The sequence below is a fragment of the Dama dama genome, chromosome 6 (assembly GCF_033118175.1).
Source record: "Dama dama isolate Ldn47 chromosome 6, ASM3311817v1, whole genome shotgun sequence".
Lineage (NCBI taxonomy): Eukaryota > Metazoa > Chordata > Mammalia > Artiodactyla > Cervidae > Dama > Dama dama.
In genome coordinates, this window is record NC_083686.1 from 31042458 (window position 1) to 31114546 (window position 72089).

The 72089-nt window shown below is 37.1% G+C and overlaps 1 protein-coding gene, 1 long non-coding RNA gene and 2 pseudogenes across 4 annotated transcripts; 3 read left to right on the top strand and 1 right to left on the bottom strand.

Moving 5' to 3' along the window:
* The first annotated feature begins 4801 nt into the window (after window positions 1–4801).
* On the top strand, window positions 4802–16519 carry LOC133058698 (UDP-glucuronosyltransferase 2C1-like; annotated as a pseudogene).
* Window positions 16520–25948: 9429 nt separating this feature from the next.
* On the bottom strand, window positions 25949–37010 carry LOC133058837 (uncharacterized). 3 transcript variants are annotated; one of them, XR_009693400.1, is made up of 3 exons: window positions 34284–37010; window positions 31016–31173; window positions 25949–27006 (listed from the first exon to the last, which is right to left on the bottom strand). It is a non-coding gene; the product is annotated as an uncharacterized LOC133058837 (long non-coding RNA). The 3 variants fall into 3 exon arrangements; XR_009693398.1 differs by having other exon boundaries at window positions 34280–37010; XR_009693399.1 differs by having other exon boundaries at window positions 30663–31173; window positions 34280–37010.
* LOC133058836 (UDP-glucuronosyltransferase 2C1-like) lies at window positions 31826–56038 on the top strand. Its single transcript, XM_061145840.1, has 6 exons — window positions 31826–32624; window positions 41999–42147; window positions 45617–45748; window positions 51247–51334; window positions 52913–53132; window positions 55701–56038. The coding sequence occupies exons 1-6, from the start codon at window positions 31904–31906 to the stop codon at window positions 55978–55980; spliced, it is 1590 nt and encodes a 529-aa protein (XP_061001823.1). The 5' UTR covers window positions 31826–31903; the 3' UTR covers window positions 55981–56038.
* A 9302-nt stretch (window positions 56039–65340) lies between these two features.
* The window catches only part of LOC133058699 (UDP-glucuronosyltransferase 2C1-like), a 10314-nt pseudogene continuing 3565 nt past the window's right edge, over window positions 65341–72089 (top strand).

Here is a 72089-nt window from a genome sequence, read left to right on the forward strand (position 1 = left end):
TAGGTGTACATGCTAATGATCCCTAACGATCCCCTCAATTATTTCTCAGGAGGACAGTATTATCACAGTCACAACCAAGGATTTTCTCAATTACCAAATGGGTAATTGAATAGATACACTTTGTTATTGGCACAAACCCAAATTGTATTCCTGGCCTGTGGAAAAAGAGTAGAAAACAAGCAGAAGTACTCTGTATCGGGTTTCTAGGGCTGCTATAACCACTCGCCACAAACTTCGTAGCTTACTTCAGTATTTGTTGTTCTTTCGTGTCTGACTCTTTGCGACCCCGTGGGCTGTAGCCCACCAGGCTCCTCTGCCCATGGAATTCTCCTGGCAAAAATACTGGAGTGGGTTGCCATTCCCTTCTCCAGGGAAATCTTTCAGACCCAGGGATGGAACCTGCATCTCCTGCACTGCAGGCAGATTCTTTAGGGTCTGAGGCACCAGGGAAGCCAGGGCTCAGATGGTAAAGTATACTTTAACAGAAATTTCTTCTTCACAGTTTTGGAAGACAGAAATCTCAAATCAAAGTATTGCCATGGTTCGTTATTTTTTGATTTTTCGAAAGAATCCATTCATTCCTGTCTGTTGACCACTGACAGTGCATGTTGTTCCTTGGCTCTGAGACACTATGTTATTTCTCACCATAGACCATTCATCATAGAATAGGCATTAAGCACAAACGTACGCCAAATTACCCAGCCGGGTCACATCAGACAGCTTCTATCATGATCTACCCCAGGGCCAGTCCCTAGAACAAATTAACAAAATGGCTGTTGTGATGGCAAGTGAAGCTATACATGAGCCCCAATATTTGGACTCCTATTTACCAAACTCATGTGACTATGCCCTAACTGAGTGTCAGGGGGATCACGTCTGCTAGAGATCTAATTAAACACTGAATTCCTGATATGGCATCATAGTTTGAGTAGACCAACTGGATACTAGGCACCTACTTTCTAACTTGGATCTCTTTCACAGTGGCTATTTACCCTGACAGGAATAGTCATGTATACTGGGAATGATTTTATTATCTGCATGAACTCAGCAAAATGGTTACATACCATTAACCTGACATTTTAGCAATTTTAGCAATTCATAAGACCAGGATATATAAAAGTGGTATGAGCCACACTGGTTTTCTAATCCCATTTATTGAGTATATTATCCATTTCCCTTTTAGTGTTATTGGATCCCATATCAAATATTAGCTGATGTTATATTTGACACTTTTTTAAACTCTCAATTCTGTTCCACTGGCCTATGTGCATATTTTATGCCAGTGTCATACTGTTCTGATTATTATTGCATTGTGACATAATTTGAACAAGAAGTATAATGGGCTTCCTGTTGGCTCAGACAGTAAAGTGTCTGTCTGCAGTGCTGAAGACCCGGGTTCGATCCCTGGGTCAGGAAGATCCCCTGGAGAAGGAAATGGCAACTCACTCCAGTACTCTTGCCTGGAAAATCCCATGGACACAGGGGCCTGGTAGGCTACAGTCCATGGGGTCGCAAAGAGTCGGACACGACTGAGTGACTTTACCTTACTTACCTTATAATGCCTCCAGCTTTGTTCTTCTTTCTCAGAATTGTTTCAACAATTCAGGGTGTTCTGTGGCCTATACAAATATTTATATTTTTTCCTATATGTTTAAACATGCTTTGTAATTAGTATATTAATTGCATTGAAAAAAAATCACCTTTGCTTAGCATGGACATTTTGACAATATTAATTCTACTCATCCATGTGTGTATATATATATATATATATATATATATATATATATATGTATATATCATTGTAACTTTTTATGTTTTCTTCTATTTATTTCAAAAAGTCTATAATGTTCAGAACTTTCACTACCTTGGTAAATTTATTTCTAAGTACTTTATTGCTTTTATTTTGAATAAGGTTGTTTTCTTTCATCATTTTAAAAATGTTTTGTTGCTGGTGTATAGAAATGCAACTTATTTTTGTATAGTGATTTTTATCCTAACAATACTCTGAATCCATTAATTGTTTCTAACAGTTTTTTGGTGGAGTCTTTGAATTTCTTATATATAAGATCGTATCATCCATAAGGGAAGAACATTTTACTTCTTCCTTTCCATTTGGATATCTTTTATTTCTTTCTCTTGCCTGATTGTTCTGGCTAGGACATCTATTATTTTATTGAGTAGGGCATATGCATTATTCCTGATGGAATTTCAGAGGAAAAACTTCCAGCCTTTCATCATTTTGTATGATGCTAGCTGTAGGCTTGTCATGCTAAGTCACTTCAGTTGTGTATGACTCTTTGCAATCCCATGGACTATAGCTCCCCAGGTACCACTCTCCGTGGGATTTTTCAGGAAGGATACCGGAGTGTGTTGCTATGTCCTCCTCCAGGGGATCTTTCCCAAAACCCAGGGATCAAAACTGCATCTCTTGTGCTTCCTGCATTGCAGATGGAGTCTTTACCACTGAGCTGTAAGGGAAGCCCCGGCTGGTCATAGATGGACTTTATTATGTTGATCATGTTGTTTTTATATCCAGTTTGTTAAACATTTTTGTCATGAGGAGTTGTTATGTTTTCCAAATTTGTTCACATATATTAAGATGAGCATATTAATTTTGCTTTTCATTCTCTTAATGACAAGTACCACATTATTGATTTATGTATGTTGACCCATCCTTGAAACCCATAGATAAATTCTATTTGATCATGGAGCATGATCCAACTTTTGTGCTGTTGAATTTGATTTGCTAATTTTACATCTACATTCATCAAAGATCCTGGTTTGTAATTTTGTACTCAAATTTTGTTTGATAAAATCTTGATCTCTCCTTTATTTCTGAAGGACATCATTTTCACATAAAATTATTGGGGTTATAATGTTTCTTCTTTCAGAACTTTGAAGTGGCCTGGAGTTTCTTCTAAAAAAGTCAGTAATATCCCTGTGTATGCATGCTATATAACTTCAGTCATGTCCAAATCTGTATGACCCTGTGGACCATAGCCCTCTAGACTCCTCTGTCCATGTGATTCTCCAGGAAAGTATACTGGAATGGGTTGTCATGCCTTCCCTCAGGGGATCTTTCTGACCTAGGGATCAAACCCATGTCTTAAGTCTCCTACACTGACAGGAGGGTTCTTTGCCATTAGTGCCACCTGGGAAGCCTGAATATCCCTATAGGGTTTCCTTCGTATGAAATAAGGTGTTTTTATTTCTTCACAGTTTTTTCATAGTTTTATCTTTGGATAATTACTGAATTATATTTTCATTATTAGCCAAGTATTCTTAAGATGATACTATTATCATCGCATACTCTTATTGATTATTCACTTGAAGAAAGTTAACTTTTTAAGCAAAAAAGTTATAGATGAAGTTATTGCCCTAAATATCACTGAATCCATTTCTACACCAGATCATGGCTCCCACGTGTAAAGATCCAAGCCAAAAAAAAAAAAAAAAATTCTGCATTATAAGAAATATCTTCAAACAGAAAGTAAAGGAAATAGAAGCAGATACCCTGGTATGAAGGATAAAATTGTCAAGATATCTTTATGACATACCTTTTCCACCATGAGCTATCTCTGCACAACATAATGTGAATCAGACACAGAATCTAAACTTTAATTCATGTCTACAGCTAGAGTAAAAAGATATATTTATCTCTTTTTCATAAAGATAGATGTGATTTAGTGAAAAGAGCACTTTGTTTAACATCAAAATATTTATTTGAAAGTGTCTCTGCCTTAACACTTCTTAAAGTGGGCATATTCTTTCCTTATGGCAGTAAGTGATGTTCTCTTTTCTATGTGGAATATTTAGCATAATTATCACTAAGATAAATACTAGAGAGATTTATGCAATTCTGATCAAATGAACATTTAAATAAAGCCAGAGAAAAAGATCCCAAACATCCAGTCTTGAGACTTCCCTGGTAGCCCAGGTGGTAAAGCTCTCCACTTACGGTGCAGGAGATCTGAGTTCGATCCCTAGCTCAGGAAGATTTCCTGGAGAAGGGAATGGCAACCCACTCTGTTATTCTTGCCCACCCCAAGCCCCTCCAAACATCCAGTCTTAATTAAATATGCATACCTGATGATGAATTTTCTTAACATTATTTAAAAGTTTTTATGGGTTTATGTTTAACTTTAAGTCCTTTCTTCGGATACTCTCTGAAAGAAACATAAACTCTTCTTCTGAGTTTTTTTCTCTTAGTTTATTTTTTATTGACTTCAATCAACATTTTTCCAATCAATAACAGCTGCATTTCATTTTAGTCTTTATTGCAAAGTACACAATTCAAAGTTCAGCCCAACCTACTATAAACATTGGGAGGGTTAAGGAAGAGATCTTTGAATTGTGAGTTTCACACATTTGGCTTAAGCCCAAACTTAGTTTGAGCAAGAGTTATTCATGAAGACTGTGAAAGACTTCTGTGTCCTTTTCATGCTGATTCTATGTCTCTTTGACCCTGGAAGGCTTCTCTCCTGGCTCAGTTGGTAAAGAATCTGCCTGCAATGCAGGAGACCCCAGTTCAGTTGCTGGGTTAGGAAGATCTGCTGGAACAGGGAAAGGCTATGCACTCCAGTATTCTTGGGCTTCCCTTGTGGCTCAGCTCATAAAGAATCTGCCTGCAATACAGGAGACCTGGGTTTGACCCCTGGGTTGGGAAGATCCCCTGGAGAAGGGAAAGGCTACACACTCTAGTATTCTGGCCTGAAGAATTCCATGGACTGTATATTCCATGGGGTCACAAAGAGTCAGACATGACTGAGTGACTTTCACTTTTCACTTTGACCCTGGAAGGATGGGGAAAGTTCTGGAAGGCCTGAGGAGTTTAGTTGATTGGATTAATTTAAAAGTTATTCTGGAAGAACTCCACCTTCGTGGACACGAGATAACCTTTCTTATACCTTCACCAAGCCTTCTGATGGATTATGCCAAGATTCCTTTTAATGTTGAGATTATCCAACAGCCAGTAACTAAACAAGCTCTCATGGAAGAGCTCAATACTGATCTCTATACAGTTTCTTTTGAACTGCCCAAACTCTCATTGTGGGACTTGAAAAAAATGCAAGCAAACCTGAAAAAACTGATGAATAGTTTTTTAGCAAAAGCCAAAAGAGTATGTGACAGTGCTATCACAAATAAGGAGTTACCTAGCAGGTTACAGGCAGCTAAGTTTGATGTCTGTATTGCTGACCCTTTAAATTTTTGTGGGGAGTTGGTGGCTGAGCTCCTCAACATTCCCTTTATACAAATCTTTTTGGGTTTCCTTTGGGAATGTCATTGAGCAATTGTGTGCTGGACTTCCTATGCCATTTTCTTATGTTCCTGTCAGTGCATCAAGACTGAAAGATAACATAACTTTCATCCAGAGACTGGTGAATTGGTTGTTGTATACAATGAGTGAGATGATTTATTCATATTATGTATTTCCACAATGGGATGAGTATTACAGCAAGGTTTTGGGCAAGAGAAATTTACATTTAAGGATAATTCTTATTTCATATGTATAGTGTAAATATTTATCTGATTGTATGAAAATATAGAAAAGTTTTTTAAGTAAAATCTCACATGGTCCTGTTGCTAAGTTGTTTTGAGTGAAGAAAATACAATGTTTTCCGTTTTCTTTTTGTGTTTATTTTATATGATTGAGTACTGAACACATATCAGAGAAGGAATATTCTATGTATGAGTAAAACCTGCTTGATGCTGCTAAATTTAAAAAAAAAAATCTGGAAAAACCCAAACCTTACAGTGTGCTTATTTTCTATAACCTTGGTTTACTTCTTTCTTATTTACATCTCCTTTGTTACAGCCTGCTTTCTTTCTGATTAATCCATTTCTCAGGCTTTTTTTTGCATCTTATCTAGACTTGGTTGGCTGGTTGTAGGGCTTGATGTGTGGTAAGCATGAAACTAAAAAATAAATATATCTTGTTTTCATCTGTTCTTGTCTTAGAAAAGGGAAAATAAAATTCTGATTTTCCTGTAAAGGACTATGTTTATAAACTTTTAATCTAATTGCATTTTTTCCTTATTTCTCCTGCTCCTGCTTAGTTGCTCAGTTATGTCTGACTCTGCGAACCCATGGACTGTAGCTCACCAGGCTCCTCTGCCCATGGGATTCTCCAGGCAAGAACACTGGAGTAGGTTACCATTTCTGTGTTAGGGATGATTAAATATCTAAAATATCTTTAAGGAAGCGGTTCCCTGCTTATATTCAGTTTGATGTTTTAAATATATATTTAACATAAAACTGCATTAGTTTCAGGTGTCAGTGAAAAATTAATCAATAGCCAGTATACAAAATAGATTGAAAATCTTAGTCAAGTCAAATTTAGGATTTTAACCCAGAAGATAGTCTTTCAGAAAGCACTGAGGAAATTTCTGCCCATGAGAAGTAAAAAACACAGTTGTATAGGTTTTTGATATAAAGGTTATATATCATAGGGTTATACATCAGAGTAACATTGACAGTTTACATAGGCCAACAAGGCAACGGTGCATCATTGTGACCCTTTGCAGGATTAAGGAAGGAGTATTAGCTCCTGAGGCATTACCTTTCTAGCAGCAGGAGGAACTTTTTTGTTTTGTTTTGTTTTGTTTTGTTTTTTGATGCGTAAGCATTTCTGTATCTTCTAAGGGGATCTAGTTAATGTATAATGGAGATAAACTGAAGGAGGGGATGGAGTATTATCACAAATGACAGAGGAAATTTTGTATTAAATTTTTCTTGTCCTGCCTTAAAATCATTTTCCTTTATCACAGATATATGACATAATGATTTTATATGTGTGCTATTGTGAAATGAAGGCTTCCCAGGTGGCTCAGTGATAAAGAATTAGCTTGCAATGCAAAAGACATGTGTTCAGTCCCTGGGTTGGGAAAGTCCCCTGGAGAAGGAAATGACAACCCACTCCAGTATTCTTGCTTTGTAATATGCTGTCTAGGTTGGTCATAACTTTCCTTCCAAGGAGTAAGTGTCTTTTAATTTCATGGCTGCAATCACCATCTACAGTGATTTTGGAGCCCAGAAAAATAAACTCAGCCACTGTTTCCACTGTTTCCCTATCTTTTTTGCCATGAAGTTAAACTTGCATCAAAAATGAGTCCTGGTCACTGCTTGGTGGTCTGCTGCCCATCTGATCCACTACAGCTTTCTGAATCCTGGTGAAACCATTATATCTGAGAAGTATGCTCAGAAAATCAATGAGATGCACTGAAAACTGCAACACTTGTAGCCAGCATTGGTCAACAGAAAGAGCCCAATTTTTCTTCACAACAATGCCTAACCACATGTTGCACAACCAATGCTTTAAAAGTCGAACCAATTGGGCTACAAGGTTTTGCCTCATTTTCCATATTCATCTGACCTCTTGCCAACTGACTACCACTTCTTCAAGCATCTCCACAACTTTTTGCGGGGAAAATGCTTCCACAACCAGCAGGATGCAGAAAATGTTTTCCGAGATTTTTATGCTACAGGAGTAAACTTACTTTTCATTGGCAAAAATGTGTTGATTGTAACTTTGTGCAATGATGAGTGTTAACTAGAGTTCCTGTGGTGTTCATTTCACAATGTCGCTGTTCGTATCCTAAGCCATTTCAGTCATGTCCAACTCTGTATGACCCATGGACTGTAGCCTGCCAGGTTCCTCTGCCCATGTGGTTCTCCAGGCAAGAATATGGAAGTGAGGATTGTTGTTTAGCCACTAAGTTGTGTCCAACTCTTTTGTGACCCCTTGGACTGTAGCCTGTGGTTTTAATTTGCATTTCCCTGATTAACAATGGTGAGCATCTTTTTATGTACTTGTTAGCCATTTGAATATCTCCTTTGGAAAGAAATTTCATATTCAGATCCTTTGCTAATTTTATAAAATTGATTTTTTGTACTGAATTGCATTTGAGTTCCTTAGACATTTTGGATCATAACCTTGAATCAGATATATGGTTTACAAGTACTATCTCTCATCTATGAGCTGCCTTCTCATTTTCCTGATCATTTATTTTTCTATGCATAGTCTTTTTTTGTTTGAATTAGTCCCACTTGTTTATTCTTAATTTTATTGCTTATGCTTATGGTGTTAATTAAAAAAAAATCATTCCCAGGATCCATATTAAGAAAATTTCAACCATGTTTTCTTCTAGGAAATTTATGGTTTCAGATCATACATCAAAGTTTTTGATCCATTCCCAGTTAATTTTTGTAGTGGAATAAGATTGGGGTCTATTTTTATTCTTTTGCATGAGAATATTCATTTCTCCAGGAAGAATTATTTAAAAGACTATCTTTTTCCATTGAGTATTTTTGGCTCCATTGTGAAATATTAGTTGACTATATATACATAAGTTTATTTCTGGGATTCTGATTGTGTTCTGTTGGTTCATGTGTCTGTTTTTATACCTGTACCATATGACCTTGATTAGTATAGTTTTATACTATTACTTGAAATCAGAAAGTGTGATGCCTGTGGGTTACTCTTTTTTCTCAGGATTGCTTTGTCTATTGGGGTCTTTTTCAATTTCATATGAATTTCAGCATTGTTTTATTTATTTCTATTTTTGACAAAAGTGTCTTTAATAACATATCATTACTAAAAAAAAAATCTCATTTCTCAAAAATCAAAATTTTCCTTGATAGTTGCAATGTCTTGTCTTATAGCCATTTCCCTTTTCCAATTTTTGAGTATTTGTTCTAAGTTTCCTGTAAGGAATTATTTCTTCAATGACTCACAAACAACATGAAAGCTTTTAATGAAGTATGAAATAAGTTCAAAAGGCACATGACCTAATCAAGGTTGACTTTTTGCATTGAGACATTTTCCTGATATTTTGTGACAGAAGCAGGTGCTGTTTCTCTAGTGTTTACCCTAAAAAATGTGGGGGAAAACTGCTGCATACATTCCTCACTCATGTTTAGAGTCCAAGAAACAAGTGGCAAAACTGAAAACAGATAACTTAAAATCTCATCCTGGTGACATTTTCTGAGTCATGGACCAACCAGTGACTGATCTATAGCTGGATCTAAGTTGTTTACTTCTGGTTCCAGCAGATTGGTACTCAGTTTTGGAACCTCTTTTATAGTGAAGCATTAATGATGAGATAAGATTCTGATTCTCTCCTAGCTCTTTCTCTCTATTCTCCCCTACATTCTCTGAGGAATATATCGGTAATGTGAGAAAGAAGAATAAAGTCTTGTAAAATATAAGAAAAACATTCATTTTACTCTCATAAATTAAAAAAATGCTTTTAGATATAGATTGTCATTCAGGATCAGTTTAGAATCTTCATTATATAATGTATTCCAAACATATCTTTCAAATTTAAGGATATAAATTATAATTTATATAATTATTAAGATATGTACCAATATGTTCTAATAATTGAGGAAGAAACAAGTAAGATGACATCTGGTTCAAAAAATATTTTGAAGAACTATAAACATCTTGGAGAAAAAAGAGTGCAAAGATAATATTATTAGGGTATACACAAAAATAGTCATTGTCTATTAGAGCAATAAATCATAATTTAAGGGATGATTTTTTTCTACCAGACAGAAATATGCAAGTTAACATTTAACTTCACAGCATCTAAACGCAAAAATCTGCATGAAATCAATAATAAATACAAAATAAAACATAGGTGCACTTTCCTATAGATGTAAAATATCTTTCAATCATTCATTCTTCAACAAATGCCTCAGCATAGTATCAAAAGTGGTATGTACTTTTGATGGAAAAGTACAAGTGGAAATGGGGGAAATGCACTTCCAAATTTGAAATATTTTCTCACAATTTCTTTATCCAGATCAATTATATCAATAGTTTTTAGTTTTCCTGCTATATTGTCTTCATTTCAATAAGATGCTTGAAGCACAGTAGATTACTAACGAGTAGAGATTTAACTAAAAAAAAAAAAGTATCTTGATATGAAATAAAGCAAATCAATGACATGATCCCACAATTCTACTCCTAGGTCTATTACCAAGAAAAATGAACCCATTTCCCACACAAAACACATACATGAATGCTCATAGCTGCCTTATTCTTAGTAGCCAAATAAGAAAACAACCCAAATCTTTATGAACTGATGAGCGGATGAAAAAAAAATGCACAATATCCTTGCAAAAATAGTATTCAGGAACAAAAAGTAATGAAATACTGATACATCTGGCCACCCTATGAACCTTGAAAATGTTATGCTAAGTGAAAGTGCCACAAAAGATCACATAGTGTATGCTTTCATTTATGTTAAGTGAAACAGGGTTTTTCTGAAATAGGAAAAGAGAGAAAGAATGTAGAATAGTGGTTGTCAGGGGCTGGTAAGAGGAAGAAATGGGGAATGGCCATCAATGGATACAGGATTTCTTTGGGGAGTAATGAAATTTTCTAAAATGTAATACTGGTGATGGTTTCACAGTGCTATAAATATAAAAAAACTATATAGCCATTTAGATAAAAGGAACAATTGCATGATATTTAAATTATATCCTAATAAAACCCTCATAAAAAGGACATGGGAGTAAAACATTTCACAAAGAGAATAAATTATCCCCTTGGCTGACACCAGTAAGACTCTAAAATGCGATATGTACTGAGTCTGAAACTGGATTTTGAATTTTGACATTACCAGAATCAAACCACTAACAGAGTTTTGCTTGTGATCTCTTATGTACATAGATTTTCTTGACAGATACAAATCCTCACATTTTCTAATTAAAACTTTAGCACACTTAGAACACCAAGGAAAATATTCAAAAAGCCTTATGGTGAGAAACCAGGGAGCTACGGTTTCCTCCTCTTAATGACACAGAATGCATATTTCAAAAGGATACAACTCTGAGTAAGGTTCCTTACACCACAGTAGTTATACAGAGCTCAGAAATGAGGCTCAGGCTCCAAACTAAGGAAAGTGATTTAATTCAGAGTCACTTACTTGAATTCTTATTCTATTAATATTCACTTGCTTTCCACTTTGTTCAGAAGGGAACTCTTTTGTACTGTTTGTCAGCAAATATGTCGAAAGAGCAAATATTTAGCCACCAGATTGTGATGCAGTGCTCTATTTTCACAAAGGGGACAAAGCCTTAGGAAGCAGAAACTTTCATTTTGTATAAAATGAATCACTTTAAAATTTTTATTGTAAGATTTCCTTTCTGGATAGGATGTAATTAGCTGTGGCAGCACACTCCCAAACACCAGGAAAGAAAAGAAAAAAACAAACAAAAAAAGAGAGTCAATTACAGAAGTCATTATTAAAGCTATCAGCGGCTTTTGGAGTGATGAGGAGGAGATAAATTGGAATTCCAGAAGAGAAGGAGACTCTCCAATAGTAGGCTGAGGATCACTGACTGAGTTTCGTTCATTGCTAGAAGCACGTGCTGATTCTGAGCATGGAGCGGGGCTCGAGTTTAGCTCAAACAGAGAGAAAGCAGCAGGCTTTGGTTTGTTCCATGCTTAATTCATTGTTTGTTTCTTCATAGTCTCAGCGTTGTGTACTCTTGGTGGGAGAAGAACTATTGAGTTTTCATGGGTTTCATAAAACTGATATTGGTTCTTTAAAGACTTTACTCAGAAAATTTGATGGCAATACATGTACCACTTACACATCAGATTGTTTTTCCTCTATCATCTTTTATTTTTGTTCAGGAAAACCTACCACATTATGTGAGACTATGAGAAAAGCTGAAATGTGGTTTTGATTTGAACAGAATTTTGAATTTCCATACCCTTACCTAACACTGAATTTGTTGGATGACTGTAAAACAAGTCTGCAAAGCCCTTGCCTAAGGTAATTAAACATGCTTCTTTTTACTTCTCTGAGTATTTACCTCCTGGAATGATTTCCAGTTTATTATTATAGTATTTGACACTCAAACTGAAAACGTGGGCACAGAAATTAATGGGAATTATCCACCTTAGATTGTTATGCTACCAGAAGTATTTAGTACATTATTGTGGTAATCATTAGTGATGCTCAACAAATATGCCAGATATTTGACAACAATAATGTCCCTAATCCTTGAGTTTAGTACAATTGTCCAAAACTCTCTGACCAATGAAAATGAGCTGAAGTGGCATGTATCATTTCCAGGTCCAACACATAATTATTAGGTCCAGATATTCCAGGGGCTTCCCCGGTGGCTCAGTGGTAAAGAATTTGCCAACAATGCAGGAGTTACAGGAGACTTAGGTTCGATCCCTGGGTCAGGAAGATCTCCTGGAGGAGGGCATGGCAACCCACTCCAGTATTCTTGCCTGGAGAATCCCATGGCAGGCTACAGTCCATAGGGTCACAAAAAGTTGGACACGGCTGAAGTGACTTAGCTCGCCAGATACTCCAGAGTTCTCTTTTCCTTTGTGATGTCAACAGAATGTGTCCCAACACTGCTACTCTGTTGACCTGTTGTTGTTCAGTTGCTAAGTCCTGTCAATCTCTTTGCAACCCCGTGGAATGCACCATGCCAAGCTCCTCAAACTATTTCCCAGGGTTTGCTGGCCATTGAGTTGATAATGCTATTTACCAACTCATCCTCTTCCAGCCCCTGCTTCTTTGATCTTTCCAAGCATCGGGCTCTTTTCCAATGAATCAGCTCTTTCCATCAGGTGGCCAAAGTATTGGAGCTTCAGCTTCAGCATCACTCCTTCCAATGAACTTTCAGGATTGATTTCCTCTAGGATTGACTGGTTTGATGTCCTTACAGTTCAAGAGACTCTCAAGTCTTCTCCAACATGACAGTCTAAAAGCATCAATGCCTCAGTGCTCATTCTTATTTGAGATTCCCTCATAGCTCAGTTGGTAAAGAATCTGCCTGCAATACAGGAGTTTGATTCCTGTATTGGAATCAATACAGGACCCGGGTTTGATTCCTGGGTCCGGAAGTCGCATGGAGAAGGAAATGGCAACCCACTCCAGTATTCTTGCCTGGAGAATCCCATGGACAGAGGAGCCAGGCAGGCTACAGTCCATGGGATTGCAAGAATCAGACATGACTTAACGACTAAACTATCCTTCTTTATGGTCCAACTCTTTTATCCATATGTATCTAATGGAAAAACCATAGCTTTGAGTGGAAAGACCTTTGTCAGCAAAGTGATGTCTTTGATTTTTAATACACTGTCTAGGTTTATCATAGTTTTCCTTCCAGTGAGCACACATCTTTTAATTTCTTGGCTGCAGTCACCATCCTCAGTGATTTTTGGAGCCCAAGAAAATAAAGCCTGTCACTGCTTCTATTCCGCCCCCCCCCCCCCTTTTATTTGCCATGAAGTGTTGGGACTGGATGCCATGATCTTAGTTCTTTGAATGTTGAGTTTCAAGCTACCTTTTTCACTCTACTTGGTCACCCTCATCAAGAGGCTCTTTAGTTCATCTTCACTTTCTTCCATTAGAGTGGCTGCTATTGTTGTTCAGTCACTAAGTCGTGTCTGACTCTTTGCAATCCCATAGACTGCAGCATGCCAGGCTCCTCTGTCCTCCACTATCACCCAGAGTTTCCTCAGATTCATGTCCTTTGAGTCAGTGATGCTATCTAACCAACTCATTCTTTGCTTCCCTTTCTCCTTTAGCTTTCAATCTTTCCCAGCATCAGAGTCTTTTCCAGTGAGTTGGCTCTTCCCATCAGGTGCTAAAGTATTGGAGCTTCATCTTTGTATCTGAGATTGTTGGCAGTTCTCCCAGCAATCTTGATTCCAGTTTGTGATTCATTCAGGCTGGCATTTCACATAATGTATTCTGTATAGAAATTAAATAGAAAGGTGACAATAAGCAGCCTTGTCATGCTCCTTTCCCAATTTGGAACCAGTCAGTTGTTCCATAACTGTTTCTAACTGTTGCTTCTTGACCCTCATACAGGTTTCTCAGGAGATGGATAAGGTGGTCTGTTATTTCCATTTCTTTAAGAATTTCCCACATTTTGCTGTCATCCACACAGTTAAAGGCTTTAGCATAGTCAATGAAGCAGGAGTAGAAGTTTTTCTGGAACTCCTTGGCTGTCTCTAGAATCCAAGGAACATTGGCAATTTGATCTCTGTTTCCTCTGCCTCTTCAAAAGCCAACTGGTACATCTGGAGGTTCTCAGTTCACTTATTGCTGAAGCCTAGCTTGAAGGACTTTGAGCATAACCTTGCTAGCATGAATGAGTACAATTATAAGCTCTGTAGTAGTTATATGGCTACTTTGTTTCTAACTGTGTTTGTGGTAGCTCAGGCAAAGAGAAAAGTATAAGCAATGTAGACCCAACTGAAACTTAGACAACAGAAAAAGTGTAAATACTTCAAAAGTATGCCATTATACTGACTGTTACTAAACTGAAAAATGAAAGATAATCTTATTAGCATCCAAAGGCTAAACACAAAATGCAGCACCAAACTATTCATTCAGAGCATTGTGGAGAGAGTGTTGGAATGGAATAATGTGTATTGAATATACTCATTGGCTCTACAAAATACAAGCTTAACTTAGAAATTTGCCTCTGCCAATTACTGCTGTATTCAGTTCAGTTCAGTCACTCAGTAGTGTCTGACTCTTTGCAACCCCATGAATTGCAGGACGCCAGGCCTCCCTGTCCATCACGAACTCCCAGAGATTGCTCAAACTCATGCCCATCGAGTCGGTGATGCCATCCAGCCATCTCATCCTCTGTCATCCCCTTCTCCTCCTGCCCCCAATCCCTCCCAGCATCAGGGTCTTTTCCAATGAGTCAACTCTTCGCATGAGGTGGCCAAAGTATTGGAGTTTCAGCTTCAGCATCAGTCCTTCCAATGAACATCCAGGACTGATCTCCTTTAGGATGGACTGGTTGGATCTCCTTGCAGTCCAAGGGACTCTCAAGAGTCTTCTCCAACACCACAGTTCAAAAGCATCAATTTTTCGGCGCTCAGCTTTCTTCACAGTCCAACTCTCACTTACTCGATAACAAATAAATTCAACAAATTTGTATTCAAAATAAGCAAAAACAATTTTTTTTTGTCTTCTTCACATTTCTTCTAGAGAAAAAAAAAAATTCACGACACTTGCTAAAGATTGTAAGGCTCACTTTATTCAAGACCATCATGATAAATGTAGTTATTATTACAGTAAGTCAGAGAGATTGGATTCAACTGAGTACAACAAGGAAAAGTGGCCAACGTGCAGAGCGGGAAGTCACTGGATAGAAAATTACTAAGAGGAAACATCAGAGACATGGGCTATTCAGTTGCTCAGTCATGTCTGACTCTGTGACCACATGGACTGCAGCATGCCAGGCCTCCTTGACCATGATGTCTTTCACCATCTCTTGGAGTATGCTCAAAGTTTACTCCCTTCCCTGGTGGCTCATATGGTAAAGAATCTGCCTGTAATGTAGGAGAACTGGGTTCAATCCTTGGGTTGGGAAGATCCCCTGGAGAAGGGAATGGCAACCCACTCCCGTATTCTTGCCTGAAGAATTCCATGGACAGAGGAGCCTGATGGGGCTACAGTCCCAGGGGTTGCAAACAGTTGTACTGATTGACTGAACGACTGACACAGAGAAGGGGACTCTGGCAAAAACCAACTTAATCAGATGCATGCTTAATGCAGGCAGGGTGACCAGGCATCACATGGAGGATCGTGAAGGACGAATCAACAGCGAAAAAGGTGATCGCATATCAAGGTTGGAGGAGTCTAGCTAAACTGACTCAGTAGGATGTTTGCTAAATTTGAGTAATGCAGGGATTAACAACCAAGCTTCCAAATCAGGACCTGGTTGAGAAGAGAGTTCTGAAGAGCCTGACTAGACCTTAGTCAAGGACAGAATCTTTATCAAGCTTTAACATAAATATGAAATTTATAATTTTCCCATTTATGATGCAAACTCTCCCACTTCAGCATCAGGGTAAAGGAAAATACATTTACATCAAATTCTCATTAACTTTTGTACAGAATATTGCAGACTACAGAATACTTCCGACTCTCTGTATGCATTCTCTCCCACCTCTCTGCACTCTCCTCACAGTAAATATCTGGAAAAAAATCTGACACACCATTTTATCATCTATCATATTATAAATGCTTCCAGATTCCTATGGGCTTCCCTGATGGCTCAGTTGGTAAAGGATCCACTTACAATGTGGGAGACTGGGTTCAATCCCTGGGTGGGGAAGATTCCCTGGAGGAGGGCATGGCTACCCACTCCAGTATTCTGGCCTGGAGAATTTCATGGATTGTATAGTCCATGGGGTCACAGAGTCGGACATGACCAAGTGACCAGATTGCTATAAATTCAAATACAAAATCCTTTCTTAAACACATATTTCATGAATTTGCATTAGTTGATCTTTCTAGCCTGTGATGCCAACATTCTCTCATTGAAACCCTGCATATCTCACCTTCCATTTCCCACCCACACAAGCATTTGTTTACTTAAATTCCTCCATTCCTGTTTATTAAAGAATCTTCACCCCAACAACCTGTCCAGCGGCAAGTACTCTCCACATTTAACTCTACACAAAACTTTCAGAGGTTTGTGGAATTACCTAACTGCTGGAATTACTAATTGATGCTTAGCCAATCAATTACTGCCTTCTTTGGAGTTTGTAGGAATTTATATATGGCCTTATGGCACAGAGTTACATAGAAGATGTTACCTAATTGAATTAATGATTTATACGGGTGCCATGATTTTCTGTTTGTGGAACTATTACCATTTAAACACTTGTATATATATATGTGTGTGTGTGTGTGTGTGTGTATTTTTTTTTCTTTTTAGGCCATCCCCAAACCAGAGCTTTTATCACTCCCTGTGGAACCAATGGGATCTATGAAGCTGCTTACCATGGGTCCCTATGGTGGGAATTCCCTTGTTGGATGACCAGCTTGATAATGTTGCTTGAGTAAAAGCCAAAGGCGCAGCTGTTGAATTAGACTTGCATAGAATGATGAGTTCTGATCTGCTTAATGCTTTGGATGAAATTATTAACAACCTTATGTGAGTATAGGATGTATGCTTTTCTGAGAAGCATCAGTATTTGAAAAGGAGTAATTCATTTTATTCAATTAAATTTGGTACTTTTACATAATCTCAAGGACATAGCTAAAATCAGAGGGAATTGTCTTGTATGTCTCAACTTCTATGAAAGCATTTAGATTCACTACTGTTACTGGATATTAGATTCCAACCTCAAAGAAATTTATTTAAAGAAACTAAGCTATTTTTAAAGAGACATATTTTTTCATTGTTAATATTTATTTTTTAAAAGATATTACCACTGTAAAGAATTTAGGTAATATGACAAAAATATAGAAAAATAAAAATGAAAAAAAGTCACTTAACTCACCTCATTTAGTTATAACCCATTATCAGTATAGAAATATTAATTTAGATATTTTTATGCTAATTTATAAATAGAAAAGAAAAAGGAAATAATTATAAAAATGGGATTATGCTACTTAATAATTATTTAAAATATTCTATATTGACATATTTAAATTAAAGGGAGAGAAAGTTTGTGAAGTGAAATGGAGAGATACAAATGGAGACATAGAATAACCCAGCCTCACTCTTCCCTAAGGTCAACAGTTAGTCACTATCCATGAACAAAAACATCTTTGAGAGATCTAAAGTCCAGTTATGATATTTCAGCAACATTGTGGAACAACAACAACAAAAAAAAAACCCTGAGAATAGTCACACAGTTCAGAATGAAGAAGACAGCTTGCTCATGTATGCATCATCACATTCTCAAGCCAGCATTGCTTAGCTCCAAGAGAGAACTTCACAGCTAGAAAGAGTTCCTTTAGGAACCTAGCTGGGAAGAGTGAGTTGAATGACAAGCTTTTAAAGCCTCTTGGGCACAGAAATGGGAAAAAAAAAAAAATCCTAAATATTTATGAAGTCACAAAGAAGTGAAATAGCCACAGAAGTCTTGAGAAATAAGAATGAAGCTGGAGGCATCCCACCTTATTTTAAACTCTATTACAAAACTATAGAAATTTTAAAAATATGGTATTATCATAAAAAACACATAGATGAATGAATAGGATTATAAACCCTCACCTATAAAATTGAATAATATTTGACAAAAAACACAAAAACACTTAATAGGAAAATGGTCACCTCTTCTATGAATAGTACTGAGGAAACTAGATAATCGTATGGAAGAAAATGAAATTTGGACCCCTATATTACATCACCAAGGGAACATTTCATGCAAAGATGGATATAGTAAAGGACAGAAATAGTATGGACCTAACAGAAGCAGAAGATATTAAGAAGAGGTGGCAAAAATACACAGAAACAATACAAAAAAGATCTTCGTGACCCAGATAACACAATGGTGTGACCACTCACCTAGAGACAGACATTCTGGAATGAGAGGTCAAATGGGTCTTAGGAAACATTACTATGGACAACATTAGTGGAGGTGATTGAATTCCAGTTGAGCTATTTCAAATCCTAAAAGATGATGCTGTGAAAGTGCTGCACTCAATATGCCAGCAAATTTGGAAAACTCAGCAGTGTCCACAGGACTGGAAAAGGTCAGTTTTCATTTCAATTCCAAAGAAAAGCAAAGCCAAAGAATATTCAAACTACTGCATAATTGCGCTCATCTCACACGCTAGTGAAGTAATGCTCAAAATTCTCCAAGCCAGTCTTCAACACTATGTGAACTGAGAATTTACAGGAGTTCAAGCTGGATTTAGAAAAGGCAGAGGAACCAGAGATTAAATTGCCAACATCCATTGGATCATCAAAAAAGCAAGAGAGTTCCAGAAAAACATCTATTTCTGCTTTAATGACTATGCCAAAGCCTTTGATTGTGTGGATCACAATAAACTGTGGAAAATTCTGAAAGAGATGGGAATACCAGACCACCTGACCTGCCTCTTGAAAACCTATATGCAAGTCAGGAAGCAATAGTTAGAACTGGACATGGAACAACAGACTGGTTCCAAATAGGAAAAGGAGTACGTCAAGGCTGTATATTGTCACCCTGCTTATTTAATTTATACACAGAGGACATCATGAGAAACTCTGGGCTGGAGGAAGCACAAGCTGGAATCAAGACTGCTGGGAGAAATATCAATAACCTCAGATATGCAGATGACACCACCCTTATGGCAGAAAGTGAAGAACTAAAGAGCCTCTTGATGAAAGTGAAAGAGGAGAGTGTGAAAAAGTTGGCTTAAAGCTCAGCATTCAGAAAACTAAGGTTATGGCATCCGGTCCCATCACTTCATGGCAAATAGATGGGGAAACAGTGGAAACAGTGGCAGACTTTATTTTTGGAGGCTCCAAAATCACTGCGGATGGTGATTGCAGCCATGAAATTAAAAGACGGTTACTCCTTAGAAGGAACGTTATGACCAACCTAGATAGCATATTAAAATGCAGAGACATTACTCTGCCAACAAAGGTCCGTCTAGTCAAGACTACAGTTTTTCCAGTGGTCATGTATGGATGTGAGAGTTGGACTGTGAAGAAAGCTGAGTGCTGAAGAATTGATGCTTTTGAACTGTGGTGTTGGAGAAGACTCTTGAGAGTACCTTGGACTGCAAGGAGATCCAACCAGTCCATCCTAAAGGAGATCAATCCTGGGTGTTGATTGGAAGGACTGATGCTGAAGCTGAAACTCCAATACTTTGGCCACCTGATGTGAAGAGCTGATTCATTGGAAAAAAACCCTGATGCTGGGAAAGATTGAGGGCAGGAGGAGAAGGGGACGACAGAGGATGAGACGGTTGGATGACATCACTGAATCAATGGACATGGGTTTGGGTAAACTCCCAAGGTTGGTGATGGATAGGGAGGCCTGGCATGTTGCGGTTCATGGGATTGCAAGGAGTCGGACACAACTGAGCGACTGAACTGAACTGAACTGAAGCATGAATGCTCCTTGTTTTAAGATCTAATTCATGTAATCAAAGCAACAACTTACCATAGTGTTAAATCAGTTATTCTCATGGTAAAATAATCTTTTCTATAGTAGTCTTTAAAAATCATAATTTAATCTTTGGCTATTTTATGCCAAATTCAAGCTCTCCTTGTACTTTTTCATAATGTAAAATGATGTTAGCATAAAGGAGTTCAATTAAACTCAAAGTTTAGATACCTTGTTCCTGAATTTTCTGAATTTATTCATAAAAGGAGACATGTGTCAGCACAAAGCTAAAAATTATCCCTTTGATGTATTATAATTCAGCCAAGAGAACTCCTTTATCAGTTTCTCTTCTTAACAAGTCAGGAAATACATGTGGGTGCCTACCTGTTCAAGGAGTAACATAAAACATCTGGAAGTAAGGCTAGAAAACTGTCTTGTTTGCAAAAGTCTCTGCAATAATTGTAGACTCAGAAAACAGAAAATTGATTATAATAATTATAATGATAATCCACAAAGTTTTAGATTTCTTTAGCCAGTAAAATTTAATCCATTAAGAAGGAGGAAGTCACATCAGATAATTCCCAGAGACCGCTCATCCACAACTAAGGGGTTTTCTTCTCTAATGGAGGTGTTAGATAGTTAGATCAAAGAAAATTTGAATTTAGTTAAGAGATATGAAGACTTTGAATCTGAAAGGATCCCTGGGTGTGAATACATAGAAATGTTTAATTTTTAAGGCAAGCAAAAATAAACTTTACAAAAATTAGTCATACTTTCTTATACATAAAGTAGATTTTTTACTAGCACCTTGTTTGAAAGATGTACTACTTCATGGCTGCCCTTCATTTGATTTTATATTTAATGAAGTTTCCTACTCTAGTAAATTAAAAATGGCTATATTTGTTTTGTAATTCCTCTCACCAAATGGTGAAGGCTAATTTTCCCCCCTTAAATTTGGATTTCCTTCATGACTCGCCTTTACTCACAATAGAAGCTGGCAGAAGTTAACACTGTATGACTTTAAAACCTAGTCTTAGAACTTCCAAACGAGCGGGTCTGGGATTATGCTATCATTTGAAAAATCCAAGTTTGTTGGTTGGAAGACAGGAATAAAAGCTTTCTGTTAATTTGCCAAACTGCAGCCATGTGACTGATGCTGTCCTGGATCATTCTGCCCCAGCCAAGCTGAAAACTAACTGGAGCCTAAAGAGTAAGCTCAGGAAATCTGCAAAGAGGATATATTTCCCTGAATCCATCCCAAATTGCTGGTCCAGAGGATCATGAGCAAATGATATGGTGCTGTTTTAACCCTAAGTTTAATAATGGTTGATTATATAGCAATAAATAACAGAGCCATTATGATTTATGAAAAACACAGTGCATATGTAGCTCATTAAATAAAAAAAAGCCCAAAGAATATTAATATAGTAGATTAATGTCACTCCACTTTGTAGCAAGGTCCAAAGTGTCAAAGACCTCTATGCTGTACAAACTCTCTATAATGGTTGATAGATGTTCACTGAGAGCCTATTACATTTCTATTTCTCTCTATTCTTTACAAAATCTTTTTAAATTTTAAATTCATATATTATGCATATATTGATACCTAGCTATAAATGTATTCTAACAAACACAAAGAAAGTAATATTGGTTTTCAAATACTACAGGAAAATACATTAAATAAAAAATTGACCCACCTAATATTCCACTGTATTAAGATGACACACAGATATCCCCGGGCTGTGGTAACTGAAATTTTTACTATTTTCAGTTAAGGTGAGTTGGGACCATATGATGTTGGAAAAAAAGTTGCTAGTGTTTGTGATATATCAGGTAGTTGATAACTGTGGAAAAGTAGATATTATTAAGAAAATGAAGGTTCATGCTTGTTTCTATAACATTAATTCTTTAGAAAATATCATGACAGAATGAGAACTTCAAACCATTGTATTAAGGCTAAATGAGAAAGCTACAGGAGCCCCCTTGGCATCATATAAAAAAATTCTTATCTCTTCCAGAAGGGGAAAAAGAAAAAAACAAAATAAAACTTGTATGATGTGAAAATAAGACATTTCCAGTTCTACTTAAATTCCCAAACTAGTAGGAATTTTTTCCAAGATCAGGACAGTAGTTGAAAAAGAGCATAATGACAAGTCATCGGAGAAATAATGTTTGTGAAAATCTTTAATTCCTAGATTCCCTTGAACCCTGTGAGTCCTCGGTATTGGCCCACTTTTCTCTGTTAAGAGGTGACACTTCTCCATTGTTTGAGGAAGATATAGTGTCCTCTACCCCACAGAATACCATGTATCCCTCTTAGGTCTGCTCATATCTTCCCTCTTGTTCATAGGCCAATAACTAGGGTTAAGCCCCATTGTATATAAGCAGGCATATGCTGGACCTACTAGGGAATAAATGATAGTATAACTCAGAAAATTAAAGAGTATATCCAATATTTACCAACAGGAACTGAGAAATTATATATAGAATTTTATACTGGGGAATAGAATTAAGGAAAGCAGGACATAAAGTTGTACAAAGAAGCATGTTTTTTGGAGCACTCTCTTGGGACATAGGATTTAATAACTGGGTTCAGACTCCAGGAGATATTGATAACAGACTACTAGGATGTCTGTAGAAACTTGAAAAAAGTGATGGCCCTTAGGAAATAAAGTTGACTGGAAGTCAGTGCCACGGGAAACAATGAAAGAAGAAATCCAAAGGCTTAGAATTATGGATATAGTAAGATAGAAATGCTGTTTACATCTGGAAAATCTACCACGTGATTGTTTATTGAAGTTATGTGATGTCTAGTGTGGCTGTCCTTTGAGGGGGTGTTTTGTTGGTAGTTGCAAAACTGAGCTCCATGAAGCTAGATACAGGGTTTCCCAGGAGGCTCTAGTGGTAAAGAACCCGCTTGCCAATGCAGGAGACATAAAAGATAAGTGTTGGATCCCTAGGTTGGGAAGATTCCCTGAAAAAGGAAATGGCAACCCACTTCAATACTCTTGCCTGGAAAATCCCATTGACAAAGGAGCCTGGCAGGCAACAGTCCGTGACATCACAAAAAGCTGGACACGACTGTAGCAACTTAGCATGTTAGCATGGTGCTACAGATAAAACAAAAAAGCATTTTCCTGTCTATACTTCCAGAACAGTCAATGGATAGGTATCAGAACGACGAGGAGCATTGCTCCTCTCAAATTGTATTCACTTGCCACATTTTTTGACCTGAGATTTTTCAAACCTGATTAATTGATAATGAAGAGATTGGGTCCTTTAGGAGAAGAATGCCTTAACATCACAGTAAATGTAAATGCTAATAATAACCTCAATTCTTTCCCAAGAGGAGAACTGCATCCTGAAACAACTGAATGCTGGAGTGAGTTGCCATTTCCTTCTCCAGAGGATCTTCCTAACCCAGGGATCAAACCTGGATCTCCTGCATTGCAGGCAGATTCTTTACTGCCTGAGTCAATACTTTTTACTGAATTTAGAGCCTATCCTAATTTCAGAAATAACTTACCTTGATTTCCTTAACTTAATCATAGGCATTATTTTCATTTCAATTCATTTCATTTCAATGCAGTTTTCACAGCATCTGCACCAAAATTACTTTCCATCTGAAGAAATCACTTTCCTTCCTCATCCTCAAGAAGCAAATCCTTACCTGCTAGTTCTATCAGGAAATTGCTACAGTGAATTCACATGTTCAGGTCCACATCTAATTCAAGTTCTCTAGCTTCTTCCATGGCATCTACAGTTTCTTTCTCTACTGAAATCTTGAACCCCTCAAAATCATCCCTGAGAACTGGATCAACTTCTTCCAAATCCCAGTTAATGTTATATTTTGACTTTTTCTCATGAATCACAAATGTTCTCAATGGCACCTGTAAAGGTCAACCTTTTCCCATAACTTTTCAGTAGACTTTACCCAACTCCATCAGAGGGATCGCTATCTGAGGCAGTGATAGCCTTACAAAATGTATTCCTTAAATAATGACTTGAATGTTGTTATTCTTTGATTCATGTGATGCAGAATGATTGTTGTATTAGCAGGCATAAAATGACATTAGTCTCATTATCTCCATTAGAGCTCTTGGAAGACCAGCTGTATTGTCAATGAACAATATATTTTTAAGGAACCTTTTTTTCTGAGCAGAAGTTCTCAGCACTGGGATGAAAATATTTAGTAAACCACCTTGTAAAGAGATGCACTGTCATCTTGGTTTTGTTGTTATAAAACACAGGAAAAGTAGATTTTGTGTAATTCTTAAGGGACCTAGGGTTTTTGTAATGGTGAATTTTAAAAAAACCAGAAGTAGAACTGTCATATGACCCAGCATCCCACTCCTGGGCATACACACCGAGGAAACCAGATCTGAAAGAGACACGTGCACCCCAATGTTCATTGCAGGACTGTTTATAATAGCCAGGACATGGAAGCAACCTAGATGTCCATCAGCAGATGAATGGATAAGAAAGCTGTGGTACATATACACCATGGAACATTACTCAGCCATTAAAAAGAATTCATTTGAATCAGTTCTAATGAGATGGTTGAAACTGGAGCCTATTATACAGAGTGAAGTAAGTCAGAAAGATAAAGACCAATACAGTATACTAATGCATATATATGGAATTTAGAAAGATGGCAATGATAACCCTATATGCAAAACAGAAAAAGAGACACAGATGTACAGAACAGACTTTTGGACTCTGTGGGAGAAGGCGAGGGTGGGATGTTCTGAGAGAATAGTATTGAAGCAAGTATACTGTCAAGGGTGAAAGAGATCACCAGCCCAGGTTGGATGCATGAGACAAGTGTTCAGGGCGGGTGCACTGGGAAGACCCAGAGGGATGAGATGGGGAGGGAGGCGGGAGGGGGGGGATCGGGATGGGGAACACATGTAAATCCATGGCTGATTCATGTCAATGTATGGCAAAAACCACTACAATACTGTTAAGTAATTAGCCTCCAACTAATAAAAATAAATGAAAAAAAAAAACAAAAAGAAAAACATTGGCTTCAGGGTTCAAGTAATCAGCTACTTTGGTCCCTAACCAGGGAGTTGGTGTATCCTCTGAAACTATAAAAATCAGTCATTAACTTCTCCTCTCTAGAGATGGAAGTCTTAAATGGCTTCGTCTTCCAACATAAGGATCTTTTGTCTACATTGAAAGTCTGTTGTTTAGTGTAGCCAGTTTCATAAATTATATTAGCTAGATCTTCTGGATAACTTGCTGCAGCTTCTACATCAGTACTCGATGCTCACCTTGCACTTTTATGTTATAAAGGTTGCTTCTTTCCTTCATCCAAATGAACCAAATTCTGCTAGTTCCAACTTTTCTTCTGCAGGATCCTAATGACTCTCATTCTTCGTAGAATTGAAGACAGTTAGGGCCTTACTTTGGATTAGGCCTTTGCTTAAGAGAATGTCGTAGCTGATTTGCTGTCCTATCCATACTACAGAAACTTTCTTCATATCAAGAATAAAGCTATTTCACTGTCTTATCATTTGTGTGCTGACTGGAGTAGCACTTTTTGCATCCTCCTAGAACTTTTCCTTTGTGAAAATATTCATTCATTTTGTGCAAGAGACCTAGCTTTTGGCCTCCTTAGCTCTCAATATGCCTTCATCATTAAGCTTTATTATTTCTATCTTTTGATTTACAATGAGAGACATTTAACTCTTCCTTTCACTTGACACTTAGAAGACATTTCAGGGTTATTAATAGCTTAATTTCAATATTTTTGCATCTCAGTGTTCATTGCAGCATTATTTACAATAGCCAGGACAAGAAAGCAACCTAACTCCCATCAACAGAAGAATGAAGAAAGAAGATGTGGTATATAAAAACAATGAAATATTACCCAACCATAAAGAGGAACACAATTGGGTCATTTGTAGAGATGTGGTTGACCTAGAGGCTGTAAAATAGAGTGAAGTAAGATAGAAGGTAGAAACATAATTTTGTATGTTGATGCATATATGCAGAATCTAGAAAAATGGTATAGATGATTTTATTTGCAAAACAGAAATAGAAACACAGATATAGAGAACAAATATATAGACACCAATGGGGAAGGGGAGGTGGTATGAATTGGACAATTGGCATTGAGATATATACATTGTTGATACTATGTATGAAGTAGATAATTAATGAGAGCCTATTATATAGTATAGGAAATTTTACTCAGTGCACAGTGGTAACCTAAATAGGAAGGAAATCCAAAATAGAAGGGATATATGTATATGTATAGCTGATTTATTTTGCTGTACAGTAGAAATTAATGCATCACTGTAAAGCAACTATGCTCCAATAAAATTAACTAACAGAAAAGAAGCAGCTATTCAAGAAATTTTAAAATAAAATAAAATAGATATTGTTGTATCTCAGAGAAGAGGGAAATCTGATGAGAGGGACATAGAGGAACAGCCAGTTGATGGACCAATTAGAACATATATATTTATGGATTAATTTCATTATCTCATATGGGTAAGGTTTTCTAGTGCACCTTCCCCCAAAGTAAAACAGTAACATCAAAGATCACTGACCATAGATCACCATAACAAATATAATAATAATGAAAGTTTCAAATATTGCAGGAATTACTCAAATGTAACACAAGCATATAAGCAAAGGCTATTGGTAAATGGCATGGACTGACTTAATTCACTCAGGGTTGTCACAAATATTCACTTTGTAAGAAGCCAATATCTGTGATGTACAATAAAGCAAAACACAACAAAACGAGGTAAGCCTTTGCATTTCAAGGATCCTTTCTCCATAGAAAATCAATTTCATAGTTTCTGGGAGTTATACTTTGGGATGTCCACTATTCAGCCTACTGTATCTTTGAAAGAGTCCTCCTTATCACCACCCTTATCCAAACCAAACACAAACAGAAAAAAAGATCACATTTCTGTGGATGGTGCAAATTAAAGATTTTAAAGAGTTAAAAAAAAAAAGGCACAATGATTAGCTCCATCATATCTGAGCCCCTCATATCTGGTAGTGGACTCCTGCAAACTCATCCAAGAATTCACTCTACTCTTAGTCTCTGTTTCAGATGTGATATCTCTGCTAGAGCATAATAACACATCTTCAGGTACATGGTAGGATGTCATTGCTTTGGTGATTGTGTTCTCCGCCATCTCTACCTGAAAAGACAAGGTAGAGTTCTCATTCACTTGGAACAGAAACAGCAGACATTTACAATTTTTACTGAGAATTTTATGAAATAAACTTTCTTCTCTTCCCTCATAATACAGACTAATGAGATATGAATTATCTGGATATACTTCAAAAAACTGTGTTAACTGACTGTGTTGATAACATTGTGCTAGTCAGGCAGGATGAGCAAGAAATGGATAGTACATTGGACACATGTGTAAGATACATCAGTGTCAGCGAGTAGAAGATAAACTCTATAAATATGTGTGATCTGCCACGTCAATGAAATTAATTGAAACCCCGTGATCGGGGGTATTTGAGGTCATCATTTCAAAAGGAGAACAGATTTTTGCATTTTTCCTTTCTACAGAGGAAAAAAAAAATACAGTTATTTGAAGGCATTTTTAGGAATTTGAAGTATATGTATTCCATCCTGTGACTCATATGCCAAGTAACAACAACAACAAAAAATACCCATTGTGAGTGGGCCCAGAACAGGATGGAATTCTGCAGTAGGTCTAACTTGTGACGGACTGTAGTATTAGGTAGACCTTGCCTGGAGAATCCCATGGACAGAGAAGCCTGGTGGGCTACAGCCCACAGGATTGCCAAGAGTCAGACACGATTGAAGTGACTTAGCATGCATGTACTCGTAGTATTAAATGCATCCATAATGAGAGAAAATACTATGTGGGATATCTGCCAACCTTAAAGACAGAATCACAACACAGCAATATGAAGTCACCTGGATTGGAGAATTAGAGGTATTTGGAAAAACAACTCCTGGCATGCTATGGGACTCTGTTAGAAAAGCAATACTCAACGATGGGACATAATGCTGTCTCCCACCAGAGATCATTCAGCAAAGAATAGGCATTAGGCAATTAAGGAGACAAAACTATGCAGCCAGGTAACTTAGACAGTCTTTGTCATCATCCACTCTGGTGCCAGTGCCTAGAACAAACTTACAAAGTGGTTTGGGTGACAGCAAGTGAAGCCGTGCCTGGGCCCCAATATATGAGCTCCTGTTTACCAACACATGGGCTCACATAACTACTTCCTAACTGACTGTAAAGAGAATTACGCCTTGTAGGAGTCTAATTAAATACTGACTTCCTGATATGGCACCACTGTTTGTGATGACCAACTGGAAATTTGTGGTTGATTTCCTACCTTGGATCTCTTTCACACTGGCTATTTACCCTGACAACAAGAGCCACATATTATTGGGAATGAATTTATCTATCACTTGGATGTTCTCTACAGAAAGTTCACATTCAAGTGACATGAAATTTTAACAATTTAAACTGTTCAAAGCACTGAAAGATGTAAAAGTGTTTAAAAACCAAGATTTGTAAGACTGCAGGTGAAAATTGACTTCAACATGAGGAATCAGTGAACTATGATGGACAGGAATGGGAGAATTTAACTCAGATGACCATTATATCTACTACTGTGGGCAGGAATCCCTTAGAAGAAATGGAGTAGCCATCATAGTCAACAAAAGAGTCCGAAATGCAGTACTTGTGCAGTCTCAAAAATGACAGAATGATCTCTGTTTGTTTCCAAGGCAAACCACTCAATATCATGGTAATCCAAGTCTATCCTCCAACGAGTATTGCTGAAGAAGCTGAGGTTGAATGGTTCTATGAAGACCTACAAGATCTTTTAGAACTAACACCCAAAAAAGATGTCCTTTTCATGATAGGGAACTAGAATGAAAAAGTAGGAAGTCAAGAAACACCTGGAGTAATAAACAAATTTGGCCTTGGAGTATAGAATGAAGCATGGCAAAGGCTAATAGAGTTTGGCCAAGAGAACACACTGGTCATAGCAAACACCATCTTCCAACAACACAAGAGAAGACTCTACACATGAACATCACCAGAAGGTCAACAACAAAATCAGATTGATTATATTCTTTGCAGCCAGAGATGGAGGAGCTCTATATAGTCAGCAAAAACAAGACCAAGAGCTGACTGTGGCTCAGATTATGAACTCCTTATTGCAAATTCAGACTTAAATTGAAGAAAGTGGAGAAAACCACTAGACCATGCAGGTATGACCTAAATCAAATCCCTTATGACTACATAGTGGAAGTGAAAAACAGATTCAAGGGATTAAATCTGATAGAGGGCCTGATGAGCTACAGATGGAGGTTCATGGCATTGTACAGAAGACAGGAATAAAGACCATCTCCAAGAAAAAGAAATGCAAAAAAGCAAAATGGCTGTCTGAGGAGGCCTTAGAAATAACTGTGATAAAAAAGAGAAGCGAGAAGCAAAGGAGAAAAGGAAAGATATACCCATTTGAATGCAGAGTTCCAAAGTATAGCAAGGAGAGATAAGAAAGCCTTCCTCAGCAACCAATGCAAAGAAATAAAGAAAAGCAATAGAATAGGAAAGAGACCTCTTCAAGAAAATGAGAGATACCAAGGGTTCATTTCATGCAAAGATGGCCTCAATAAAGGGCAGAAGTGGTATGGACCTAACAGAAGCAGAAGATATTAATAAGAGGTGGCAAGAATACACAGAACTGTACAAAAAAAGATCTTCACGACCCAGATAATCATGCTGGTGTGATCCCTCACCTAGAGCCAGATACCCTGGAATGTGAAGTCAAGTGGGCCTTAGGAAGCAACACTATGAACAAAGCTAGTGGAGATGATGGAATTCCAGTTGAGCTATTTAAATCCTGAAAGATGGTGCTGTGAAAGTGCTGCACTCAATATGTCATCAAATTTGGAAAACTCAGCAGTGGCCACAGGACTGGAAAAGGTCAGTTTTCATTCCAATCCCAAAGAAAGGCAATGCCAAAGAATGCACAAACTAATGCACCATTATACTCATCTCACACGCTAGTAAAGTAATGCTCAAAGTTCTTCAAGCCAGGCTTCAGTAATATGTGAACCATGAACTTCCAGATGTTCAAGCTGGTTTTAGAAAAGGCAGAGGAACCAGAGATCAAATTGGCAACATCCGCTGAATCATCAAAAAAGCAAGAGAGTTCCAGAAAAACATCTATTTCTGCTTTATTGACTATGCTAAAGCCTTTGACTGTGTGGATCACAATAAACTGTGGAAAATTCTGAAAGAGATGGGAATACCAGACCACCTGACCTGACTCTTGAGAAACCTGTATGCAGGTCAGGAAGCAACAGTTAGAACTGGACATGGAACAACAGACTGGTTCCAAATAGAAAAGGAGTATGTCAAGGCTGTATATTGTCACCATGCTTATTTAACTTATATGCAGAGTACATCATGAGCAATGCTGGGCTGGAAGAAGCACAAGCTGGAATCAAGATTGCTGGGAGAAATATCTATAACCTCAGATATGTAGATGACACCACCCTTATGTCAGAAAGTGAAGAAGAACTAAAGAGGCTCTTGATGGAAGTGAAAGAGGAGAGTGAGAATGTTGGCTTAAAGCTCAACATTCAGAAAACTAAGATCATGGCATCTGGTCCCATCACTTCATGGCAAATAGATGGGGAAACAGTGGAAACAGTGGCAGACTTTATTTTTTTGGGCTCCAAGGTCACTGCAGATGGTGATTGTGGCCATGAAATTAAAAGACGCTGGCTCCTTGGAAGGAAAGTTATGACCAACCTAGACAGAATATTAAAAAGCAGAGATGTTACCTTGCTAGCAAAGGTCCATCTAGTCAAGGTTATGGTTTTTCCAGTAGGCATGTGTGGATGTGAGAGTTGGACTATAAAGAAAACTGAGCCCTGGAATTGATGTTTTTGAACTGTGATGTCGTAGAAGACTCCTGAGAGTTCCTTGGACTGCAAGGAGATCCGACCAGTTCATCCTAAGGGAAATCAATTCTATATGTTCATTGGAAGGACTGATGGTGAAGTTGAAACTCCAATACTTTGGCCACCTGATGCAAAGAGATGACTCATTTGAAAAGACCCTGATGCTGGGAAGGATTGAGGGCAGGAGGAGAAGGGGATGACAGAGGATGAGATGGTTGGATGGGATTACTGACTCTATGGACGTGAGTTTGAGCAAGCTCTGGGAGATGGTGAAGGATGGTGAAGGCTGGCGTGATGTAGTCCATGGGGTTGCAAAGTGTTGGACACAACTGAGTGTCCAACAGTAGAGACTCGGCAGGCCAGGACAGAGTTGTTTGGGATATTCAAAGTTCTGAAAGACAAAATATGTGACCTAAAATATTTTACTTGAAAATGATATCCTTCTTAAATAAGAAGAGATTGTTAGTTTCCAGACAATGAAAATATGACTACAAATTTATAGACAAATATTAGTGGCTCAGTGGATAAAGAATCTGCCATCAGTAAAAGAAATATTAGACAGGCCATTCTGTTCAATGAATGTTCAAATCAAATCAGAGGAAAAGATCCAAAAAATCTAGTCTTAATTGAATATTCATCAGATGATGATGAACTTTCTTAACATTATTTAGAAATTACTATGAATTGATGTCTAACTTCAAGTCCCCTGTTTTTGATATTCATGAAAAGAAGTTTTGAAAATCTCATTCTGAAATTTTTTATTTGTTTTGTTTTTTTCTGTAGCTATTTCTTCCTGACTCTGGGATTGAATCCAGGTCTCCTGCATTGAGTGCAGACTCTCCACCATATGAGCCACCGGAGAAGCTTATAAAAGAAGTTTGGAAACACTTTCTGAGGTGTTTCTCTTTTTCCCTTAATTATTTTATTGACATTATCGACTGTTTTTTGTTTTTTTTCCATCAAGGCAGTTTCATTTTGTTTTAATCTTTAATACAAAGTACATAAACCAAAGTCCAGTCCTACCTAGTATAAATTGATTGGGACAGTCAAGGAGAGATGTTTGGATTTTGAGTTTCATGCACTTGGTCCAAGTCCAGATTTAGTTTCAGCAAGAGTTGATTATGAAGACTGTGAAAGGCTTCTATGTCCTTTTCATGCTGCATCTATGGTTCTTTGACTCTGGAAGGACTGGAAAAATACTTGTATGGCCCATGGATTTTAGTCACTGGATTAATTTAAAGGTTATTCTGGATGAACTTCACCTCAGTGGGCATGAGATAACTGTCCTCGTACCTTCAACAAGTTCTCTGTTTGATCTTACCCAGATTCCCTTTAACGTGGAGATCCTTCAAATTCCAATAAGTAAAGAAAGTTTCATGGAAGAATTCAATGCTGGTCTCTACACAGTTTCTATTGAACTGCCGAAAGTTTCATGGTGGGCGAGACAAGTTCAACAGACAAAACTGCTGAAAACTTTTTTAGAAACAGCCAGAAGAATTTGTGACAGTGTTGTCACAAACAAGGAGTTGCTCAGCAGGCTTCAGGCAGCTAAGTTTGATATCTGTATTGCTGACCCTTTAAGCTTCTGTGGGGAATTAGTGGCTGAGCTTCTCAATATTCCATTTATATACTCCTTTCGGTTTTCCTATGGGAATGTCATTGAGAGAAAGTGTGCTGGGCTTCCTATGCCTTCTTCCTATGTTCCTGGCATCATGTCAGGACTGACAGACAACATGACTTTTATACAGAGGCTGGAGAACTGGTTATCATATACGATTAGTGACCTGGTGTATTCATATTTTGTATTTCCAGAATGGGATGAATATTACAGCAAGGTTTTAGGTAAGTGATATTTGCATGTAATAATGATTCTTATTTCATATGGAAAATGTAAATGTTTATCTGACTGTATGAAAGCTTAAAAAAGTTTTTCTTTGAGTGATATCCAAGCTCATGTTTCTTAACTGTTTTGAATAACAACAATAATAACAATTCTTCATCATTCTTTATTCTTTTCTTAAGCTTTTCCTTTTTTGTTTTGTTTTAGATTACTGAGTACTAAAAATTTATCAGAGATCAAATATTCTCTATGTTTATACATAAATCCTATTCAATGCTGCTATTTTTTTTTCCCCCAGGATATCTACAAAAACCCAAATCTGACAGTGTTTAAGTTCCATAACCTTGGGCTACGCTCTCTTGTTGACTTCTCCTTTTATATGCAGGCTTCCCAGGTGGTGCTAGCAGAAAGAACCTGTCTGCCAATGCAGGAAACAGAGACAGAGGTTTGATGATTCCTGGGTCAGGAAGATCCCCTAGAATAGGGCATTACACCTTCTGTTTTCTTTCTGATTAACCTGCTGTTTCTCAGGCCTTCTGTTTGCATCCTCTGAAGGCTTGGTTTGCTGATTCCCAGGCTTGTAACATGATGAGTAAGAAATTGGAAAATAAATAAACATACATGGGTTTCATCTGCTCGTTGCCTTCCAAAAAAGAAAGAAACAAGAAATGTCTTTTCTCTAACTAGACTTTTAAACGTGTTTTATTGTTGCCTTATTGTTGTTGTTCCATTCATAATTGGATTAGAAATGAACTATTGAGCTTTGATCCTGAGCTTAAAGATTTTATCCGTTTCAGCAAGTCCTTTTATGCTTTCATTTTTCCTTTTGCATAACGTATATGCTTATTTTAAAAAAAAAAAAGTTTATATACTTGTGTTAAGGAGGATTTTGCAGAAGATATTTTGAGAAAGCCGTTGAAACAAGGGCCCACATGGGGGTCTTATTGATAAGATGGCTGGTTATGTCGACCTCACAAACAAAGAATAAAGCACAGTGAGTGAGGCTGACCAAACTGCCCGAATGACATCCTATTATCTCACTGGCGCCTATCTTCTCAAAGCTGTGAGACCACCAGATTCCAGACCTCCAGCTATGCGACCATCCCTTCAGGGAACTTTTCATTGGTGGGGTATAAGAAGGATTCCATCAGAAGGGGAGAACGCTGGTTCTCCTTAAGAGCCAGTCACCCTCTCTTTTCCCTAATGAATTTCCTTTTCTTGTCTGACTGCCCCGGCTCGCTCTCTTTTTCTCTGCACTTGCCTTACATTTTGGTGCCGAAACCCGGGAGGGAAGATCCACCGCAGCTGGGTGGCCCCCTCCCTGGGACCTCGAGTCCTAGCGATCGGCGGGAGGATCCCCCGGCCCTCAGCCCCTCGGCCTTGTGCCCCGTCTGACTTTGAAACAGCGGACGCCCATTTCAAAGCAGACTGTTATTACTCTCCGCCAAAGTCCTGAGAACCGGGAGGCGCTCAGGTCCGAGAGAACCGGCTCTCTGGGACCTTTCGCCTCGCTTTCTCTCGCCCTTGTTTAACTTCCCTATTCAGCCGTAATTGGAAATTCTCAATCCCAGCCCTCAAAATCTACTCCTCTGGGATGCCTTCTCCGAAACCTAAAAGCTTTGGGCTTCCAAGGGGAGATAAGACCAAAAAGACTTACTCACTATTCTAACACTGGCCGCAAAACCGACTTGATAACAGGTCCCTGTGGCCAGAAAAAGGAACTCTTGATTATAATACTCGACCGGAGCGCGATAACTTCTGGTGCCGCAAGAGCAAGTGGTTAGAAGTCCCTTATGTTCAGGCTTTCTTTGCTCTTCGCTCTCTGTGAATCCCCTTCTACTTCTCAAATACTCTCGGCCCACTCTGGGCCACATCCTCCTAATACAATGTCTCCTGATCCTTGTTCAGACTTTTCTTCTTCCTTCCACCTTTCCGACCACAGCCCACCGCCTATCGCTCCCAATCCCCTTGCAGCCTCTCCAGATCCAGCTCCACAACCTCCACCTTACCTCCCCTCCTCCCTCCCTCCTTCTCAAGGGCAGGCCGCTCCCAACACCCCTCCCTGCCCGAGCCTCAGACACGCTTCAGACCTCAGCCCCACCCTCTGCCCTGAGGGTTCCAAGGCTTTACCCTGACCTCCCTAGATCCCCTCTCCGAACAACTTTAAAGCAGGAAACTTCACCCCAGGACCCCGCTCCTGCCCCGGCTCCACGCCTGCCTTTACCTGAAGCAGCTGGAGGAGAAGGCACTGTCCGGGTTCACGTCCCATTCTCCCTCATCTTCTATCTCAGATTGGAAAGTGTCTTGGCTCTTCCTCCTCAGACCCAGATAATTACTAAAAGAATTCAAGGCTCTTACCCAGTCTTACCACTTAACCTAGCATGATATTTACATCACACTTTCCTCCACTCTTCTTCCAGAAGAGAAGGAAGGAGTATGGAGTATGGCAAGCCTCTCAGCCGCACGCTGGTGAGATACACAGGACATTAAGCCTGTAAGGTCAACGGCTGTCCCCTGAGATGGTCCCAACTGGGATTATCAGGCAGGGAGACCGGGGTGAGCAGCCCATAGTCATATGACTGCTTGCCTCATTGTGGACCTTCAAAAGGCAGGGCATAAAGCCATCGACTTCGATAAGCTGCAGGAAATAACTCAAAGACTAGATGAAAACATGGCACAATTTCTCTCCAGGTTAACGGAAGCACTACAAAAATATGCAAAATTAGACCCCACCTCAGCAGAGGGCACCATTGTCCTTAACACCCATTTTATCTCCCAGTCATCCCCAGATATCTGAAAGAAACTAAAAAAGACAGAAGGCCCTCAGATCCCTCAATGAGACCTTTTAAATTTAGCCTTTGAGATTTCCGATAATCGAGAACAGGCAAAGCTAGAGAAGGCCCAACCAGATCAGGCCAAATACCACCTTTTAGCCACTGCCCTACATGGCTCCAAGCCTCCGTCAACCAACAAAGAAAGGAAGCCAACGGGTCCCTGCTTCAAACGTGGCAAAGAAGGCCACTGGGCCCGCTCATGCCTAAAGCCAAGGCCCCCTCCAGGTCCATGCCCCAGCTGTGGCATAAAGGGACATTGGAAGGTCGACTGCCCAAGTCCCCCTCCAGGGATCCGGACATTCCCCTCTTGGTCCCGAGCAGGCGTCCTCTGACCCGGCTCTGCTCAGCCTCCTCAGACTTGCCTCTGAAGTCTGAAGGTGCCCAGGGCCCCAGGCCCCAACTCTCATCACCTCTATGAAGCCCAGGGTAACTCTTAGAGTGGCAGGTAAGCCAATCTCCTTTCTCATTGACACAGGGGCATTTACTCTTCCTACTCTGGAAAAACCAAGGTCTCTCAGTTCTCTCTTATGGGGGTTGATGGTTTAATAGCTACACCACAAATAATGAGCCATCTTATCAATGAGACCCCATGTGGGCCCTATCAGCCATGTTCTGCTTGCATTATTCAGTTAGTTTTTTAAAGATATAATTGACATGTTACTTTGTATGAATTTTAGGTGTCAACAGAATATTGTTAATCTGTAGAAAAAAATTGAAAATTTTAATTGAGCCAACATTAAGATTATAACCTGGGAGACAGTTTTTTAGAAAGTTCTGTAAAAAGTCCTCCCATTAGAAATCAAAGCACAGTTATATGAGTTTTTGAGGTAGAGGGTTATACATCAAAAGTTTATGTATCAGAGTAATGCCAGCAACTTACATAGGCCAAAGTGAGTGGTGGGTCATTGTGATAACCTTATAGGATTAAGGAGGGCATGTTTTCTCCTAAAGAGTTACCTTGCTAGCACTAAAAGGAAATTGTTTTGTTCATTTGTTTGTTTGATGAGTTGGTATTCCTGTGTCTTCTAAGGAGAACTAGTTAATGTGGAATATAGATATGCAATGTACGCTAAAGAGGAGGGTGGTGAGTGGTCCAAATGGCAGAGAAAAATTTATGTTACTTTTTTTTTGCCCTGCTTTAAATTCATTTTCTTTTATCTCAGGCATACAATGTAATAATTATATTGTGAAGTGATCACCACAAGACCGCTAGTTAATGGTCATCCCCTCACATAGTTACAACTTTTTAATTTTGAGATGAGAACTTTTAAGATCCACTCCCTTAACTCATTTCATATATACAATACAGTATTGCTAATGATTGGATAAGGAAGCTGTGGTACATATACACAATGGAATATTACTCAGCCATTAAAAAGAATTCATTTGAATCAGTTCTAATGAGATGGATGAAACTGGAGCCCATTATACAGAGTGAAGTTAGCCAGAAAGATAAAGAACATTACAGCATACTAACACATATATATGGGATTTAGAAATATGGTAATGATAACCCTATATGCAAAACAGAAAAAGAGACACAGATGTACAGAACAGACTTTTGGACTCTGTGGGAGAAGGCGAGGGTGGGATGTTTTGAGAGAACAGCATCGAAACATGTATATTATCTATAGTGAAACAGATCACCAGCCCAGGTGGGATGCATGAGACAGGTGCTCGGGCCTGGTGCACTGGGAAGACCCAGAGGGATCGGGTGGAGAGGGAGGTGGGAGGGGGGATCGGGATGGGGAATACATGTAACTCCATGGCTGATTCATGTCAATGTATGACAAAAACCACTATAATATTGTAAAATAATTAGCCTCCAACTAATAAAAATAAATGAAAAAAAAAATGTAGTCAACATGCTGTATGTCACATCCCCTGGACTTACTTATTTTATAAGTGAAAGCTTATACACTTTCACCACCTTCACCTACCTATTGCACCCACTTTCCAATCCTGGCATTTGGCAACCAACAATCTGTTCTCGGCTTCTATGAGTTCATTTTCTTTTTTGTTTTGTGTTTTTTAAAATATTCCACATTTAAGTGATTTCACATAGTTTTTGTCTTTACCTCTCTGACTTCTCTCACCATGATTTCCTCAAGTTCCATCCATATTGAGGCAAATGACAGGTTGTCTTTTTTTTTTTTCTCTCATGACTTAATACTATTTCATGGTATATGTAATCATATTTTCTTTATCCATTTACTCATTGAAAAATATTTAGAATTTTTCCATATTTTGGCTACTGTAAACAATGCTATAGCACTGTTTATAGTGAACATGGGAGGTGGTAGTAGCTTTATCATTTTATTTTTTGATGGACCTGCATACTGTCTTCCAGAGTTTTGCACCAGTTTACATTCCTACTAACAGTGCACCAGGGCTCCCTTCTCTCCATATCCTCAACAGCGCTTGTTATCTCCTGTCTTCATGGTAATCATATTAACATGCATGAGGTGATATCTCATCGTGGCTTTAATTTGCATTTTCCTGATTAGCAATGGGGAGCACCCATTTATGTACTTGTTAGCCATTTGAATATCTTCTTTGGAAAATTGTCTATTCAGGTCCTTTGCTCATTTTTTACTGGAGAAGGGCATGGCAACTCACTCTAGTATTCTTGCCTGGAGAATTCCATGGACAGAGGAGTCTGGCAGGCTGCAGTCCATGGGATCACAAAGAGTTGGACATGTTGAAGTGACTTAGCATGCATGCACACATGATCATTTTTACATTAAATTATTTGTTTTTTATTTTTGTACTGAGCTGTATGAGTTCTTTAGACATTTTGAATGGCAATCCTGTATCATATATATGGTTTGAAAATATTGTCCCTAATTTTATAGGTTGCATTTCCATTTTGTTGATCATTTATTTTGCTGTTCATTGTCTTTCTAGCTTGAAGTAGTCTTATTTGCTTATTTTTAATTTTGTTGTTGCTTATGCTTTTGGTATCATGCTTAAAAAATCACTGAAGACTCATATCAAGAAAAGTTTCTGCCATGTTTTCTTCTAGGAACTCTATGGTTTCAGATCTTACACTGAAATCTTTAATCCATTTCCAGTTAATTTTGTAGTGGAGTAAGATTCGAGTCTAGTTTCATTCTTTCCATTTGAATATCCTTTTTCTTTTTTATTCAAGTAAGGATTATTTAAAAGATGATCGTTTCTTGTTGAATATTTTTGGCTCCCTTTTGAAATATTAGTTGATCATATATGTATGGGTTTATTTTGTGGCTTTTGATTCTGTTCCACTTGTTCATGTACCTGTTTTTATGCCTATACCATATGGCTGTGATCACTATAGCTTACAATATTGCCTGAAATCAGAAATGTTATGCCTGCAGGTTACTTTGGCTTTTAGGAGTCAGTTTTAGTTTTACATACATTTTAAAGTTGCTTTCTTTTTTTTTTTTTTAACTATTTTGGACAGAAATATCTCTAATAATGTGTCATTACTAAAAGATTAGTTTATTACTAAATTTTAAAAATTTCCCTTATAGTTGTAATCTTTTGTTTTATATAGATCTTTTCATTTTCCTTATTTTCAGCACATTCTAAATTTCTTATGAGAAATCACTTCTTCAACAATTCAGAAACAATATGAATGTTTCTAATGAAGTATGTTGCCCAGGAATATGCTGTGTGTTCAACAAGGCATAAGACCTAATCCAAGTGGACATGTAACGTTGAGATAGTTTCTAGGCATTTTGTGACAGAAACATGTGTTTATTTCTCTAGACTTGACCCTAAAAATCTTTGGCCACCTCATGCGAAGAGTTGACTCATTGGAAAAGACCCTGATGCTGGGAGGGATTGGGGGGAGGAGGTGAAGGGGGCGACAGAGGGTGAGATGGCTGGATGGCATCACCGACTCGATGGGCATGAATTTGAGTAAACTCCGGGAGTTGGTGATGGACAGGGAGGCCTGGCGTGCTGTGATTCATGGGGTCACAAAGAGTCGGACACGACTGAGCGGCTGAACTGAACTGACCCTAAAAATAGGCAGAAACTGTTGCACCCATCACTCACCTATGTCTAAAGTACAAGGTACAAAAGGCAAAACTGAGAAAAGGTCATTGATATCTCATCCTGATAACATTTTCTCAACCGTGGATCAAGAAGTGACTGATCTACAGCTGGATCTAAGAGTTTTGTTTACTCCTAGTTCCAGCAGTTTGATACTCAGCTTAGGAACATAATTTAGTGTGAAGTTAGTGATAGGCCATAACTCTTGTCTCTGATTCTTTCCTAGCTCTTGGCACCTGAAATATTCTTTGGGGAATATATCAATAATCTGAAAAAAAAAAGAATAAAGGGATAAAATAGAAGGAAAACATTTCTTTTACTTATAAATTTAAAAATACTATTAGATATAGACTATCATTCAGAATCAATTTATAATCTCTATTATAAAATGAATTCCAAGTATATTTTTTCAAATTAAAAATATAACTTATAATTTATGTAATTATTAACTTTATTATGTACAAATATGTCCTAATAATTGATGACACAGGTAAGATTGCATCTGCTTCAAAATATTTTGAGGAACTATTTATAAACAGTTTTGGAGGAAAAAGAATGTTAGGATAATATTATTAGGTTAGACACAAAAATAATCAATGTCTAATAAGGCAATAAAATCATAATTTAAGAGATGACTTTTTCTACTAAATAGAAATATGCAAGTTAACATTTAACTTCACAGTATGTAAAAACAAAAATCTGCAGTAAATCACTAACAAATAACAATATAAAACATAGATACATTTTTCTAAAGATATAAATAATCTTTGAATTGTCCAGTATCCAACAAATGCAGCATCATAATACAAAAAGCGGTATTGCTTTGGAACTTTGGGAAATGGTTTTCCAAATTTGAGATATTGGCTCACAATCTTTATTCAGATCAATTATAGTTTTTGTACACTATTGCCTTCCTTTCAATAAGATGCTTGAAGCACATTAGATTAATAACAAGAGTGCAGATTTTAACTAAAAAAGATATTATTTGGATAACAAAAGAAGGCAAATCAATGATATGACCCCATAATTCTAGTCATAGGCTTATAACAAAGAAAAATGAATTCATTTATCCACACAAACCACATACCTTAATGCTCATAACCACATTATTCATAGAGCCAAATATGAAAACAACACAAATATTTGACAATTACTGAATGGATAAAAAAAATGAAGTATATCTGTACAAAAGTATTATTCAGAAACAAAAAATCTTGAAGTACTGATACATATGACCTTAGGAATCAATCTTGAAAACTTGCTAAGTAAAAGAAGGCAGCATAAAAGACTACATAGTGTATTTAAAAGGAAGAATTGTATGGTGTAAATTATATGTCAATAAAATTGTCATTAACAGAGCCGAGGAGTAAAGCATTTCAGAAAGAAAATAAGATTATACCCATAGCTGACACTTAAGGCTGTAATATGAGGTCTATACTAGGTCTGAAACTGGAATTTGAATACCTTGGATGTTACCAGAATCAGACCCCTAAATTACTGAGATCTGCTTGTGATCTCTTAAGCAGATAGGTTTCTCTGGCAATTCAAAAATCCCTCATGTTTTGTAATCAAAACTTCAGCGCTCTTAGAATATCAAGGAAAACATTTTTTAAAAAATCATGTGGTGAGAATCCAAATAGCTATAGTTTCTTTTTATTGGTGATATGGAGTACATATTTCAAAAGAACACTGACATTCTGAATAAGGGTCCTTATACCACAGTAATTATATTAATTCAGAAATGAAACTCTTGCTCCAAACTAAGGAAATTGATTTAATTCAGAGTCACTGATTTGAGCTGCTATTATGTTAATATTCACATGCTTTCCACTTCTTTTGAAAGGGGACACTTTTGTCAACAAGTAGGTCAAAATAGAAAATATTTTGCCACCAGATTATGACGCAGTGCTCTATCTTCACCAAAGAGGACAGAGTTTTGTGAAACTAATTTTGTATGGCAAAGAAGATAATCACTTGAAGATTTTTATTATATAAGATTTCCATTCTGGATAGGATGTGCTTAGTAGTAACAGAACATTTCCAATACCAGAAAAGAAAACAGTGGTTCAATTTAAAAAGTTGCTTATTTTTAAAGCTTTCAGAGACTTTTGGAGCAATAAGGATGAGATAAATTGAAATTCCAGAAGAGGAGGAGACTGTACCACAGAAGGCTGAGGTTCACTGGCTGAGTTTCTTGTTCATTGCTAAGAGCACCTGCTGATTCTGAGCATGGAGTAGGGCTCAGGTGTAGCTCAAGCTGAAAGATTCTGTTGGTAGAGATAAAGCAGAAGGTCTTTGGTTATTCCATACTTAATTCTGTGTTTGGTTCTTCATAGTCTCAGTATTTTGTACTCTTGGAGGGGAAAAAGACTATTGATTTCTCTTGGGTTGCATAGAACTAATATTGGTTCTTTAAAGATTTTTCATGGGAAATTTGATGGTAAAACATGTCCCACCTAGCATATCAAATGATTTTCCCTCCATCATCTTTCATTTTTGTTCAGGAAAATCTGCCAAATTATGTGAGACTATGGGAAAAGCTGAAATGTGGTTGATGAGAACTAACTGGGATTTTGAATTTCCTCACCCTTACTTACCTAACTTTGAATTTGTTGGAGGACTGCACTGCAAGCCTGCAAAACCCTTGCCTAAGGTAATTAAATGTGTCTTTTTGCCTCTCTCAGTATTTACCTCCTGGAATGATTTGCAGTTTATTATTTCTAGTACTTGATATTCAAACTGAAAACCTAGACTCAAGAATTAATGGGATTTATCCACATTAGACTTTTATGCTACCAGATTTTCTACACCATTGTGGTAATCATTACTGATGCTAATCAAATATGCCAGATGTTTAGCTAAAATAAAATTCCCAGCCCCTGAGTTTAGTGAAATTGTCCAGTATTCTCAGGGCAATGAGTATGAGCTGAAGAGGCATGTATAACTTCCATATCCAACTGTTAATTGTCAGATGCACTTATTCCAGAGTTCTCTTTCCCTTTGTGATGTGAACGGCATGTGTCAATCTGAATCTTGATTAAAAATACATGGAATAATAGATGAATATATGGTAAAAGAAGCTGTTGCTTTAAGACACTAAGATTCTGGAGCCTTTTATTTACTTGTTTATTTTTGGCCATGCTGCTGCAGCATGTGGGATCTTAGTTCCCTGACCAAGATTGCACAGCCGTCCCCTGCCTTGGAAAGCAGAGTCTTCATCCCTGAAACAGCAGGGAAACCCCAAGACACTGAGATTTTTTTGCAAATTATTCAGCATAACCTAGTCTAAGAAATGGACATAGTAGAGAAATTATGAAATTTGAGAAAAGATTAAATAGAGGTGTGATGGCTCACCCCAAATCCTGGCAGAACTTACAGTAATGATTTGTTTGGTTTAAATAGAGGAAAGAAATTAGTCTGGAAAGATGATTATAGGGTAAGTTATGAAAAAAGCAAATGAGCAATACTAAGTAGTCTTTGGGCTTCCCTAGTGGCTCAGAAGGTAAAGAATCCACCTGGAGTGGAGGAGACCTGGGTTTAAGCAATAATGTGATACAGCTTACCATTTCATATATTTTGGTTATTGAATTATTTGGAATGGAGTACAATTTAAATGGGCTGAGATGGAATGGGGGGAGAAATAGGTGCAATAGTTTCAGAAAGACTTTATAGAAATCCAAACTGCAATATAATAATAATTTTGAGCATAAATGGAAAGATTTAGTGAATATTTACAAAAGTTAGTAAGATTTTCAGATAGGTTGGAGGTGGCAGTTGAGAGTGACAGTTTCAGAATTAATCCTTAGCTTTTTATTTCTTGTATATGTCATACCTTTATATTAACTGTTTTGTATGAGAATTTAGTAGAGAATATTGTAATTTACAAAGTGAAGAAGGAGAAAGGAGCAATTTTGAGGGAAAATGGTCAATTCATGTTTGTATATGCTGAATGAGGTACGATGCAGTATCTAGCAAGCAGCTATTAAACACACTGTTTTAATCACAGGAGACAGGTCAATGAAGTATTTATGAAGTTTTTAAAATTAATAAACTATTCTCAGAGACATTTACATTCACATCAAAATCTTAAAGCGCAATTTTCAATATTTTGAAAAGATAGATGATGTTGGATATCCATTCTACATTGTCATAAGCATTTTTTCAGCTCAGAAAGTAATCCTTTAAGTATTCCAAGTTGTTTTATTTTCCATGATTTTTAATAAAAGATCTATGCCTTGTAAAAATTCAGTTCTAAAATCCTAGAAATAAAATGTTGGAATAGTGTGAAACTTGCTGATAAACAGATATACTTAATGGCTCAAAAATATGCAGAATTCTTCTATTAGTATTGACCAATAACACACATATGTATGTGTAATGTTTAATGTGTATGTATATGTATGTGTAATGTGTGTATTTAAGTATTTATATATCAATAATGTGGCATCAAGGATCAACCTGTTATTTTTTTGCAGGGTGTCCAGAAAGCATAAGAGCTTTGTAGATTTTCCAGTGAGTCCTTGTCTCCACCCACCAGAGAACACTAGGGCTCTGGGGCCACTACAAAAGCACAATCACATCTCTGCAGTTACATAATGATATGCTCTCACACATATGAAAAACAAACAAAAAAAAAGATTCCTAAATCTATGATATCAGTAGGATTCTTCAATGTAGCAAGCATTTTCATAACATTGAATTATTTGAATAATTTGTATTGCTAATGTTGGCTCAGTAATCCCCAATTACAAAAATTAGACGACAAAGGATGCTAAATCAACATGGGATATACAGCTACAAGAGTCAATGCGAATGTGCAAAGTAAGGCATAAAGAGGGAGAAGAGTAAAGTAATCATGAGGTTTGAGGCTCTAATAGAAGGGAATATGATGGAGAACCTGGTGAAACTTGAACCTTTTCACGAACAATAACAACTTTTGTGTGCTGTTTCAGAGTTAGTGCGTGTAAAATGGTAAATGATGAGTAAGCCAATGACTAATTCAGTTCTCTTTATTACCTTTTAGCACCCTCTCCACAATGCTCCAAATGAATAACATTTGATTCTTAAGTAGTTCTGGTGCTTCACCTCATATTTAGCCATCGATGCTAATAAGATTTATCCTTCATTTTCTACTGAAGCACAGTCAGTATAATGACATACTTTTGGTACAGTTACTTTTCTCTGTTTTCTAAATTTCAGTTTTATTTTATATTGCTTATTTTTTCTCTTGGTAGAAGGTTCCACAGCACATTTAGAAATGAGGTAGCTATATAACTTCCTGACTGGATAAGTAATACAGAAGTTCTTATAATGCATACTCTTGAGAGTGACCGTCGTATAATAGACACGTATAGCATCACATTCAAAGTAAAATGGCATATTTAATCATGCTGAAGTAACTTAGAAATTTGGTTGTAACACCTACAGTTGTGTGAAAGTGAAAGTCACTCAGTGAGTCCAGCTCTTTGGGACCCCACGGACTGTAGCCTGCCAGGTTCCTCTGTCCATGGAATTCTCCAGGCCAGAATACTGGAGTGAGTAACTGTTAACTTCTCCAGGGGATCATACCAACCCAGGGACCAAACCCAGCCCTCCCGCATTGCAGGCAGATTCTTTACAGTATGAGCTACCAGGGAAGCCCAGGAATACAGGAGTGGGTAGCCTATCCCTTCTCCAGCAGATCTTCCCACCCAGGAGTGGAACTGGGGTCTCCTGCAATGGAGGTGGATCCTTTCCCAGCTGAGCTACCAGGGAAGCTCTGTAGCCTTGGACAAATTACTTAACATTTCTGAGATAGCTTTCTCATCTGCAAATCTATATATATTACTTTAGTTACCATGTATCAGAGTCAAATGATATAAGTAAAGAGCTCAGCAATGGCAAAAGATACATGTAGTCAATAATTTGTAAAGACATACACACACACACCTCTAATGTGCTAAAAGGGAACCTCCAATTTAAATAATTTTTAATTTGCCTATAACCAATGATTTCAGGTCATATTCTGTACTCTGAAATGGTTAACATGAAAAAATAGAATCATTCTTAGTTCAGGCACATTGAGAAAAGGGTATGACTCATAACTCTAAACTCTCACATAACAAAGACTGTTTTCTTCACAGGAGTTTGAGGAGTTTGTTCAAAGTTCTGGAAAAGATGGAGTCGTGGTGTTTACTCTGGGATCAATGGTCCAAAACCTCACAGAAGAAAAGTCTAAAATGATTGCATCAGCTCTTGCCCAGATTCCACAAAAGGTCAGATATTTATATTTTTTGAGGGAGGGGCAGCTATTTTAGAATCTAGGAAAAACTCTTTAATTAAAAAGTATGCTTCAAAATGTAGAAGTTATTGGTATTGTTATTGTCAATTTAACTGAGATATAAAAAAAGTACTGTGAAAACAACACATGTGATTGATATCCTGGCATTGCTAACAGGAAAACATACTGCAGAATTTTCTTTAAACAATGAGCTAATACTGAATCATTCACTACTGTTAATCAGTAAGCCTTGTGCCTAGATTTTAAACCTTCCATGTAATCTAGCATTGTTTTGTTGTTTGTATTATTTTGTTTTAATATAAGCACAACTTTAATTTAATAAGTTGCAACTGCCATGATTGAAAATAAAAGAATATTTATTTTAAATATTTTAAAATATTTATTTTAAATATTTTAAAGACTATGATATTTTAAATTATAGTCTTGATTCACAGGATGCCTTGGGACTCTATTTCCTTATAGTTAATGGATTTGGATCAATCAGGACCTGGTTGAGCCTTGAAGTAACAGCCTAGATTCTTGGGATACTCCTAAACAATGATTCTTCTATTTAAATAATTGAAAACTTTAATAATATTAATACAATAAAGACTTATGTAGTTCACTCTATGATGTTACCCTAAATTATAATTTTTATTGATACTATTCTAGGTTATAACTGAGTAATGTTCTTCTTAAACTCCCAAAGACATTTTTTCCCCTAGCTCTAGTTAAAACGGAGAATTACCTGTAATGTTAAGTTACAAATGCTCACAATAATTATTGTATTCATAGCCAAATAACTTTCACAAATTGTTTTGTGGAAGCAGTACCTTTTCAATATTTAATGTAAAAAAGCATCTTCGTAAGAATATTGAATTGTATTAAAATATACAATGCTTAGGGGTTAAACCAGGACAGAATCTGAAGCACCAAGACCTCTCTCTCTGCATAAACAAAATTGTTCCAGCAAAAGCTATCTGAAGTAGTGATATTTGAACTCTGGAATCTAAGTACTTGCAACTCACAGTGGAAAGGTTGGGTGGAAATTGTGGTTAATTTCAGTCAATTTAAGGCCTTTAGAATAGCAGCAACTTGAAAGTCTCCGTCACCCAGCCTCACAGTAGGCTGCATGCCTGTATTCCTGGTGTGATTTGCGGCAGCATAAGAGGCAATAGAGACTTTAACCTCCAAATACTGTGTGTCTGCAGTCTAACTGCTGACTACTGTCTGTGATAATTGAGGTGAGGCACAAAAGTTGGCCACAGTCATTTCAACCTTCACTGGAAGATGCAATTTCCAGGAACTTTAAAGGATAAGCCTATTTTTTTTTTTTTTTTTAAATTTCCTGTTTTTGTCCACTTGGGAGCAAGTCATTGAATTAGGTCATTGAAAAACAACCTCACCCAGTGGAATTTAGAAAGCTATGTGCAGGTCCATGAAAAGACAATGGTTTGTAAAATATCTAGAAGGCCTAAAGCTTTAACCTCAGCCTGTTTCCTGGCAAATAAAAATGCTTCAAGAGTCAAACAAACAAATATACAAAGCAAACCCTGTCAAAAGGGCAAATCAGATTTCCAGAGTTAGAATTTTGTTTAAAAATCCAGTGTACACATCTCAACCAGTATCACAAGACATAGAAAGTTAGATGAAAGTATAGCCCAATCAAAAGAATGAAGGGGGGAGAAAAGGAATAAAATAAATTGAGAAAAACAATTTCTGAGACATCCTAGATTTTGGAATTACTAGAAACAAATCCTTTAAAAACTCTGTCCTGAAGATGGACAAAGTAACAAAAGAAGACAATGATAAAGAGAAGAAAATGATACAGGGACAAAAGGAAGTACTGGCAATGAGAAATAAATTATTTTTTAAAAGAATCAAAAAGAAATTGTAGCGTTAACAGTTACAATAATTAAAGTGAAAAATTCACTGCAGGGGTTCTAACTCAGACATGAGGCAAAACATCAGCAAATGTTCAGCTCAGTTCAGTTCAGTTGCTCAGTTGTGTCTGACTCTTTGAGACCTCATGGACTGCAGGGACAGGAAAATTTGGCCTTGGAATACAGAATTAAGCAGGCAAAGTAGGACAAAGGCTAATAAGAGTTTTGCCAAGAGAACGCACTGGTCATAGCAAACACCCTCTTCCAACAACACAAGAGAAGACTCTACACATGGACATCACCAGATGGTCAAGACCGAAATCAGATTGATTATATTCTTTGCAGCCAAAGATGGAGAAGCTCTATACAGTCATCAAAAACAAGACCAGGAGCTGACTGTGGCTCAGATCATGAACTACTTATTGCCAAATTTAGACTGAAATTGAAGAAAGAAGGGAAAACCACTAGACCATTCAGGTATGACCTAAATCAAATCCCTAATGATTATTCAGTGAAAGTGAGAAATAGATTTAAGGGACTAGGTCTGATAGACAGACTGCCTGATGAAAAATGGACGGAGATTCATGACATTGTACAGGAGACAGGGAGCAAGGCCATCCCCAAGAAAAAATGCAGAAAAGCAATGGCTGTCTGAGGAGGCATTAGAAATAGCTGTGAAAAGAAGACAAGCCAAAAGTAAAGGGGAAAAGGAGAGATACACCCATTTGAATTCAGAATTCCAAAGAATAGCAAGGAGAGATAAGAAAGTCTCCCTCAGTGATCAATGCAAAGAAATAGAGGAAAACAGTAGAATGGGAAAGACTAGAGATCTAGTCAAGAAAATCAGAGATACCAAGGGAGCATTTCATGCAAAGATGGCCTCAATAAAGGGCAGAAATAGTATGGACCTAACAGAAGTAGAAGATATTAAGAAGAGGTGGCAAATATTAATAAAGGATAATTGAAATTATCAAGTTTGAGGAACAGAAAAAGAAAAAAGAGAAGAAAAATGAACAAAGTCTAAAAGTTGTGGGGATCCGTCCTGTGAATTAGCATATATACTGTGGGAGTCCCAGAAAGAGAGAAATTGGCAGATAGCATATTAAAGTAAATAATGACTTAAAATAGCCCCAATTTATTAAAGGTATGAATCTGCACAAGCTTCCCAGATGGCGCTAGTGGTAAAGAACCTGCCTGCCAATGCAGGAGACTTAAGAGTTGTGAGCTCGATCCCTGGATCAGGAAGATCCCCTGGAGGAGGGCACAAAACCCACTCCAGTTTTCTTGCCTGCAGAATCCTATGGACAGAAGAGCTTGGCAGGCTATAGTCTACCAGGTCGCAAAGATTTTGACATTACTGAAGCAGCTTAGCACGAATGAATCCATACCTCCAAGAAGCTTAATGAATTTCCAGTAGGATAAACTCAAAGCAACCTACATTAAGACATATTATAATCACCTTCTTGAAAGCCAAAGATAATGAGTAAATATTGAAAATAGCTAGGAAGAAAGAATTCATTACATATATGGTATCTTTAATACAGTGATCAGCCAATTTCTCATCAGAAACCTTGGAAAGACAGTTGATAAATTCAAAAGCTTTGAAAGACAAAATTGCTAACAGAATTATATATCAGGAAAATGTCCTCAACATTGAAGTACAAATTAAGACAGTCCCAGAAAAGCAAAAGTTGAGGAACATCATTAACACTAGATTTTAAAAAATGCAAAAGGAAAGCTTTCTGGTTGTAATAAAAGTCTGCTAAACAGTAACACAAAACTATATGAAGAAATAAAGATCTGCGGTGATATGAAATTGCAGTCAATTCAATTATAAAAGTTAGTATTTTTGTAGTTTTGGCTGGTATATCTAACTTTTAAAAATCTCAAAAATTTAATATATAAATGCTTAAAAACAATTATGTAATTAGGAACACAATGCATAAATATATAAATTATGACAACAGTAAAAGAAAGAGGGTGAATCTCTTCCTCTTTCTATAAAGAAGCTGAGTTATTTTCTGCTATTGGATCAGTAGGTCAAGGAATATGGCATGAGAGTAATTAGAAAATATCTTTTTAAATGAATGAAAACACAAGAGACAAGAAAATATATGGTGAGAAATCAGGGCCGTAGAAAAAATTTTAATTATTGAATTTGAATTTGTTTAGTAGTTAAGTAGTGTCCAATTCTTTTTGTAACCCCATGGACTATAGCCCACTAAGCTCTTCTTTTCTATTCATGGGATTTTTCAGGCAAGAATATTGGAGTGGGTTGCTGTTTCCTACTCCAGGGGATCTTCCCAATCCAAGGTTTGAACCCATGTCTACTGCATTGACAGGCAGATTCTTTACCAGTGAGCTGTTAGGAAAGCCCTTATAGCTTTATGTGACTACATTGAAAGAGAGGAAAGATTGAAAACAAGCAACCTAAGATTATACTTTAAAGAACTATAAAAAGAAGGCTAGCTGAACCAACATGCAGCCAAAGCAAAGAAGTAATGATTATTAGAAGTAATTATTATTAGATCAGAGATAAACAAACAAAAATAGGTTAAAAATAAAACAGGACAAATCAATAAAATAAAAAACCAGCACTTTAAAAAAGTCAGCATAATTATCAAACATTTAGCTAAACTGGAAAAAAGAAAAAAGAGAGTTGATGCAAAAAATTAAAATTAGAAATGATCCTAGGGTGATTACTAATGGATTTATAGAGATAAAAGATTATAAGAGAATATAATGGCAGTGTGGTTCAGATGGAAGAGTAGAAAGACCCCCTAGCTCACCTTTTTCCTCAGGCACACTAAAATAGATCCTATTTACAGACCAGTTATTAATGAGAACAAACAGAAGACGGGCTGTAAAGATCTTCTACACCTAAAGGTATAAAGAAGGAACCACAATTAGATAGATAGGAAGGATGGAGAAGGAATACAGTCAAGGCTCATATCCCCAAGTAGGCTGATTAGCAGAGGTGGTTCCCAAAGACTGAAAGGCTTGAGCCCAATCCTGGACTCCTTAGCCCAGATATTCTGTGCTCAGAAGTCAATCTCTCAGAGCACTGACTTTGAAGACCAGTAGGTATTACTTTCAGAGGAGCCAGTGGCTCATAGTAGTCAGTCTGATCTCAGGGAAATTTAGCAGGTGGTGGCTTGAAGCAGGGTGTCAATCCCCTAACCAGATATTGAAACCAATACTCAATTCTATATCACTACCAAGTATATATCAAAAGTCAGAGTGCTAACAAGCTCTTAGGTAAATAACATCCGTCCCCTTTACATCTGAAAATTTTGTTGCTAAATGCCCTTTACCAGAATAACCTAGTAATGCCAATACATAATTGTTTCAGGTAAAGATTGTCCTTTTTCTCTTCATCTTCTAAGTGAGAATTAACCTGTTAATATACAGATGAGGATTATTGTAAGCATTTGAAAATATGATTGTAGTGTCAATGGTTTAAAAGCATTCATTACTTAATCACTAGGGCCTCATCACTTGTGTAATACCTGGAGGCATCCAACCTGATTAATTCTAAATTAACTGCCTCCTTCTGACAGGATATGGTTCTAAAAATCTTCAAATGAAGTAAAGACACTTGCCTTAACAGGTTCTGTGGAAATATGGAGGAAAGAAACCAGAAAATTTAGGAGCCAATACCCGGATATATGAATGGATTCCACAGAATGATCTTCTGGGTAAGACCAAAGAGAAGAAAATCAAACAGAAATAAAATAAGGGATAATCTGAACGATTACTCAATAACAAATAAATCCAAAAAAATTGTATTCAAAATAAGAAATAAAAACCTTAATGGCTTCTTCACATTTCTTCTGGAGTTTGTTAAAGAAAAAAATTATCTGTGACACTTGTTAAAGACTTGTAAAGTGAAGTGAAGTGCTGTGAAAGTTGCTCAGTCGTGTCTGACTCTTTGCTACCCCACGGACTATACAGTCCTCGGAATTCTCCAGGCCAGAATACTGGAGTGGGTAGCCTTTCCCTTCTCCAGGGGATCTTCCCAACCCTGCATTGCAGGTAGATTCTTTACCAAGAATCCCGAGCTATCCAAAAAGCCGCCCCCCCCCCCCCCCCGCAAGACTGTAAAGAACACTTTATCCAAGACCATCAGGATGAATACTACTGCAATAGACTTTCACAGAAAATCAGAGATTGGACTCAACTCTGAGTCAAAAAGGAAAAGTGGATTTATAGGCAAAGTACAGAGTGGATGGTCATTAGATGAAAAATTAATAAGAGTAAGCATCACAGACAACAGGGGAGGGATTCTGGCAAAAACAACTGAATCAGATTCTTTCTGAAGGCAGGCCAGAGTGATCAGGTATCAAATAGGGGGATGGTGAGGGATGAATCAACAATCAGAGAGGTGATCAAATATCAAGGTTTCAAGAGTCTAGGGAAACTGACTTGAAAGGATGCTAGCTAAAATGAGGTAACGCAGAGAGAAAAAAGAACCCCAAACCAGGACCTAGTTGAGAAGAGTTCAGAGGAGCCTGACTAGACTTTGGTCAAAGGTAGAATCTTTTTCAAGCTCTAACATAAATATGGAGTTTATAATTCTTCCACTTATGATATAATCTCTGCCTCTTCAGAATCAGGGTAAAGGAAAGTACCTTTAGATCAGGCTCTCATTACTTTTTGCATAGAATATGGCAACACCTTCCTGACTCTCTGTATCCATTTTCTCCTCTGCATGCATCCACCTCTCTGCAATTTCCCTGCCTTAACTATTCGGGGAAAAAAAAATCTGGTAAATCATTTCACCATCTATCATATGGCTCCAGATTACTATAAAATTACACGCACAATTCTGTTTTCTTAAACAGGTACTTAATGAACTTGCCTTGGTCTATCTTTCTATTCTGTGCTGCCAACATTCTCACATTGAAACCCTGCATATATCACCTCCCATGTCCCATTCATAGAAGCATTTTTTCTTAAATCCCTCAATCCTGTTTATTAGAGCATCCTCATCCCAATTACTTGTCCAATGGCAGGTACTCTCCATCATTTAATTCTGCACAAATTTTTGAGAGGTTTATGGAATGACTGACTTGCTGGAATCACTAACTGCTGCTTAGCCTGAATAATCAATTGCTACTTTCTTTAGCACCTATAGGAATCTATATGTGGCTTCACTGCACACAATCATATAGAAGATGCTACCTAACTGAATTAATTATTTATAGAGATGTTATGGCTTTCTGTTTCTATTTCAATTTAGAATACTGATTTTTTTTTTCTTTTTATCATTTTAGGTCATCCCCAAACCAGAGCTTTTATCACTCACTGTGGAACCAATGGGATCTATGAAGCTATCTACCATGGGGTCCCTATGGTGGGAATCCCCCTGTTTGGTGATCAGTATGGTAATGTTGCTCGTGTTAAAGCCAGAGGAGCAGCTGTTGAATTAGACTTGCAGAGAATGACGAGTTCAGATCTGCTTAACGCTTTGAAGGAAGTTATTATCAACCCTACGTGAGTATAAAGTACCCAGTTTTCTGAGAAACATTGGTATTTTAAAAGGAGTAATTGTTTCATTCAGTTTAATTCAATACTTTAATTTAATACAATATAATCACCAGGACGTATCTAACATCGAATAAATTATTGTCATATACTTCTCAAAGTCTATGAAAATATTTACCTACTGTTGTTACTGGAGAATAGATTTCATCCTCAAAGAAATGCTAAATTTATTTAAATCAGTTAACTATTTTTAAAGAGTCACACATACTTTTGCTAATATTATTTTTTGTTCACGTGCATGCTCAGTGCTAAGTTGTGTCAACTCTTTTGCAACCTCATTGACTTTAGTCCACCAGTCTCCTCTGTCTGTGGGATTCTACAGGCAAGAATACTGGAGTGAGTTGCCATTTCCTTCTCCAGGGGAAATGGAGATTTTTATATATAAAAACCTATATAATCCAGGGGATCTTCCTGACCCGGGGATGCAACCCACATCTCCTGCAATGGCAGGCAGATTCTTTACCACTGAGCTACCTGGGAAGCCATTTATTATGCCTTTAAAATTACAGATATTACTACTATAAAGAATTTAGGCAATGTGACAGAAATATAGAGAAATAAAGTTGAAAAAAATCACTTAGCTCTCTTCAGGTATCTATAACCCATTTAGTTCAGTTCAGTACAGTTCAGTCACTCAGTCGTGTCCGACTCTTTGCGACCCCATGAATCGCAGCACACCAGGCCTCCCTGTCCATCACAGACTCCTGGAGTTTACTCAACTCATGTCCATCGAGTCGGTGATGCCATCCAGCCATCTCATCCTCTGTCATCCCCTTCTCCTCCTGCCCCAATCCCTCCCAGCATCAGGGGCTTTTCCAGTGAGTCAGCTCTTTGCATGAGGTGGCCAAAGTACTGGAGTTTCAGCTTCAGCATCAGTCCTTCCAATGAACACCCAGGACTGATCTCCTTTAGGGTGGACTGGTTGGATCTCCTTCCAGTCCAAGGGACTCTCAAGAGTCTTCTCCAACACCACAGTTCAAAAGCATCAAATTTTTCAGCGCTCAGCTTTCTTCACAGTCCAACTCTCACATAACCTATTACCAGTATAGAAATATTACTTCAGAAATTTCTTTGTGCTAATTTATAAATAGAAAAGAAAAAAATGTATAAAAATTGGACCAGGCTGCATTTTGGGACTTCCCTGGTGGCTCAGATGGTAAAGACTCTGCCTGCAATGCAGGAGAGGTTCGATCCCTAGGTCAGGAAGATCTCCTGGAGAAGGGATTGGCCACCTACTCCAGTATTCTTACCTAGAGAATTCCATGGACAGAGGAGCCTGGAGACCTACAGTCCATGGAGTCGCAAGAGTTAGACACAGCTGAAGCAATTTTGCACAGCATGCTTGGCATATATATTCCTGAATGATTTGTTTTTATTAATTTTTTAACTTGACAAAATTTTTTTCTACGTCTCAGAGCTATTGTTTTTTCCTTGTTTTCCTGAATACATCTAGAGGTACTTATTCATTAAATTCTTGTATATTAAGAAAGAGCTGTCTTTTCTTTTCTTTTTTTTTTTTAACCAAATGGTGACAGGGTTTTGCATACTTTTTTTCTTGGCTAGAAACAGAACTTTCTACATGTATTTCATTATTTTTCTACAATTTAATGTTCTGTACTCTCTATCAATGATAACTGCACTTCAGTGTGGGAGAATAACCTTCCTCCTCCATCTCCTTCACAAACCCAAAGGATTACTTCCTCTAAGTGAGCCATTAAAAACCCTAAACCTAGAGCCTATTTTACAGAGAGAAGGAACTCAGAAAGAGAAAAACAAATGTATCAACTCATATATACAGAATCTAGAAAAGTGGTACTGATGAACCTGTTTACAGGGGAGAAATAGAGACACAGATGTAGAGAGGATGGTGTTGTGGACACAGCAGGGGAAGAAGTGGGTGGGGCAAATTGAGAATAGCACTGATATACCATCGACTTACTCTCAGCCCCTACTTCTTGCTCAGAGGATCACATCAGGCTTCTTGTTTTCATCTGGAATGTCAGGGCCATGAAAATCTCAGACTGAAAACTTTCCTGCTGCTGTTGAAAACTAGCTTCTTTTAGCACTAATAATCTGAACCGAATCGGGGAGAGGGAAGAGGAGTACAGGAAGAGATATTTTCTCATAGCTCTGCCCCTCAAATGCTGCTTCTGTCACTATTATGTTCCCAGCACCACATTCAGCAAAAAAGATCAAAATTCTGTATTCTCAAATTACATATTCTACATTCCTCTTTCTGAATCTTTAAAATGTTACTTCCAGTTAGAAATTCTCCCCTACCTCCAATTATTATAGAGACTATGAAATATCCAACAAGTTTCAGTTAATAAACTACCATATCTAGAAGTATCTCAAGAGGAAAAAAACTTTCATGTATATTCTGCATTCTTGGTGATATCATTTATGACATAATATATTCATAATTATGTAATATACTTTTAATAGTATATAACAATTTTAGGTATATCATGTCCTTAACAAAATTTTCAAGTGGCTATCTATATATTCAATCCTTAGCTATAAAGAGAATGCTATGAAGTTATCAAGAATTCACCATGATCAGCCTGTGAAACCCCTGGACCGAGCAGTCTTCTGGATTGAGTTTGTCATGCGCCACAAAGGAGCCAAGCACCTTCGCCCAGCCTTCCATGACCTCACCTGGTACCAGCACCACTCTTTGGATGTGATTGGCTTCCTGCTAGCTTGTGTGGCAACTGTTCTATTCCTGGTCACTAAATGTTGCCTGTTTTGTTGTGGAAAGTTTGGTAAAATTTCAAAGAAGAAAAAGAGAGAGTAGTTTTTGTTTTTTGTTTAACAGTTGGACTAGAAACCTTGATGCAATCCATCTGAATTATCCCAGCCACTGATTTGAACAGATTCCTACTCTCTTGAGTTCTCGTCCATTCCTCAGCTTATCAAGTCAAACTGTCACTCCAAAAATATGCTGCATGATTTATAATTATGGTTTAAAAGACTCTTTTCTTTAAAAAGAGAGGATAAACAAATAAACACATAAAAGTTGCTACCATTACCTAGATGCCCATCAGCAGATGAATGGATAAGGAAGCTGTGGTATATATACACCATGGAATATTACTCAGCCATTAAAAAGAATTCATTTGAACCAGTCCTAATGAGATGGATGAAACTGGAGCCCATTATACAGAGTGAAGTAAGCCAGAAAGATAAAGAACATTACAGCATACTAACACATATATATGGAATTTAGAAAGATGGTAATGATAACCCTATATGCAAAACAGAAAAAGAGACCAGAAATACAGAACAGACTTTTGAACTCTGTGGGAGAAGGTGAGGGTGGGATATTTCAAAAGAACAGCATGTATACTATCTATGGTGAAACAGATCACCAGCCCAGGTGGGATGCATGAGACAAGTGCTCGGGCCTGGTGCACTGGGAAGACCCAGAGGAATCGGGTGGAGAGGGAGGTGGGAGGGGGGATCGGGATGGGGAATATGTGTAAATCTATGGCTGATTCATATCAATGTATGACAAAACCCACTGAAATGTTGTGAAGTAATTAGCCTCCAACTAATAAAAAAAAAAAAAAAAAAGTAAAATAGAGATTCCCAGGGACTGGGGAAGAAGGGAATGGGGAGTTACTTTTTAATGCCTGGTGTGTTTGGAATGATGAAAATATCCTGGAAGTAGATGGTGGCACATCATGGTGAATGTACTCAATGCCACTGAATTGTACACTTTAAAATGGCTGAAATGGTAAATTCTGTTATGTATATTTTACAACAATAAAAAAAATTTTTTTAGAAAAAAAAAAAAAAGTTGCTACCATTAACGATGCGGTGGTTTACTTCATTCATTGCTTTCAGTTCAATCAGTTGAGATGCTGTTTGAGGCCTTAAGAACGTAAGGAGTAATTCTATTTTCAGCACTAACCATATTGACTATTTCCTTAATATCTGACATGATTTTGGGTTCCATATGCAATAATTATTGCACATATTCTAAAGGAACTAGACAAGGAGTAATGTAGTGCACACTCTAGTCAAAGCTTCCTTTCCAGTCAAGATGATCAGGCAATTCATAGGGTTTCTACTCATCTGTAAAGTACATTTTACACCATCAATTTTCTTTCATATCATATATTAGATGTTGTCCCTCTTGGAATACAAACCTTTGCTTTGTCTTTGATTTGAAGATTGCCCTTCGTTTGGATATTAGTAATGATAGTACTCATTTGATAATAATAATAGTACTTAATTTGTATTGTAACACTTCATAGCTTCAGACAACTAGTGATTCGCATGGTTGTTGGTATGATGGAGCAAAAGTAAATGACTGGAATTTAATACCCATCCTTTCAAAGTAACAATTTTTAAACATTTATTTTAATTAATTTATTTATCTTTCACTGTGTTATGTCTTCATTGCTGCACATGGGCCTTCTCTAGGTGTTGTGAGCAGGGACTACTCTAGTTGTAGTCCATGGGCTTTTCATTGAGGTGGTTTCTTTTATTGCAGAGCACAGGCTCTAGGGTATGTGAGTGTCAGTAGTTGTAGCTTAGGAGCTCTAGAGTGGGAGTTCAGTAGTCTTACTGAACAGGCTTAGTTGCCCTGTGGCATGTGAGATCTTCCTGGACCAGGGATTGAACTCATGTCTCCTTCAGTGGCAGGTGGATTCTTAACTACTGGACCAACAGGCAAGTCCTAAACTAACTTAATTTTTAAAAATCCCTATATTAATTTTACTTAGAACATATACATTTGGAGAGAAGAAGCAAACTTCTTAGAGCTACACTGCAGATTCATTGGGGAAAATGCATTTCTCAGAAATGCTATTTGCTATGGGGAATGATTTCTCCATCTAAAGAGAAACTCAGTGGGTTTTCTCATTTCTTCCTTCACTTCCATCACTTCCCCTGGTCTTCACACAAATAGTCCTTTGATCACTATTACAAGCACAAGTACTTAGGCTTCTTACTAACTAGCATCTGCTGGAAATTTGCAGTAAGCTTGAAAACACAGCTTGAATTTTAATAAAAAGAGGTATCTCTTAAAAAAAAAAAAAAAAGAAAGAACATTCCCTTTCTTTCTTCTCTAATTATACAGAATCAGTTTTGGGGGCTCTTGACAATGATTTTGAATTCTACCCAATTCTCCTCTTTAAAAAAGATGTCCCTAACATTCTTTTCTAAAAGTCTATCTCCAAAAAGTTATTTAACATAATACATGGTTGGATGGCATCACCGACTCAATGGGCATGAGTTTGAGTAAACTCCAGGAGCTGGTGATGGACAGGAAGGCCTGGCGTGCTGCAGTCCATGAGGTTGCAAAGAGTCTGACATGACTAACAAAACTGAACTGATATCAACCAGATTTAGTAATGATTTACCATACACTTTGATATTTATATCCCAGGCAAAATAGACCTCAAATTACAATCTCAGAATAAATATTAGTTTATCAGATTAGTCTAAGAACATAAAAATATATTAGAACAAATATAGAATTATCTTAAAGAAAGTCATGTCTGACACTTTGGACCCTGTGGACTGTAGCCTGCCAGGCTCCTACATCCATGGGATTTTCCAGGCAAGAATACTGGGGTGGATTGCCATTTCCTCCTCCAGGGGATCTTCCCAACATAGGAATCAAACCCAGGTCTCACGCATTGCAGGCAGACTCCTTACTGTCTGAACCACCAGGGAAGTAGGACAAATATGAATGATTTGGGCATTTTTCAGTTTTATTACAGGAATAGTGGCACAAATAAGAACAAGGTAAACATAAATTTATTCCTCAATGGGGAATTAACTATAAAAAATTAACTATAAAAATATCAGAAAATTATTTTTTCTTAATTTTATGAGTTTGAAATAATTATTATACTTTAAGATATAGAGTTTAAAAAACATGAACACTGATGCTGCTTGTTTTAAGGCCTAATTCATATAATCAAAGCAGTAATTTATCATAGTGCTAAAGCATTTTTTCTGACAGTAAGATAATGTCCTTTTCTATAATACTCTTTAAAAACCATAATTGAATCTTTCACCATTTTATGCCAAAATCAAAATCTCTTGCATAATATAAAATTATGTTAACATAAAGGAGCTTAAGTGATTCAAGATTTAGATACCTTGTTTCTGAATTTTCTGTTTATACAAAAGAACTACTCTGATAAATAAGTGAATCTATTCTATTTTATAGAAACGAACTTCTCTTAAGCACTAATATTTACCTACTTAAATAATCTATACATCATTGCATTAAATAAACAATTTGCTAATAATTTTAGGTATACAGAGGCTAAACCTTTGTAACATGCTTTATTTTCCCAGTTTAGTTTTAATAGGCATTTTTTTTCCTTGCATTTTGATGACCTCTGGTTTTCCTAGTCAGTTAGTATAACATGTTCTAAAATACTTTATATTTAAACTAGCTGCATTTCATACATCACTATGTTAGGAAATCCTGCTCAAATTTCTTCCATATTAAGACTTAATTTAAAATGATAATTTTAAACCATCACAGGTATACACAAATATTTTGTACATATGTGCATATATATATATATATGAACACAATGTCAAGTTCTATGTGTCATAAATAAAAAATGATCCATGAAATTCTGTGCTTTGATTTCTAAACGTGGCTGTCTTTTATGGTGAGGTACGTATTTGTTTCAGCTATAGTCAACATATTTTACCAAAAATAATGATTCACTTGTACTCTCAGATCTAACATTATCCATAAATTTATGAGGATATCAACTGTAGTGTTTTAAAAAGCAGTACAGTTGGGGCTTAGAATAATATGCAGTCTATGGAGCAGAGAAACATCAGTTCTGCAGTTCACACTGGATTGCACCGACCTTTTGTTTCTCAATTTTGTTTCCTCCCTAGGTTCTTTGCTTCTGAATTCCACTCCATTTCTACTAATGTTCTAGATTCTGGCTCTAAACTTGATTAAGTAGACTGAGATCCTAAAATCACATTCTCAGTTCCTGACATTTATTTCCCTCAGAGATGTCCCCTTTTATACCCTTAGATGCAATTCCCTCGTATATAATATCAGCAAACCACATGACATGATGTAATACAAGTACCTATCTTTCACCCTTTTCATACTTTTAAAACTCAACATTGAGAAAACTAAGATCATGGCATCTGATCCCATCACTTCATGGCAAATAGATGGGGAAACAATGGAAACAGTGACAGATTTTATTTTTTTGGACTCCAAAATCACTGAAGATGGTGACTGCAGCCATGAAATTAAAAGACACTTGCTCCTTGGAAGAAAAGGTATGACTAACCTAGACAGCATATTAAAAAGCAGAGACATTACTTTACCAACAAAGATCCATCTAGTCAAAGCTATGGTTTTTCCAGTAGTCATGTATAGATGTGACAGTTGGACTATAAACAAGGCTGAGTGCTGAAGAATTGATGCTTTTGAACTGTGGTGTTGGAGAAGACCTATGAGAGTCACTTGGACTGCAAGGAGATCCAACCAGTCCTTCGTAAAGGAAATCAGTCCTGAACATTCATTGGAAAGACTGATGCTGAAGCTGAAACTCCAATACTTTGGCCACCTGATCTGAAGAACTGACTCATTTGAAAAGACCCTGATGCTGGACAAGATTGAAGTTGGGAGGAGAAGGGAATGACAGAGGATGAGATGGTTGGATGGCATCACTGACTCACTGGACATGAATTGGATTAAGCTCTGGGAGTTGGTGATGGACAGGGAAGCCTGTCACCCTGCATTCCAGGGGGTCGCAAAGAGCTGGACACGACTGAGTGGTTGAACTGAACTAGTTCTAACAGCGTTAGCTGATATATCAAAGTGGCTATGATTTGCATTTCTGTGAAAGTTAGAAATGCATTTCAATTGTTTTGTTGGGCATATATATGTTTTCTCTGGAAAAATTATTCGATGTGTCTGATCAGTTTTAAATCATATTATTTTACTATTAATTGCATGAGTTTTTTAAAGTTAAATTTTATTGGAGTATAATTGATTTACAATGTTGTGTTAATTTCTGCTGTCATTGTTGTTTAGTTGCTCAGTCATGTCTGACTCTTTGCGACCCAATGAACTGTAGCTTGCCAGGCTCCTCTGTCCTTGGAATTCTCCAGGCAAGAATACTGGAGTGGATTGCCATGTCCTTCTCCAGGGGATTATCCCAACCCAGGAACTGAAACTTTGTCTCCTGCTTGGCAAGCAGATTCTTTACCACTGAGCCACCATTTCTGTTGTACTGCAAAGTAAATTGAGAGATTGGGTTTGACATATGAGTTCTTTTTATTTTGGGGATATTAATGCCTTATCAAATATGTGGCTTGCTAATCTCATCTGTCAGTTGCCTTTTCTTTCTTTCTTCTTTTTTGCTGTGCAGAACTTATTATTTTGTTGTGGTCCCACTTGTTTACTTTTGTTCTTATTGCTGTGCTTTTGGGGTCAATCCAAAAAACTGTTGCCAAGACCAATGTCAAGGAACATGTTCCCTATTTGTTCTTCCAGGAATGTTTTAGGTTTTTGTTTTTATGTCTAATTCTTTATCCATTTCATGCTAAGTTTGTGAGTGGCATTTGAGTTTCATTCTTCTGGATATGGTAATCTGGTTTTCCTACATTGTATATTGAAAAGGATTATCCATTTTCCACCTATTGTTATTGGACCTCATGTTGAATATTAGTTGCCCATATTTCTTACAGTTTTTTTTTTTTTTTTTTTAAACTCTCAACTCTGTTTCAGTGGTCTTTGCCCATATTTTATGCCAGCGTCATTTCAGTTCATGATTGCTATTTCTTAGTAAAATAACTTGAAATCAGGAAGTGTAATATCTTCAGCTTTGTCTTTCTTTTGGAGATTGTTTTGGTGATTCAGGGTGTTTTGTGGCTCCATACAAATATTAGGAGTGTTTTTCCTATTTTTGTGAAGATGCCTTGAAAATTTTATATTAACTGTACTAAATGGCAGTAGCAGTGCACTGTTAGTTGCTTAGTCATGTCCAACTCTTTGTGACCCCACAGACGACCTCCCAATGTCTCTTCCACATTGATTTCTCCCTCTCGTGGGGGATTTATTTAGGTTGTGTATCTCCTTTTGATCCCACAATACCAGCCCCATGTTGAGAGTTTCCCATTTGTCTTCTCAAGTATAGAGTCCTGAAATGTTCAAGGTTGTGAGTATTCTCCCAATACCACAGATATGGGTCAGATTTCTGCATTTGCTAACTCTTGCTGTCCATGGCAGTGCACAGAGGAGATTGTTCTGTGGGTCAGGGAGGAGGAGCAGAGTGGAGTGGGTGAGACAGATGAAGCACTGGGGAAGCCTGTGGCCGCTCAGACTGGTCTGCAGATGAGGTGTCCAAGGAGATGGTGGGAAGTTCACCTGATGGAGTCTGCAAATTGTTTAGTAGGAAGAACCACAAAATGGTTAGCGACATTGCTTTGAGAAGTTCTAAGACCCAGCAATGATCCCAGCCTCTTGTAACCCCTTAGCTTTGCAGATCACTCAGTAATCTTGGCAAGGTTAAAAAAAAAAAAAAGACATTCCTATTGCTGGGACATCATGCACTGACTCACACAATTTCACTTTCTCCTCTGGGAGAAATTATATTTTACATAGATCTTTTGTGGCACTGAACCATGATAATTGGGGAAGAAGTGACACAAAAAAGCAAAACTGTTCATCTTACCCTTTTCAACGCATACATTCTTGGGATTCTTTGCTCCCATGGTGGGCCGAAACTTCTTCATTGGGCTTTCAGATTCCCAGAAAGTTATGCTCATCCTGAGGTAACTACCAAAATCATTGTTCTGTGGGGATGACAGTAGAGATCTCCTATTCTGCAGTCTTGCTAATGTCATTCCAGAGAAGAAATTCTTACCATGAAAACCTCAAAGAAAGCAGATATCAATGGGGAAGGAATGTGGAACAACATAAGATTAGAAGTCAAGTCAGCATCTTTTGGGCCATTTCAGAGAGTATAGATTTTAATATCTATACAAGACGTAGTTATTAAAACATTTGACTCAAGTAAGATAATTTGTGAAAGAGAATTTAAAAAAAAAAAAAAAAAAGATCAGTGAAGTTTCTCTAGCTTCCCAGGTGTCTCAGTGGTAAAGAATTTGCCTGCTAAGCAGGAGATTCAGTAGACGCTGGCTCGATCCTGGGTCAAGAAGGTCCTCTAGGGGAGGAAATGGCAACCCATTCTAGTATTGTTGCTGGAATAACCCCATGGATAGAGGAATCTTGTGGGCTACAGTCCATGTGGTCCCAGAGAGTCAGACACAACTTAAACGGCAGCAAAATTTCTCTATGGAATGTGAGTTGCACATGTGCAGAATTTGAAGCAGTGAGACCATAAGGGTTCTGTAGTAATTCCAGATTAGATATATAAATGACTGTAATGGTGACACCTATAAATGTAAATAGATTGATTTATAATTTTGGAGTAGAATGTGTAGAAATAGTAAACAATTGGATAATTACATAATTATATTTTTGTTAAGAAACAATTATTCTTATGACAATGTTATCTTTATATATTCCTATTGTTTAATTGCTTGAGGAAAATAAACTTTTTAAGCCAATGTCCCTAAATATCATTGGATTCATTTCTACAGAGTGTAGTGAATTCAAGTTGCAAAAATTCAAGCAAAAAAAAAAAAAAAATGGAATTTTGCATTATAAAAATTATTTTAGAACAAAAAGGCAAAGATAATACAATTAGACTTGCTGGATAGAAGGATAATATTATCAAGTTATGTTCTTCATGACTTCCTTACTTCACTCTATTAATAAAGTATCTCTTCTCAATATAACATTAGTCTAATGAGAACCAGAGCTTGAAATCTTATCTGCACTAATAATAAGATATATTTCTCTGTTTCTCTTAAAGATAGATGTGATTTAGCAGGGAGAGTACTGAATTTAGCATCAAAACATTTGGCTCTAAGTCTCTCTGTCTTAACATCTCAAAGTATGCATAGTTACTCCATCTGGCAGTAAGTGATGGCCTCATTCTTATCTGAATATTTAGCAGATTTATCAGTAAGAAAAATACCACAGAGACTAACTATCCTGTTAAACAAACATTCAAATAAAATCATAGAAAAAAAATCCAAAATATATATAAAAAAAAAAAATCTCAGTTCAGTTCACTTTAGTTGCTCAGTTGTGTCCGACTCTTAGTGACCCCATGGACTGCAGCACACCAGGCTTCCCTGTCCATCACCAACTCCCGGAGCTTGCTCAAACTCATGTCTAGCGAGTCGGTGATGCCATCCAATCATCTCATCCTTTGCTATCCCCTTCTCCCCTCGCCTTCAGTCTTTCCCAGCATCAGGGTCTTTTCAAATGAGTCAGTTCTTTGCATCGGGGAACCAAAGTATTGGAGTTTCAGCTTCAGTATCAGTCCTTCCAATGAACATTCAGGACTGATTTCCTTTAGGATGGACTAGTTGGATCTCCTTTCAGTCCAAGGGACTCTGAAGAGTCTTCTCCAACACCACAGTTCAAAAGCATCAATTATTCGACACTCAGCCTTCTTTATAGTCCAACTCTCACATTCATACATGACTACTGGAAAAACCATAGCTTTGATTAAACAGACCTTTGTTGGCAAAGTAGTGTCTCTGCTTTTTAATATGCTGTCTAGGTTGGTCATAGCTTTTCTTCCAAGGAGCAAGTGTCTTTTAATTTCATGGCGGCAGTCACCATCTTCAGTGATTTTGGAGCCCCCCAAAATAAAGTCTCTTCCTGTTTCCATTATTTCCCCATCTACTTGCCATTTATTTATTTATTTCCAAAAAATTCTAGTCTTCATTGTATACACATGAGATGATGATGGATTTTCTTGACATTATTTAGAAATTATTATGAATTTATGTTTAACTTCACATGCCCTTTTTGATATAAACTAAAATAAGTTTGGAAGCTCTCATTCTGAGGGGTTTCTTTGTAACTCATCTTATTGACTTTATTGATATTTTTGTTTCCATCAAAGCAATTGCATTTCCTTTTAATTTTTAATGCAAAGTACACAACTCAAAGTTTAGTCAAACCTTCTATAAACTGACTGTGAAGCTCAGAGAGACCTTTGGATTGTGAGTTTCATGCAATTGGTTTAAACCCAGATTTAGTTTGAGCACAGTTAATGTCATGAAAACTGTGAAAGGCTTCTGTGTCCTTTTCATGCTACATTTATGGTTCTTTGACCCTGAAAGGAAGGACTACTGAAAAGGTACTTGTATGACCCATGGATTTTAGTCACTGGATTAATTTTAAAGTTATTCTGGATGAACTCTACTTTCATGGGTATGAGATAACCATCTTGGTACCTTCAACGAGTTCTTTGCTTGATCATCCCAGACTCCCTTTAATGTGGAGATTCTTCAACTTCCAACAAGTAAAGAAAATTTCATGGAATAATTCAGTGCTGATCTCTACACACTTTCTTTTGAACTGCCAAAATTTTCATGATGTGACAGGCAAGTAAAACTGATAAAAATGATCAAATATTTTTAGCAACAGCCAAAAGAGTATGTGATAAGTGCTGTCACAAAGAAGGAGTAACTCAGCAGGTTACAGACAGCTAAGTTTGATATCTGTATTGCTGACCCTTTAAGCCTTTGTAGAGAATTAGTGGCTGAACTCATCAATATTCCATTTATATATTCTTTGCAGTTTCCCTATGAAAAAGTCATTGAGAGATTGTGTTCTGGGATTCTTATGCTTTCTTTATATATTCCTGGTGTCACATCAAGACTGATAGACAGTATGACTTTTATACAGAGGCTGGAGAACTGGTTATTGTATACCATGGGTATTGTATACCCACATGGTATACCCACAATACCACATGGTATTGTATACCATGTGATGTCTGCACATTATTCATTTCCAGAATGGGATGAGTATTACAGCAAGTTTTTAGGTAAGAGAAATTTACATGCAATAATGATTCTTATTTCATATGTATAATGTGAGTATCTATCTGACTGTATGAAACCTTTGAAAAGTTTTCTTTTAAGTGAGATATAAGATTCTGTTGCTTAACTGTTTTGAATGAAAATAATAACTTTTTCTTCAATTTTTCCTTTTTTTAAGCTTTTGGTTTTTTGTTTTGTTTTATATCATTGTGTATTGAAAATATGTATCACAGAAGAAATATTCTCTTTATTTCTCCATATATCCTATATGATGTTACTAATTTTTTCAAAGTATCTGGAAAACTCAAATCTGACAGTGTAAGTTCCATAACCCTGACTATTTCTCTCTTTTTTACCTCTCTTTTTTATATACTCTGTTTTCTTCCTGATTAATCTTCTCTTTTCAAGTTTTGTATTTGTATCCTATCAACACTTGGTTGACTGATTCCTGGGCTTGGAATGTGGTGAGCATGAAACTGGAAAAGAAATATATAAATCTTGGTTTCTCTACTCTTGTCTCCAAGAAGAGAAACATGGAAGATTTTTCTCTAAAGGACCATGTTTCTAGATGTTTAAACTTAACTCATTGTCATCCTGTTGTTATTGTTCTGTTCATAACTACATTATAAGTCAACTAGTGAGTTTTGACTCCAACAAAAAGATTTTCTCTATTTCAGTAAGTCTGTGTGCCCCTTTGTTTTTCATTTTTCATAATTGATTTTTTAAAAGCAGCATTTTTAAAATTTATTTAATTGTGCTAAGGATGATTTTGCACAATATACTAATTATCTTAGAGGAGGCAGTACCCTACTTGCATTATTTAGTTAGATTTTTTAAATAAAATTAACATTTTATATTGTATTAGTTTCAGGTGTGGATGAAGAAATTAGCCAATAGTTAGCCTAAGAAACAAGTGGAAAATTTTATTTGAGCCAATGTGAGGATTATAACCCAGGAGAGAGTCTTTCAGAAAGCTCTGGAGAATATTTCACCCATTAGAAGTCAAAGAACGGTTATATGTTTTTGAGACAAAGGGTTTTAGATCAGAGTAATATACTGACAGTTTACAGAGGCCAATAAAGCAAGTGGTGGGTCATTGTGACCCCTTGAGAGATTAAGGAAGGAATGCTATCTCCTAAGGAGTTACTTTGCTAGTGCCAGGAGGAAATCGTAATTTTTGTTTGTTTTTGTTTTATTGTGAGTAGACATTCCTGTATCTTCTAAGCAGATCTTGATAATGTACAATGGAGATGTAAAATGTATACTAAAGGGAAGCAGGGTGTTGGTTCAAATGGCAGAGAACTTTTTAGGTTAAATTTTTCTTGTCCTGCTTTAAAACCACATTGTTTTATACATCTGTGTCTCTTTTCCTGTCTTGCATATAGGGTTATCATTACCATCTTTCTAAATTCCATATATATGCATTAATATTAGCCTCCAACTAATAAAAATAAATGAGAAAAAAAAAGCAAAACTCACTAAAAAAAAAAACCAAAACAACCATATTGTTTCATCACAGGTATACAACATAATGATTTTATATTTGTACATATTGTGAAACGATCACTACAGTAACTTTAGTTAACATTCATCACCACACATGGTTAAAATTCTCTCCTCCTTTGAGGTGAGAACTTTAGACTTATTCTCTTAGCACATTTCAAATATACAATACAGTATTAACAACGATGGACTTCCCTGTTGGCTCAGTAGTAAAGAATCTGCCTGCCAGGACGTTTGATCCCTAGGTCAGGAAGATCCCCTGGAAAAGGAAATGGCAACCCATTTCAGTATTCTTGCCTAGAAAATCCCATGGAGAGAGGAGAATAACAGGCTACCATCCATGGGTGCAAATGAGTCAGACAGTACTTAGTGACTAAAAGCTCAACATTCAGAAAACTAAGATCATGGCATCCGGTCCCATCACTTCATGGCAAATAGATGGGGAAACAGTGGAAACAGTGGCTGACTTTATTTTTTTGGGCTCCAAAATAACTGAAGATGGTGACTGCAGTCATGAAATTAAAAGATGTTTACTCCTTGGGTGGAAAGTTATGACCAACCTAGACAGTGTATTAAAAAGCAGAGACATTAGTCAACAAAGGTCCGTCTAGTCAAGGCTATGTTTTTTCCAGTGGTCATGTATGGATGTGAGAGTTGGACTGTGAAGAAAGCTGAGTGCTGAAGAATTGATGCTTTTGAACTGTGGTGTTGGAGAAGACTCTTGAGAGTCCCTTGGACTGCAAGGAGATCCAACTAGTCCATCCTAAAGGAGATCAGTCCTGGGTGTTCATTGGAAGGACTGATGCTGGAGCTGAAACTCCAATACTTTGGCCACCTGATGTGAAGAGCTGACTCATTTGAAAAGACCCTGATGCTGGGAAAGATTGAGGGCAGGAGGAGAAGGGGATGACAGAAGATGAGATGGTTGGATGGCATCACCGACACAATGGACATGGGTTGAGTAAACTCTGGGGGTTAGTGATGGACAGGGAGGCCTGGCGTGCTGCAGTTCATGGGGTCACAAAGAGTCAGACATGACTGAGCCACTGAACTGAATTGAACTGAAGTGACTAAAAACAACCACAGTTATTAACTATAGTCACCAAGCTGTACATTAGATCCCCAGGACTTGCTTATTTGAAAACTGAAAGTTTATATCATTTGTCCACCTTCACCTACCTTTTGTGTCTATCCTTTATCCCTAGGATGTGGCAACCACCAGTCTGTTCTCTGTGACTTCATTTTTCTTTTTTGTTTCACTTTCTTTTTAGATCTCATATTTAAATAATATCAAACAGTATTTGCCTTTCTCTGAGTTACTTCACTTACCATATTTCCCTCAAGTTCCATTCTTGTTTAAGCAAGTGGCAGATCGTTCCTTTTTCTCATGACTTAATAATATTTTCTATTTTTGATGTAACCGTATTTTCTTTGTCCATTCACTCACTGAAAAACAGATTGTTTCCATATTATGGATATTGTCAATAATGATCCAACTGACATGGGAGTGCTGTAGTAGTTTTATTTTGAAGTTTTTGAGGAATAACCATACTGTTTTCTACTGTAGCTTTACCAATTTACATTCTCAATAACAGAGCACAAGGGTTCTCTTTTCTCCACATCCCCACCAGTATTTGTTATCTGTTCTCTTTTCAATGATAGCTATCCTAATAGGTGAAAGGTGATATCTCATTGTGGTTTTGAGTTACATTTCTCTGGTAATCAGTGATGTTGAGAACTTTTTTATGTACTTGTTGACTATTTGAGTGTCCTCTTTGGAAAAATGTCTATTCAGGTCCTTTGTTCATTTTTTAATTGAATTATTTGGTTTTTCTGTTGTTGAATTCTTTGTCTTCCTTAGACATTTCATATAGTAGCAACAAATGAGATAAACGGTTTGCACATATTTTCTCTCATTTCATAGGCTACTTTTTCATCTTGTTAATCATTTCTTTTGCTGTTCAAAAGCTTTATAATGTGAATTAATCTGTACTTTTTTATTTTAAATTTTATCACTTATGATTTTGTTGTCATATTTAAAACATCATTGCCAAGATCCATGTCGGAAGGTTTTCCCTATATTTCCTCCTAAGAATTTTATGGTTTCAGGGCTTCCATTTACATTCTTCTTAATCCATTGCAAGTTAATTTTTGTAGTGAAGTAAAATTGGGGTCTAGTTTCATTCTCTTGCATGTAAATATCCAGTTTTTTCAGCAAGAATTATTTAAGATTGCCTTCCTTCTCTGAATATTTTTGTCTGCTTTGTGAAATGTTAGCTGGCCATATATGCATGGGCTTATTTATGGGCTCTTGAGTCTGTTCCATTGATCAGTGGGTCTGCTTTTATGCCAGTATCATATCATTTTGATTGGTACAGCTCTAAAACATTGCTTAGAATCAGAAACTGTGATGTCTCCAGCTTTGTTCTTCTTTATCATGATTGCTTTGACTATTTGGAGTCTTGTATTTCCACATGAATTTTATTTTTTATTTTTTCATTTATTTTTATTAGTTGGAGGCTAATTACTTTACAATATTGTAGTGGGTTTTGTCATACATTGATATGAATCAGCCATGGATTTACATGTATTCCCCATCCTGATCCTCCCTCCCACCTCCCTCTCTACCCGATCCCTCTGGGTCTTCCCAATGCACCAGGCCCGAGCACTTGTCTCACGCATCCAGCCTGGGCTGGTGAACTGTTTCACCATAGATAATATACATGTTTCAATGCTGTTCTCTCGTAACAACCCGCCCTCCATAGATAATATACATGTTTCAATGCTGTTCTCTCGAAACAACCCGCCCTCGCCTTCTCCCACAGAGTCCAAAAGTCTGTTCTGTACATCTGTGTCTCTTTTTCTGTTTTGCATATAGGGTTATCATTACCATCTTTCTAGATTCCATATATATGTGTTAGTATGCTGTAATGTTCTTTATCTTTCTGGCTTACTTCACTCTGTATAATGGGCTCCAGTTTCATCCATCTCATTAGGACTGATTCAAATGAATTCTTTTTAAAGGCTGAGTAATATTCCATGGTGTATATGTACCACAGCTTCCTTATCCATTCATCTGCTGATGGGCATCTAGGTTGCTTCCATGTCCTGGCTATTATAAACAGTGCTGCGATGAACATTGGGGTGCACGTGTCTCTTTCAGATCTGGTTTCCTCAGTGTGTATGCCCAGAAGTGGTACTGCTGGGTCATATGGCAGTTCTATTTCCAGTTTTTTAAGAAATCTCCACACTGTTTTCCATAGCGGCTGTACTAGTTTGCATTCCCACCAACAGTGTAAGAGGGTTCCATTTTCTCCACACCCTCTCCAGCATTTATTGCTTGTAGACACATGAATTTTAAAAGTGTTTTCTTTGTTGCTATTTTTTAATATAAGTATCAATATCTCTAAATCCCTATCATTACTAAAAATTAAGCTTATTCCTAAGTAACAGTTTTCCTTATACTTGTGATCTCTTGTTGTTTGTAGCCACTTCATTTTTTTCAAGATATCTTTGAGAAATTTTTCTTCTACAACTCACAAACAATATGAGTGTTTCTACTGAGGTGTGCTACGTAGAAATATGCCACAGATTCAAAAAAGGTGTATGACCTAATTAAGGTCGACATGTTGCATGGAAGCTTTTTCTGGGCACTCTGTGACAGAAACAGGTGCTTATAGCTCAAGAATCGAACCTAAAGAGTGTGGACAAAACTGCTGCAAAGTGAGAGTCCAAGCTGCAAAAGGTAAAAGTGAGAAAAGAAAGGTGAAAATCTTCTGGTGACATTTTCTGAGTAACGGATCAAGCAGTGACGGATCTACAGCTGGACTGAAGCTATTTGTTTACTTCTGGTTCCAACAACTTTGTACTCAGTTTTGAAAACTCTTTTATAGTAAGGAATAGGGACAGGATATAACTCTGTCTCTGATTTATTCCTAACTCTTGGCACACTAACATTCTTTTGGGGAATATATCGATAATCTGAGAAAGAATAATAGAGGCTTGGTAAATAGAAGAAAAACATTTCTTTGACTCTCATAAATTTTAAAATGCTATTACATATAGATTGCTATTCAGAATCCATTGAGGATTTTCATTATAAAGTATATTTCAAGTATATTTTTCAGATTTTAAAAGGATAACATAAATTATACAATTATAAACTGAATCATGTCATAGATATGTTCAAATAATTGACAAGGAAATGAGTAAGGTGGTATCTGTTTCAAAACATATATTGAGGAAATATTTATAAATATTTTGGGAGAAAAAGAACTGTTAGGTTAGACACACAAAAATGGTCAATGTCTAAAAGGGTAACAGAATCATAACTTAATGGATGATTTTTTTACCAGACAGAAATATATAACTCAAATTTTTAATTTCACAGTATCAGAACACAAAAGTCCACAATAAATCAATAATAGATAACGAAACAAAGCATAGGCACACTTTCCTAGCTTTTCTTAAGGGATG

Coding starts and splice junctions, on each gene's coding strand:
- LOC133058836 (XM_061145840.1), top strand. CDS start 31,904: ATGAAGACTGTGAAAGGCTTCTATGTCCTTTTCATGCTGCATCTATGG. Junction 45,749..51,246: donor TTGCCCAGATTCCACAAAAG/GTCAGATATTTA, acceptor TTGCCTTAACAG/GTTCTGTGGAAATATGGAGG. Junction 51,335..52,912: donor TCCACAGAATGATCTTCTGG/GTAAGACCAAAG, acceptor TTATCATTTTAG/GTCATCCCCAAACCAGAGCT.